This window comes from Mytilus californianus, unplaced genomic scaffold (assembly GCF_021869535.1).
Source record: "Mytilus californianus isolate M0D057914Y unplaced genomic scaffold, xbMytCali1.0.p SCAF_2, whole genome shotgun sequence".
In the NCBI taxonomy this organism is placed as follows: Eukaryota; Metazoa; Mollusca; class Bivalvia; order Mytilida; family Mytilidae; genus Mytilus; species Mytilus californianus.
This window is the reverse complement of record NW_026262668.1, coordinates 113,426,991-113,499,079: the sequence shown is the minus strand read 5'-3', so window position 1 is coordinate 113,499,079 and position 72,089 is coordinate 113,426,991. Positions and strand designations below refer to the sequence as shown.

Here is a 72,089-nt window from a genome sequence, read left to right as displayed (position 1 = left end):
GGTTAAGGGAGACTTAATTATCTACAAAATGTCTAAAAATGACCATGCAGTAAATTTCTTACTATATTTATACAGCCCTATATAGCTTATAATCATCAGCACTTAGGAAACAGAGAATTTTCAAATAAATCCGTCACTCCAATTATAATTGTGAGATAAGACATTTACCATATGCTTTGTCATAATCTGGTAACAGGAGAAAATTATTTAAAAACACTTAGTGTAATCAAACTTTATATATATAATTAACTATTTCTGTACAAAGAGAAATAACTCAATCACATTATAAATACCACTTTTGGATATTAATAAAGGGCGATAGCTCAACAAGGAGAAAAGCTAAAATCGTGAAAATTGAACTTGACCTTCATTTAGTCACAGGAAACAACAATATCTAAATTTGAAAAAATTTAATCAATGCGTTTTCATGTTATTGAACGGACACTGTTTGGCAGCCGCCCGACCGCTCACCAAATCAATAACCGATATTTCCTTCGAAAATCCGGTAAAAAATTGAGAATGGAAAGGAGGAATGTGTCAAAGAGACAATAACCCTTCAAAAGAGCAGAAAACAGCCCAAGGCCACCAATTGGCCTTCAACACAGCGAGAAAATCCCACACCCGGAAGCAGACTTCAACTGGGCCTTTAAACGATATATATATATATATATATATACTAGTTCAGGGGAAAAGGACATCACACTAAACTCCGAAACATATAAATGAACCCAAATTAAAAAAAACGTACAAGACTAACATTTAAGGCCAGAGGTTCCTGACTTGGGACAGCCGCAAAAATGTGGCGGGGTTAAACATGTTTTGTGAGGTCTCACCCCCCCCCCTATAAAGGCAGGGGCATGGTAATGTTACATTGCATTTCCAAACAACATATTATTGCATGAGTATATTAATGCACTTATATCTTTTAATTAAACAAAATTTTTACTGGCTACAGAGTAACCTGGAATTGACTTTTTCGAGAAACAAATCGTTTTTTATTCATACTCAACAAAGTGCAATTGAATATTTGTTTAGGGTCAATTTTGGTTTTCACTATATGTGGTTATTCACATCTTGAGTTTATATAAAAAACCCATTCTAGTTCATCATGATGGCTTGGTGCGAATTTATCTCAGAAATATCGAGTGAAATAATGCATCTCGAAGTGACCACTCTTTCCAAGAAAATCATTATTCATGAAAAAATCACTCTGAGCAAAAAAGGTAAAAATTCCAAGTACTAGTATATATAAATTCGAAAAATAAAATTACTGCGTTCTTTGTTGGTGGTTGAAATAGACTTATGATATAGTTTATATATTAGATATATCATATAACGAGAGCGGAAAGTATTTAAGTAATTTTAGTATAAAAGTATCATTTTCAGCATTTTACCCGAAATTTACCACATGTTCATGGAAAACAAAATTATTACGTGTATCATCAAGATATCTTTTACTCTGAATAAAACATGACACAGGACACAAATTAAGTCTAAATTTTGGCATGATTAGACACGGATTATCGCTATGCTCGTGCCATTAATCATTTTGCTGCTTACACTATTAGGTCATTAATAAGGACAGTGGTCACTCAATACATTTCTCTTTCTCGCTTGTTGTGTGATCGATTTATTTGTTTTGGATAGCCAGTTATCTTGGAAGATAGTTATTTTCTTCGGAGGAATAACTTTTGTGTCTGTTTTTTTTTTAAACTTTGAACTTTTTTGAATAGATTTTTTGTTGTAATTGTAGTAGAAGAAACAAATCGGTCGGTTTCGTTTCACACCCGGAATATGGCACACCAAGCTTGCATGATGTTTTCGACCTATTCCCGAGCAAACCATGGATGCTAATGACCTTTGTGTGCCAAGCATGCATATTCAATCTATCTAATATGTTTCAAATTGGAACGTTTGTTTTTTGTTCTGTAAAAATAATGCAATTAAAATAAATCGGTAGTTTAAAATTATATAGCCAGCTCTAAAAGGTCCCGCCAAGACAAAATGTGCAGTCTATACGAAAAAACGTAACGGTCTCATTATGACAACAAAAAAACAGCTACACTGCGACAGATCCTTCGACCCCTCCCCCATTTTTACCTGGACAATGGTATAATAACACAACATAAGAACAATCTGCAAAAAACAATTGGGAATGGCTTGACTCATCAAATCGACATGAAGCACAAAAACAACTAACATGAAGACAAAAGACAGAATTAAAGAACCGATCTAAAAGTGCTCGCCGTTAAGGTACGATAATTTTATATTCGGGGAAAAAGAGGGAGCTGGCGGCAGGAGATTTTTATTTCCGGTATTTGAGTGGTCCATGTCCGTCATATTTGTTTTTCGTATATTGTTTTGTTATAAATTAGGCCGTAGTTTTCTCAAATGAATTGTTCCATATTTTTCATATCGGGTCTTTTATAGCCGACCATACGGTATGAGTTTTTCTCATTGTTTAAGGCCGTACAGTTGCCTGTAATTGCTTACTTCCACTTTTTAAAACTTTGATAGATAGTTGTCTCATTGATAATCAATCATACCACATCTCCTTATTTTTATTTTATACAAGTATTACATAAAATTAACATTATCAATGTTCCATGTAAATGAACTCTGGCACAAAGACAAGTGCACCTTGCTATCCATATACCACTTATAGAATGAAGCTTCTCGTGGGGGTGTCCAAGTAATCACATAATCACAAACGTTTTGCCAATATAATCACATAATCATTAATTATTTTTTTAAACAAGATATTCAAGTAATCAAATAATCATGAAATATTTGGTCTGGTAATCAAATAATCACTATGAAAACGGGAATCACATAATAAAAAAAACATGAGGAGGCTCTAGAATCTGAGATACGGACTTGACAGGAAGCTTAACCTTGTTCACTGATACATGAAATGAGGTCGAGGTCAGGTGAACCTTGTCTGACGGACATGTAGACCTTGCAAGGATACCATATACCGGGTATTAGTAACCAAATACACTTATCCTAGAACTCATAAGCGAGACATTCACATGACGAAATAAATAGGGAATGTGTCCATGGGACACAGATGATGCCCCCGCTTGCATATCATATAAAGTTATAAAGGGACATAACCGTAGAACCGTAAAAGTGACACTACCCAAATTTGTACTTGATCTGAGTTTTGTGGTAATAAGTATTGTGTATAAATTTCATAACATTTTGGTGGTTGAGGCTAACTTAATTTAGAGAACAGAAACGAAAAATTCAGCAATTTTTCCATTTGTAAACGGGCATAACTCTAGAACTGTTAAAGTGAAACCACCAAAATTCAAAATTGGTCTGTATTTTGTGGTAATAAGTATTGTGTATAAGTTTCATAACATTTGGTTGAGGCAAATTTAAGTAAGGGAACGGAAACGGAAAATTCAGCAATTTTTCCGTTTGTAAAGGGGCATAACTCTAGAACAGTAAAAGTGACACCACCAAAATTCAAACTTGATATGTGTTTTGTGGTAATTAACATTGTGTATAAGTTTCATAACATTTTGGTGGTTGAGGCAAACTAAAGTTATAGAACGGAAACGAAAAATTCAGCAATTTTTCCATTTGTAAAGGGGCATAACTCTAGAACGGTTAAAGTGACGCCACCAAAATTCAAACTTGATCTGAGTTTTGTGGTAATAAGCATTGTGTATAAGTTTCATAACATTTGGTTGAGGCAAACTAAAGTTAGAGAACGGAAACCAACTTTGAGACGTACGGACGGACAAGGGTAAAACTTATTGCCCCCTCCGCTACGGCGGGGGCATAAAAAAAAAGAAAAAAAATGCTTCGCCGAGCGCAGCTGGATACGACCGCAGAGGTCCAACCCTGAACAGTTGGGGGCAAAAATGGACGCAATATTCGCGCGTGATACAGGTCTGACTTTGGATTGTAATTAAATATTTGCCACATAAAAGGTTTCTGACACGGAATAACTGTAGTCAAAGAACTTAGAATTGGTTATATGATTTGAATTTATATACAATTTTTTGCTTTTGTTCAATACACTTTGCTGTTGCGAATGACCCCTCCCCCACAAAAAAAAAATTAAAAAAATTACCCCCCCCTTTTTTTTTGCTTTTGTGCAATACACTATGATGTTGGGTATTAACCCCCCCCCCCCCCCCCCCCCCCCACACACACACACACTTTTTTTTTTGCAAAAAAAATTATATTTGAAGGATTTTTCTTTTTAATTTCAATAAAATGCTTCGCTGGGCGCAGCTTGATACGACCGCAGAGGTCGAACCCTGAACAGTTGGGGCAAGTATGGACACAACATTCAAGCTTGATACAGCTCTGAATTTGGATTGTGATTAAATATTTGACACAGCATAGGTTTCTGACACAGAAAGAATGTGGTCTAAGAACTTCAATTTTTTTAATTTACCTATTATGGTCCAATGTCCAAAATCAAAATACATGTTTAGATTCAGCATATCAAAGTACCCCAAGAATTCAATTTTTGTTGAAATCAAACTAAGTTTAATTTTGGACCCCAACTTGGACAAACTTGAAAACTGGTCCCATAATCAAAAATCTAAACACATGTTTAGATTCAGCATATCAAAGTACCCCAAGAATTCAATTTTTGTTAAAATCAAACTAAGTTTAATTTTGGACCCTTTGGACCTTAATGTAGACCAATTTAAAAATGGGACCCAAAATTAAAAATCTAAAATCACGGTTAGATTTGGCATATCAAAGAACCCCAATAATTCAATTTTTGATGAAATCAAACAAAGTTTAATTTTGGACCCTTTTGAACTCAATATGAACCAATTTGATAGCGGGCCCACAAATAAAAAATCTAAATACATGGTTAGATTCAGCATATCAAAGAACCCCATATATTCAATTTTTGTTGAAATCAAACAAAGTTTAATTTTGGACCCCAATTTGGACCAACTTGAAAACTGGGCCAAAAATCTAAAATCTAAATACATGTTTAGATTCAGCATATCAAAGAATCCCAAGAATTCAATTTTTGTTAAAATCAAACTAAGTTAAATGTTGGACCCTTTTGACCTCAATGTGGACAAAGTTGATATTGGGGCCCAAAAATCAAAAATCTAAATACATGGTTAGATTCAGCATATCAAAGAACCCCATATATTCAATTTTTGTTGAAATCAAACAAAGTTTAATTTTGGACCCCAATTTGGACCAACTTGAAAACTGGGCCACAAATAAAAAATCTAAATACATGGTTAGATTCAGCATATCAAAGAACCCCATATATTCAATTTTTGTTGAAATCAAACAAAGTTTAATTTTGGACCCCAATTTGGACCAACTTGAAAACTGGGCCATAAATAAAAAATCTAAATACATGGTTAGATTCAGCATATCAATTAATCCCATATATTCAATTTTTGTTGAAATCAAACAAAGTTTAATTTTGGACCCCAATTTGGACCAACTTGAAAACTGGGCCCATTATCAAAAATCTAAACACATGTTTAGATTCAGCATATCAAAGAACCCCAAGAATTCAATTTTTGTTAAAATCAAACAAAGTTTAATTTTGGACCCTTTTGACCTCAATATGAACTGATTTGATAGCGGGGTCCACAAATAAAAAATCTAAATACATGGTTAGATTCAGCATATCAAAGAACCCCATATATTCAATTTTTGTTGAAATCAAACAAAGTTTAATTTTGGACCCCAACTTGGACCAACTTGAAAACTGGGCCCATTATCAAAAATCTAAACACATGTTTAGATTCAGCATATCAAAGAACCCCAAGAATTCAATTTTTGTTAAAATCAAACTAAGTTTAATTTTGGACCCTTTTGACCTCAATGTGGACAAAGTTGATAACGGGGCCCAAAAATCAAAAATCTAAATACATGGTTAGATTCAGCATATCAAAGAACCCCATATATTCAATTTTTGTTGAAATCAAACAAAGTTTAATTTTGGACCCCAATTTGGACCAACTTGAAAACTGGGCCACAAATAAAAAATCTAAATACATGGTTAGATTCAGCATATCAAAGAACCCCATATATTCAATTTTTGTTGAAATCAAACAAAGTTTAATTTTGGACCCCAATTTGGACCAACTTGAAAACTGGGCCACAAATAAAAAATCTAAATACATGGTTAGATTCAGCATATCAAAGAACCCCATATATTCAATTTTTGTTGAAATCAAACAAAGTTTAATTTTGGACCCCAATTTGGACCAACTTGAAAACTGGGCCACAAATAAAAAATCTAAATACATGGTTAGATTCAGCATATCAAAGAACCCCATATATTCAATTTTTGTTGAAATCAAACAAAGTTTAATTTTGGACCCCAATTTGGACCAACTTGAAAACTGGGCCAAAAATCAAAAATCTAAATACATGTTTAGATTCAGCATATCAAAGAACCCCATATATTCAATTTTTGTTAAAATCAAACAAAGTTTAATTTTGGACCCTTTGGACCTTAATGTAGACCAATTTGAAAACTGGACCCAAAATTAAAAATCTAAACACACGGTTAGATTCGGCATAACAAATAAATAAATGTGGTCAAAGATTTTACAAATATAATGCGCCATACTGTCCAATTAAAGATTACGTCTTGAAATTTTTCAATATTTGAAATTTGAAAAAAAAAAATATTTGAAGAATAATTCTTTTTAATTTCTGAAATCTGAAATGAGAAAAAATTGACCCCCCACAATTTCTTTAAACCCCCCCCCCCCCTTTTTTTCCCCAAAAAATTCTTTCCCTCAAGATATGGTCATAATCTCAATTCAAATTTCCAATGGAGTTTGCAACCATAATTACCCATTTAAATTTACCATAGTGCTAACTTAATCTATTTTATAATAGAATTTAAAATATAGTGTCAAATCTTTCATATGGATTTTGTTGTAAAAAAAAAAGATGCAACATTTGCAGATATTTTTACTGGTCTTCCTTTATAAATATGCATTTCTTTAAACAAAATTTAAAAGCAGTGTAAGGGAAGTAACCAAAACGTTGTATTTGGATTACCTCCCTTACACTGTTTTAAATTATCTTAATTGTTCATTAACCATTACTTTATACATAATTTAAAAGCAGTGTAAGGGAGATAATTTCAATGATGTATTTGATTTATCTCCCTTACACTGCTTTAAATTATGTTTTGTACTAAAGTATTTGTCCATTAACCAGGACAACCTTGTTTTTCCCCCTTTTTTGCCCCTAATTCTTAAACGGTTTGAGCCATAACCCCCCAAAGCAAATCCTAACCATCCCTTTGTGATATGGAAACTTGTAGTATAATTTCAGAGAGATCCATACACCTTTCCACAGTTACTGTCTGGAAACTAGAAAATGCTTATTTTTGGCCCCTAATTCCTTAACTGTTGGTACCATAACCCCCAAAATCAATCCCCACCTTCCTTTTGTGGTATTGAACCTTATGGTAAAATTTCATAGAGATCCATTAACTTAAACTAAAGTTAGAGTGCGAAAACTAATGCGTATTCGGACGACGACGCCGGACGACGACGACGCCGGACGACGACGACGACGACGACGCCAACGTCATACCAATATACGACCACAAAATTTTTTTTGCGGTCGTATAAAAATCTGAATTGAGAAAAAATTGACACCCCCACAATTTCTTTTTACCCCCCCCCCCCCCTTTTTTCCCCCAAAAAATTCTTTCCCTCAAGATATGGTCATAATCTCAATGCAAAATTCCAATGGAGCTTGCAACCATAATTACCCATTTAAATTTACCATAGTGCTAACTTAATCTATTTTATAATAGAATTTAAAATATGGTATCAAATCTTTCATAGGGATTTTTTTGTAAAAAAAAAAGATGCAACATTTGCAGATATTTTTACTGATCTTCCTTTATAAATATGCATTTCTTTAAACATAATTTAAAAGCAGTGTAAGGGAGGTAATCAAAACATTGTATTTGGATTACCTCCCTTACACTGCTTTTAAATTGTCTTAATTGTTCATTAACCATTACTTTATACATAATTTAAAAGCAGTGAACGGGAGGCAATTCAAATGATGTATTAAATTATGTTTTGTACTAAAGTATTTGTCCATTAACCAGGACACCCTTGTTTTTCCCCCTTTTATGCCCTAATTCCTAAACGGTTTGAGCCATTACCCCCCCCCCCCCCGAAAGCAATTCCTAGCCATCACTTTGTGGTATGGAAACTTGTGGTATAATTTCAGAGAGATCCATACACCGTTCCACAAGTTATTGTCTGGAAATGAAAAATGCTTATTGGGCCCCCTTTTTGGCCCCTAATTCCTTAACTGTTGGTACCATATCCCCAAAAATCTATCCCAACCTTCCTTTTGTGGTATTGAACCTTATGGTAAAATTTCATAGAGATCCATTCGCTTAAACTAAAGTTATTGTGCGAAAACCAATGTGTCTTCGGACGACGCCGACGACGACGCCAACGTCATACCAATATACGTACATTTGTATACAGCTAATAGCATCAATCTTTCCCCATCATGCTTATGTCAGATGAAAACGACAACACTCCATGGCATATGATGGGAGTAAATTCCTTATAACAACCATGACTCTTTCTAAAATTCAAAGGTACTGCAGGTGGTTTAAAAATAAAAATTCGGTCTTCACAAATTGAAACAGTCTTAGATAAACTATGATGGTACAGTTCCTAGGACTATCCATGCAACAAAATAACCACACGAGGAATTTAGTTTCCAATTTCAATCCACCAATAAGGAAGCTAAATGAAGAATTTCGGTCAAAATTTAATTGTTCCATCCATAAAAGTTTCGTTTTCTCTATCGTTTACCGAGAAACCGGTGCATGACACTTGCGCGCATTACCATTACATTAGCGCGCAAAAATCATTATGCTTGCGCACGGCTTTTGATTACATTTTCTCGCATTCGTTTAGAGGTAAACTCAGATAAATAAGGTAGAGTTATACTCATTTATTTATTCAACTATTATTTTCGAGCAGGATAAGTCCTTTTTATTACGCACACGCACTTAGTCCTAGAACAATATACACATAAAAATGCAGAAAATAGTAAATTTAAAGATTAAAAGTACTAATTTCACACGACGTAACATGCTAAAAAATATACATAGTACGCTTGGATTCTGTTGGATGCCCAACGACTTGGAGGAAACGGAAATCAGGTGAAATACCTTTGGAATTATTAACGATGCATCTTTATGAAATATCCCCCGACTTGAGTGTTCTGTCTATACGGAAAGTAATTCCATCGACACAAATCACCATCTCTCCTAATGCGCCCCAGAAACGTATACTATATTCTTGATAATATGTCTGGTTTACCCGATATTTTTTTCTGAATTTCTCGTTTGTTTGGATGAACTTTCGAATAATATGTGAACATCTTTCCAGGACTTTGGTAAAGATTACAGGTAAACAACTATTATAGGTAAAAAGCGCAAATGTCTTGTCAATTTTGTCCAGGTGTATCAAAGTTAAAAGCGCAAATGTCCTTTGCTGTTACAGGTAATAAAAGCCTAAACGTCCTGCGTCTGTCTGGTCACGCATCGTCTTTCACGATCAATTTTAATGAAAAATCAACAAAATTCAGTGTTTTTAAAAACAAAATGAACGGTTTAAAGGGAAAACAAATTTTATTATACTGTTTTATGATCTGTCACACCGAAATTTCAGTTTCAAATATATCATTATATATTGGAATGTAGTCATTATAGGTCCAAAACGTGTTCTTTTTTCAATGAATTCCATAGACTTGTGTTGCCCCTTTTGTGTTTTCTCATAAAGTAATGCATATTTTATTTATCTTATTGCACAGTATTATTGAGAAAGTTGAATCATTTTGACAGACAAAATTTTTTTTTTCGGATTTGTTCCGCTTTTTGAAAATACAACAGATTTTTCACAGAAGTAGAATTTCAATTAATTACATTCACGATCCGATACCAGATCCGATCCGATCGCAATGCTTGACCACCGTTAGGTATTCTTTCACGATCATTTCTCTCGATAAACCGATTGACAGCCGTGAGTATGTCAATCAGTTGACTGCTAAAAATGCAAAATGCAACTCTATAGAAAGTTTTGAAAACTAAAAAAAAAAAAAAAACTGTCCAGTGTCAATGAATTACTATAGGAATCAAAGCACTGTAAGTGCTGTCGGCAGTTAATTGAAACCAAGGCAGAAGTAAAGATGGAAATTGCGAAAAAAATTCCAATAACTTCTCAATGTCATTTTAGAAATTTATGAAAAACTAAAGGGAGGTTACCTTAATAGATATAATCCAGTCAACAAAGTTTCATGAAAACTGCTCAAAGCACTTAAAAGATATTGTCCGAAGACTGGAAAATCAACCCCTTTTTATGAATAAAATCCCATAACACGGAAGAGTTAAATTTAAAATTAACAAGCATTCTGAGAGTATTGCATAGCTATGCATAGTCCCCTACCGGTTAAAAATTCATTGTACTGGAACCAATTGCTAACTAGATCTATAATTTGTCATGCTGTAAACTATATAACAAATAGCAAGTCAATATCTTCAAGCAGGACGAAAAAAAAGTGTGGAAAACTGATTATTTAAGTAAATTTTCTAAGTCCAAAGACCATAACTCTGCACAAATTCATCAGACAGGAACAAAATTCGAACTTGATCTGTAACTTGTCATTATAAAACTATATACCAATTATCAAATCAATATCTTCAAGCATGAAGAAAAAAAGTGTGGAAAACTGATTATTTGAGTGAATTTGCTAAGTCCAAGGACCATAACTGCACAAAATCATCAGACCAGACAAAATTCGAACTTGATCTGTAACTTGTCATTATAAAACTATAAACCAATTATCAAATCAATATCTTCAAGCATGATGAAAAAAAGTGTGGAAAACTGATTATTTGAGTAAATTTTCTAAGTCCAAGGACCATAACTCTGCACAAAATCATCAGACCGGAACAAAATTCGAACTTGATCTGTAACTTGTCATGATAAAACAATACACCAAATATCAAATCAATATCTTCAAGCACAAAGAAAAAAAAGTGTGGTAAACTGTTTTGCCGGACTGACGTATGGACAGACAGACAGACAGACGGACGGACAGAGTGCAAACCTAAAGTCCCCTTCGACTTCGTCGGTAGGGGACTAATAAAAATCGAAAGGGAGCTTATGTCAATAGATATAAACAATTCACCAAAATTTCATGCAGATTGGTTATAGTGTTTTTGAGTTATTGTCCGATATGTTGACGATGGACGGACAACGGTATACCATAAATACGTCCCGTAAACGGGCGTATAAAAATACTGGACTCCAAGGGAAAAGTCTAGAAGAATAGACAAGTCTGTATCCACAAAGTCAAGATCAACAAACAGAATAAATGTCACATCTCCGACTTATTGCAGACTTTTCAAAAAACAAATTGATGGTCAAAACATGGATTTGTAATGTACATGTTTTGCCTTTTCTCACCGTTAATCCCTTTTCATTCTAAAGCAGGAACACTTTTACACATCCTAATCACCTACACAAGTAATGGATCAAGTCATTGAACCATAAAAAATAAACTGACAGCAACTTCAATGTATTATACATTTTTTTTGTTCATGCTACAAATTTAATTTTTTTAGAATGAATGGGACAGATAAATTTTGCTGTTGATTTCTCACTTTCAGAGTTCGTGATTCTCATGTGTTCTAAATCAATGCCAGAAGCCTATTTACAAGCAGGGCATAGCTGTTTAAAGATAATAATGAAGTAGAAAATAAACAACATGCAATGAGCTATTCCATTTAATATCTAAAAGAGGGTGGATGCTTACCTTGTCAAAGACCCCCCTCATTAAGCAATTTTCAATCCCTCAGATCCTTGGCTTTAAACCCCTTATGCCAAATCGTATCATCGACCCCACATTTTTAAATATTTAGACAACGGAAGAAAAAAATGGGTACCCTTAGATATATTGTAAGCCAATCAATGCCCAAGACGAAATGACTTTTGATATCCATCAGAGAAAAACGTCCAACCCCTTCTCGGATTTTAAATGTAGAGGTCTAATAAAGGGGGACTGGTGAATCATTTGAAATAAATGTGGATAGTGTCCACATGTGGACACGGATGATGACCCCGCTTGCATATCATAAAGTTATAAAGGGACATAACTGAAGAACGGTAAAAGTGACGCTACCCAAATTTGAACTTGATCTGAGTTTTGTGGTAATAAGCATTGTGTGTAAGTCTCATAACATTTGGTTGAGGCTAACTTAAGTAAAGAACAGAAACTAAAAATTCAGCAATTTTTATACGACCGCAAAAATATTTTGCGGTCGTATATTGGTATGACGTTGGCGTCGTCGTCGTCAGAAGACACATTGGTTTTCGCACTCTAGCTTTAGTTAAAGTGAATGGATCTCTATGAAATTTTACCAGAAGGTTCAAAACCACAAAAGGAAGGTTGGGGGTTATGGTACCAACAGTTAAGGAATTAGGGGCCAAAAAGGGGCCAAAAATAAGCATTTTTGTAACTTCCAGACAAAACTTATGTGTTAGTGCATGGATCTCTCTGACATTGTACCATAAGGTTCCATATCACAAAGGGAATGCTGGGATTGATTTTGGGGGTAATTGCCTCAAAATTTTAGGAATTAGGGGCCAAAAAGGGGCAAAAAAACAAGCATTTTTCCAGTTTCAGGACAATAACTTGTGTGTAAGTGTATGGATCTTTCTGAAATTGTACTACAAGGTTCCATATCACAAAGGGAAAGCTGGAATTGAGTTTGGGGGCAATTGCCCAAAACGTTTAGGAATAAGGGGCCAAAAAACAAGCATGTTTCTAGTTTCCAGACAATAACTTGTGTTCAAGTGTACGGATCTCTCTGAAATTGTACTGCAAGGTACCATACCACAAAGGGAAGGCTGGGATTGAGTTTGGGGGTGATGAATTATAAGGCAGTTCAAAAAATTTGAGGGGGATTATTTTTCCCTTTTTTTTCTTTAAAATTTTCCATTTTAAATTGGTTATTTCTGATTTATATATATAAGCAAATAATAATGATATGGTTTAAATAGGTAAATTAAATTTTTTTAAGTTCTTAGACCACATTCATTCTGTGTCAGAAACCTATGCTGTGTCAAATACTTAATCACAATCCAAATTCAGTGCTGTATCAAGCTTGAATGTTGTGTCCATACTTGCCCCAACTGTTCAGGGTTCGACCTCTGCGGTCGTATCAAGCTGCGCCCAGCGGAGCATTTTATTAAAATTGGAGTTATCTTTGTCCTTGATTATAGTTGAATCAACTACAATCAATGCATGCTTTATACAATACAATGTTTAATATACCAAAATCAATCCAAGCATTCCCTTTGTGATATGGAACTTTGTGGTACAATGTCAGAGAGATCCATACACTAACACACAAGTTATGTCTGGAAGTTACAAAAATGCTTATTTTTGGCCCCTTTTTGGCCCATAATTCCTTAACTGTTGGTACCATAACCCCCAAAATCAATCCCAACCTTCCTTTTGTGGTATTGAACCTTAAGGTAAAATTTCATAGAGATCCATTCACTTAAACTAAAGTTAGAGTGCGAAAACCAATGTGTCTTTGGACGACGACGACACCAACGTCATACCAATATACGACCACAAAATTGTTTTGCGGTCGTATAAAAATTACTTGGATATTTAGAAGAAAATAAAATTTTTGCAATTTTTCCATTTATAAAGGGGCACAACTCTAGAATGGTTAAAGTGACGCCACCAAAATTCAAACTTGATCTGTGTTTTGTTGTAATAAGCATTGTGTATAAGTGTCATAACATTTGGTTGAGGAAAACTCAAGTTAGAGAACAACCAATTTTGGGATGTACGTACTTACGTACGTACAGACAGACAAGGGTAAAACTTAATGCCCCCACCGCTACGGCGGGGGCATAAAAATAATTCAGAACGCAACGTTTTATGAATTGTAACCAATTATTATTCGGACAGCCAGATGGTTGGAGTCAAACCACAAACTCTTGTCATTTAAAAGTTTTTAATTACTCGACAAAAACACCAGTTGACCGCCCCAAGCAGACGAAAAAGTTGGACGCAGTAATTTTTTTAATTGGTGACGACGTGAATCCAAATATAAATACTCGTCACAATGTAGATCTCGGCCCCTCTATTGACGGACAAGTTATACTAAAAAGGTATTACAGTCGATGAGATCCCTAAATGATGCTTCAAATTTGGAATAATTATCGTGTCCGTATTTAAAACTGAATTTCATTGTAGTATTATGTTTTGAAGTGATGTAGGAAAGAAGATAGGTACGAACTGTGATCAAGGATGACTCGAGTGTACACATCGATTGATCATGCGCAGTCATCTAATGCATGGATACACAGAGGTCAACTTTGGCACTGTTCATGTGGACTTGTCTGGGTCTTCTTATAGTGCTTCATTTTGTGTTATGTAACTTATTGCATGTGTATTATCATGTATAAAACTATTTGTATTGTTATGTCTTGTATGTCTGTTAAAAGCTCATTAGAGCTTATGTTATGTCCTTATTTGTATACTATGCCAACTATAAATAAAGTTTATTTATTAATGAACTATATTGAATCTCAAATTAAACAAGCATTCTGAGAGTATTGCATGGCAATACATAGTCCCCTACCGGGTAAAAATTCATTTTACTGGAACAAAATGCTAACTTGTTCTATAACTTGTCATGGTGTAAACAAAAAGTAAATATCATGTCAATATCTTCAAGCACGACTAAAAACAGTGTGGAAAACTGATTATATGAGTGAAAAAAACATTAGATATGATTAATAGTTCTCTAAAATTAGATATGATGTAATACAGTGTACTAGTATATCTATTTTCAAATTATAATCAAATATAATTAATAGTTCCAAATATTTTTTCTTTCATTTGTCACAAACTAATATAGATTTGTAACTTGTCTATAAAGTGTCAACAACTTTTATCTACACAATGTAATGTATTGAAATATATACATTAATAAAAATAAATTATTATTTCTCTTCATAAATTTTTTTTTTTATATATATGGCATCAAGAAAATTAGTTTATACTAAATAACAAACAAACCTGCCAAAAAATTCTTCAAATAATTCAACAAAGAATGTCTTTTTAAAAATGAGTTATCTCCCTTTGTACAGAAATATGGTTTAACATAGTACTCTAACATTAGATATGGTCCATAACTCTGGACTAAATCATCAGACCGGAACAAAATTCGAACTTGATCTATAACTTGTCATGATAAAACTATATACCAAATGTCAAATCAATATCTTCAAGAACGAAGAAAAAAAGTGTGGAAAGCTGATTTGCAGGACTGACGGATGGACAGACGGACGGAGTGCAAACCTAAAGTTCCCTTTGACTTCGTCGGTAGGGGACTAATAAAATTCTATGCAGAGCACAGCTTGATACGACCGAAAAGATCGAACAATGAACTGTTGGGGCAAGTATAGACAACATTCAAGCTTGATACAGATCTGAATTTGTATTGTGATAATACACAGTGATTAAAAATTTGAAACAGCATATACATTTCCGACACAATATAAATGTAGTAGTCCTACTTAAAATTCATGAAATTGGACATTTACCTCTTATGGTACAATATTCATAATCTAAAAACATGGTTGTATTCAGCACATCAAATATCAAACCAAGTTAAAATTTGGACCCTTTGGACTTTAGGGTAGACCAATTCAAATGCAGGGCCCAAAATTTAAAACATTAATACACGGTTTGTAGATTCGGCATATCAAATAACCCTAAAAATTCCATTTTTTAATTTTGAACTCTGGACCTCAATTTGGATTAAATTTTAAAAATGGGGCCCAAAAGCAATATACAGTTAAGAATCGGCTATAACCCTCAACTTTCCTTTTTATGGTATGGAAAATTTTAGCAGTCGTATTAAAACTTCCAGCATTATTTGCAGTCAATGGAAAAAGTCTGTCAAGTCGAAAACTACTCAACTTAACCGTAGTTTATCATTCCAAGGATAGATATAAAATATGAAAGGGTCTTGTACCTAATTAATGCCAACATCTTTCCAAGCTCCTGGGTGTTGATCCCAGACTCAATATTATTGAGCATCCAACAAGCTTGATAATTCATCCATTTACTGCACTAGTATTGCATGATCTACTGAAATTAACCTAAACCAACATTTACAAGTTCTGACATTAAATACTCCAAGAACAATTTAATACTATGAATAAACAGATGCGGGTTGAAATGTATAAAACAGCATCTGAACAGTTTGTCAAGCTCTAGACCTGAATCAAGTGAACACCATAATTCCCTCAATGGCCACAAGTTAAAACTTGAGACAACTAACCACGACTTTAGACATGCTGATAATCGTGTTGAGTTGAGCTGCCATATTTATTATAAATTTTATATGAAAGTGTCCATTTCTGCAGTGATACCTTGCTTTTACAAAAAGATTTACCCCTCCACAATACCAATTGGTCAAAATTTTCATTTCCAAAACTTCAAATTGATCAATCTGAGGAGTTTTTTTTTTTTTTGCTAATTCCTAGGGGAAAATATGATAGTATGAAGCAAGAGGAGTAGTGTAATTGTAAAAATCCTTACCATCCACTTCCCCACTTTTAGATATCTATAAAACCAGATTTCTACATTCTACAAGTTTTTGTCAGAATTATAATGTTCTTTCTCCACACTCCCATTGCATTATGATAGCTAATTCATCTAGTTGAGACACCAGAAGTTCAGAGAAAAATAGTTTTAAAGTGTCGATTTTTCAAGTATTTTTGCTGAAAAATATTTGTTTATATTAAAATTAACAGTACATGTAGTAGATTTAAAATTGTTTGCATGGTTTGAATTTGGTCTACAAATGTCCTTAAATTCAATTCCTACAAAACTTTTTATATCTTTGTTAAATATTTACATCGTTTTTTAACTTCATGTTCAATTACCCCATTACTTACAAAAATGGGACTTACATCAGTATAACAGTCACAACATTTTGTTACAGGAGATTCAAGTCAACAATATTCTAATCTAGACATCTGGTTATAAGCAACACCCAACTTTTAAAAAAGTTAAAAAAAATTTATAACAAGTATTATATTCCACTCGGAGAGGAAGTCAAAGATAAAAAAAAAAAATATGAGAAAAAAACCTCTTTTTATAGATTTTCTTTTTTTGTTTAGTTCATCTAGTCCAAAGGGCCATGTGAGCTATCAATGGATGTTTTCCTTTGTCAGCTATCCGCAGCTATCTCTTCATCAACTTCAGTGAGAGAGTTCAAGCTGATCATCATTCAAAGGATATTCCATTCCAATATAAAATAAATGTGTAATGTGCAACAAAATTGGTATTGGATTTACACCACTATTCTTAATGGCGTTTACGGTACACTGAAAACATGATAATCTGTTAGTCTTCATTAAAGTTTCTCTAGCAAAATATGTATATTGCATTTAATTTGCTCCCTTGGTTGACAAATAATTATATTGGTAGTTATTCTCAACAAATCAAATCTACCTACAAAGGAAGCACAAAAACCTCAAGATGATTTATTAATTGTAAACAACCCAATTTAGCAATTTTTATTATTCATAAAAGAACAACTCTTAAACAGTGAAAGCAACACCCCCCCCCCCCCCCCCCCCCCCAAACTTAAACTTGATCCGTGTTTTGGAGTAATAAGCATTGTGTACAAGGTTCATAAAATTTATCGAGAGCGGAGACCAATTAGGGGACGTAATTATAAGCCTTAATGCCAGTCACCTAGCCATGGGAATATCATTTCTAAACAACAAATGGTACATTTAGTTTTAATAATGAATATGAACAACAGTAGAGTTAACGTTAACTTTGAATGAAGCCATCAACCCATTTACAGAAATAGCATGACATTATGTCGATACAACTGAGTTGAAAAAGAATTCCAATCAAGAAAAGTGGTTTCTGTTCATCATAGACTTTTCTTTGTCAGCTATCCGCAGCTTTCTCTTCATCAACTTCAGTGAGAGAGTTCATGCTGATCATCATTCAAAGAAAACCAATTAAATTGGCCCAATAATTTAATGTTTTCAGTCAATGCTGCAACTAAAAAGCTTAATTTGCTGTTACCCGCAAATATTTATATATAGTATTTCCCTAGTTTATACTTACTTTTAAAATTTGAAAGTAGAGCAACATCTAAGATTTAATAGTAAGCTATAAAAATACAATTCAGCTCTATTTTCTGTGAAGGAGACTGCTTTTAGAAAATAATCAGCAGTGTTTCTGCTAACCCATGGGCTCCCCGAAATGTGCCAGACTGTCAGAAAATCCAACAAGTCATGCTGTTTGGAAGACAAAATTATTGGCAACTCAATGGTCTAAATGTCCAGGAAAATAATACCGCCCATAATTGCAGCCACAATAAAATTTAACCTTATTAACTATCTATTTCTACCATTGATTGTGAATCATTTTTTTTTGGTTTCAACTGGTTAAAACCTTTTGAATAAATAATTTCCCTATCCACCAAATCTCTATTTTCCGCATAAATGGGTAAAAGCATGCATATTTTTTTAAAACCCCAATGCACTTTGCTGATAGGACACTTTATTCACATCAATTTTGCTCAGACTTCCAAGGAAGGTCTAACGGCCATCTTCGAGTCCAAGAACTCTCTGGTGGAAACCGCGAATGAATGGAAAAGTTTTCATCATCGCAAAATTGATATCAAAAGGTTCAGCTCCATCAATTCAACATGTTACAAGCTACAAGTTTCAATATTGGACCCTACCAAATAATACAAATTATTAAGATGCAAGACTTTGAGAAAAGATCAATCTTTAGTATTAGTGTGAATCTGAGGTAGCAAATTATCTCCCTCCTTTCATAGGAGAGAAAGCAGAAACCATTTATATTTGGAATAATTGTAAAGAAAGCCATCCTATATCATTAAGAAGCAAATTATCTTTCTTATTTCAGGTAAAAATCAATGTAAGATGAGCCTATATTAACACAAGAAGTGATTGTTTAAAGCAGAAAACACTTCTTATTTCAGGTGGAAAGACCTTCATTTTATTAAAATTACTTTTTTCATATCAGTTTTGCTCAGACTTCCAAGGAAGGTCTAACGGCCATCTTCGAGTCCAAGAACTCTCTGGTGGAAACCGCGAATGAATGGAAAAGTTTTCATCATTGCAAAATCGATATCAAAATGTTAAATTCCATTAAATCGAAGTATCTGCCTTTCAAGCTTAAGTCTATATTAGGACCTGTAATATTTACCAAGTTAAGTTATCAAATGAACCATAGAAACATACTTGGCATATTACTATATATATTACAAAATCCAGGAAACAGGCCCGATTTTGAAACCATGTCGACAATGAACAATGAACAATGAAAATGAGGTCAGAGTCAAAAAGACAAGTACACCTTCCCATCCATCACATAGTTGACAAAATATTGGAAAACAGTAAAACAATCTGTGGCCACTACTTTGTTGAGGCAGGAATAAAGAAAAAAAAAACTAAGCTTTGAAAAAGTTACCGAAGGCTTTTTGTTCTCCCAAGAAATAATTTTAGTTACACATGCAAGAGACAGGAAGGTTCATTACTTTACTTCATGTATGAGAGTCATAGATTACAATTTGAAGTAGCCAAAGTGTATCAGCATTAAAACATCAAAATATTCAATTATATAGAACATCAGATAACATATACGGGCTTGGGTTATAATCACACAAGTTCATTTGGCAGAATGTTAATCATCATATGTTCTCTGAAGAATTTATACATACAAAGGTTCTTCAAAACCTGGTGATCACCCAGATTTTACTGGTCTTGGAAGAATTTAAAACTATTTGTTTGTATAAACAAAGCCATATTATATAAATTGCTTCGCTGAGCACAGCTGTATACAACCGCAGAGATCCAACCCTGAACAGTTGGGGCAAAAATGGACAAAAAAATTCGTGCTTGATACAGGTCTGAATTTGGATTGTAATTAAATATTTGACACAAAATAGGTTCCTGACACAGAATAACTGTAGTCAAAGAACTTAGAACTGGTTATATGATTTGAATTTATATTCCATTTTTTGCTTTTGTGCAATACACTATGCTGTTGCGAATTGAGCCCCCCCCCCTTTTTTTTGCTTTTGTGCAATACAATATGCTGTTGCAAATTGCCCCCTCCCCCCCTTTTTTATGCAAAAAAAAAAAATATTTGAAAAATTGTTTTAATTTCTGAAATCTGAAAAAATTGCCCCCCCTTCACAATTTCTTTTTTTAAAGTTATTGTCTGGAAACTAGAAAAATGCTTATTTGGGCCCTTTTTGGCCCCTAATTCCTTAACTGTTAGGACTATAACCCCCAAAATCAATCAATCCAACCTTCCTTTTGTGGTTATAAACCTTGTGTTAAAATTTCATAGATTTATATTTACATTTACTAAAGTTATTGTCCGGAAACCAAATGTCTTTGGATGACGACGACGACGCGATACCAATATAAAAATATTGGAAGTAATAAATAATTTAGCTGAGAACTCTTTTTTGTTCACAAGGAAGTCAAGTAAAATTTTCTGCAAATTTCACAAGTTGAATAATCTTATAAATTGTTGAAGACAAAGAAAATAAAAATTGCTCAAGTCTTGCTTTGGAGACTTTCAAGGCAGGCGAGACAAAACTAATTTTAATCCATTACTAAATTACAAAAGTTTTATAATCTCTACTTAATATTTCTTTCTAAAAATTCATTTATCTATCTGTTAACAGAAAAAAAAATTAATCTACCTTTTTAATCTACATGTATGTGCATAAAAAGCTTTAAAAAAAAAAACCGGCACAGAATTTTTTTCAAAATACAAGAAATGAACTATGTCCTGTGTTTTCAATCATATGAATGTAAATTCAGAAATTCCTGTGTGCATTATTTATTATCGAGATTGTTGAACCATGAACAACATAGAAGATTAAATTTTACTATTTAAGGAAATGCTCCATACGAATAATGCTATCAAAATCAAACTACTAGTACTTAAACTACGGTACAATTTTTTCAATTATTAATAATATTGAAAAAGTTTCAGAGTTCACAGTATTTTGTTCTGTTTGAAGTATTATTATTTTATAATGGTTGAGAAATCTAAAGCAAATCATCAATATACCCAAAAACAGAAAACATCAGATAAAATATACGGGCTTGGATTATAATCACATAGTTCATTTGGCAGAATGTTAATCATCATTTGTTCTCTGTAGAATATATATACTGGTTTTCAAATCCTGGGACTCATTTCACAACAAATCTTTTAAGAAAACACTTGCAAGTCAAACATTTCAGCATAACTTGCGATCAATTTCAGTCGTAAGATTTTTGAGAAAAGAGCACCCTGGTGATTACATTATGCAATTACACGAGTTCTAAGAATCAAAATGAAAAAGGATTATCAGAAGTTGTACCATCATCTTCTGCCAACACACATCAGTTCTTCACTCCGTCCATCTTTCTTCCTCCTAAAAAAAAATCGAATATCTACCAGTTTAGAGAAAATGATTAAACTACCTTTGTAGTATATTCCCATCAACGATTTGTAACTTGCACAGCTGTTTTTCTCACAATACAAGAAATGGATTTTATCATGTATGATATCAATCAAGAATACTGTGGATTCATTAATTTTCGTGGGTATCAATTTTCGTGGAGAGAGAAAAAAAGACGTTTCGTGGTATAAGTAAATTCGTGGATTGCTGATTACAAAAAAAAAAAATTCACAGATTCGTAATTCGGTGATTTCTTTTTGATTTAGGAGATCATATAACCTCCTTAGTTTGATCAATAATAAAACAAACAAAACAGAAGGAATTCATTGAAAAAGTTTTGAATTGTCAAAATCCTCGCTTGGTCATTCTAGGTTAAAGTGTTCATTGAAAACTTCTATTACAATAATGGACAGAGACAACTAATTATTTGTTTGTTTTACAATTTATAAATTCTTGTCGGAATTTTATAAGGCATTCAAAACTCTGATTGAAAGCTCTTTTCCCTAATCACGATATAATAAACAGTTATATAAGTAAAAGGTTTGAAAAATAAATGTTCCTGTCATAAACAATATTACCTACGGGCAATATCCCTGTACTTAATCCTATTGATTTTTAATCACCAGTAAACCAAACTATGGCACGGTAATTAACAACTTGCAGTTATTTTCCATGAAAAGTTTTAATCAATTTGAAAAAGTAAATTATCACTGATATTCGATATATTTATTATTGATTTAATCAAAATACTTGTATCTCTTTCAATAAAAACACATGTTATGTTACAATGTTTATCGCTAGTCAACACTATACTAGAACTGCATAAGATAACTGGAAATAAACATACGACTCCATACACATTTCTCGGGATTATTCTTCGTTGAATTCATAAATTTGTGGTTCGCTGTTACCCACGAAACCCACGAAAATTGGTATACCACGAATAAAAATGAATCCACAGTACTCTGTCCTAAACGTTTATAATTGTGTGACAGGATTGCTTCCCTTTAGTAGATAGGTAGTCAGCTGTAAGCGGTTGAACTAAGGAAGTACTTTTTTTAGCTCTGTCGGTTAGCGCGCTGCCTTGTAACAGAGGTCCCGGGTTCGAGTCCTGGAGGAGACAAAGTGATTTTGTATGTAGAATCATGCTCTCTGGTTACAATTGAATAGAAGTAAAGCATTTTTCTCAAGCAAAACATCAAAATATACAATCAGAGAGAATATCAGATAGAATATACGGGCTTGGGTTATAATCACATCATTCATTTGGCAGAATGTTAATCATCATTTATTCTCTGTAGACTATATATATTATAAATCTTAAAAAAAAAGTTCCTTTGATTGTAGGGATTACCCTGATTTTACTGTCATTGGTTGAATGAAACTGTAAATAAATTGCTTCGCTGAGCGCAGCTGGATACGACCGCAGATGTCCAACCTTGAAAAGTTGGGGCCAAAATGGACACCATATTCACGCTTGATACAGGTCTGAATTTGGATTGTAATTAAATTTTTGACACAGAATAACTGTAGTCAAAGAACTTCAAATGGGTTATATGATTTGAATTTATATTCAATTTTTTGCTTTTGTGCAAGACACTGTGCGAATTGACACCCCCCCCCCTTTCAAAATTTTTTTTTTACCCCGTTTGTTTGAGTTTGTGCATAAAAGTATTTGAAGAAATTTTCTTTTAATTTCTGAAATATGAAATGAGAAAAATTGTCCCCCTCCAATTTTTTTCACCTCCCCCTTCCCCTTATTCAAAAAAATAATTATTTCCCTCAAGTTATGGTCAGTATCTCAATCATCATTTCTTAATACATAATTTACAAGCAGTGTAAGGGAGGTATTCAAACATTATTTAAATTGATTTGGATTACCTCCCTTACACTGCTTTTAAATTGTCTCCAATTGTCCTTTAACCAGAAAAACCCTTGTTTTTCCCGTAATTCCTAAATGGTTTGAGCCATAACCCCCCAAAGTCAATCCTAACCATCCCTTTGTAGTATGGAAACTTGTGGTATAATTTCAGAGAGATTCACACACTTTAACACAAGTTATTGTCTGGAAACTACAAAAATGCTTATTTGGACCCCTTATTCCTAAACAGTTGGGACCATAACCCCCAAAATCAATCCCAACCTTCCTTTAATGGTTATAAACCTTGTGTTAAAATTTTATTGATTTCTATTTACTTATACTAAAGTTATTATCCGGAAACCATCTGTCTTCGGACGATGCTTATGACCTTGCGGTCGTATAAAAATAGGAGTTAAAGGAAATTATAGGAATTTCAGATTGAACCATGTATTCTTTTTTAATCCTAAAAAATATTTTTTTGCCCTCGTATAGTTATCTTTTGCATGAAGAAATGAATAACTGTTACCGTATAAATTACAATTAGTTATTGTTACCGATTTAATATGTTGGCCAAAAAGTGCAACATTAACAAAGAACAGTTGTATACAACCTTGTTCTTATGTCTTCTAAAATACTGTAAATTCAGAAATTATTGCGTGCAGTTATTATTGCGATTTTGTCATTTTTGACCTAAATGCGATTTTAATTTTTACGATTTTGGGGAAAATCCTGTTTAATTCATACAAAATATTTCAAAATGCGAGTTAAAATTATTGCGTTTACAACTCTGTCGCATTTTTCGCAATAATAAAAACCTCGCATTAATTTCTGAATTTACAGTAGTTGTCACATTGGCAAGCATATCATCTTTATATAAAGGTTGTTAAGTGAAGGAAAAAGCAAGCCAGTCTTAGCCTACACTTGCTTTCAAGGTCAGAAAAATATGAAAATCAAATTAAAAAACTTGACCTACCTGACTCAATATAACAAGGATCATGCTCTTCTATCTGTTCTGTTTCATAAACACTCATGTCAGTTCTTTGATCTCTAAAATAGTCAAGCAGTTTGATTTTTATAAATCCTATCTAAATCTTATTTTAACAGTTCCTTTAGATTATGTTCATTCACCCAAATATCATTTTTCTCCAATTCTTATCAGAAGTTACTACAGGATATCAGACAAGTGAATCTACATGGATGATTAAGAGAGATTCCCATTTCACTCAGTTCATCATATATCCAGATTCAATTCTTATTGTATTATTTCTGTTAATATGCTCCTTTTTTAATCTTGTTAATTTTTCACAGGACAGAACTATTGAAGTTTGGGAGTGAAAAGCTGAGTTGATACAATCAGTCAACATTGAACACTTCCAGAATTATTTTTTCTGTGAAGGAATTACCTTCTGACATCAAGAAACAGGTTTTAATGTTTTTACTTTCTAGTTGCCATAACTCTTTGACCAGGAAATTCAACATAACATAGCACTGGAATAATACATATAACAATAATTTCAAACCTTTTACAAGAGAACCTGAAAACTGAACAAGTTGATCATCTACTTTGAATCAATAGAAAAGATCTGAAGACCTGTACACAAAATTATTATTAGTAGTAATCAGATTAAGTCAGAATCATCTCCCTTTGGCGATTGACCCAGATCCTTTTCTGGCCACAACAGAACGTTGTGACCAGCAAGTCACCGAGAATTTCCTTAGGGTCAAATGACACGCATGATTTCATCATTTTACTATATTCTGTAAGAGTCAAACATATGACAAATTCTATTGAATGCACTCACAAGTTTATATCTATACATAGAAATCCTACTACTCATCCAAACAAAAGAAGAACCAAGAAAGTTGTAATGTTTGTCATGTTTTTTGTTGTTGAAGAATTCCTTATACTATATATGGTGATGCCAAAATTAAAGCTTCATATGTGGAATCACCAAGAGAATTTAGGTCACAAGTGTCCCAAGAATTTTCCATAGAATGAGCATCATTTCAAACAAATTAAAAGTCCCTCAAAAAATTAGGTTCCAGATGGACTTCCCAGTGTAAATAAATATTCTGCCACATTCCCTCAAAACAAAAGACTTTAAACAATAGCCAATGTAGGAAAACACAAGCCTGCTAAGTTCTGCATGTTAAATAATAACTTTGCTGTATCAGTTAGGGGCGAAAATTTGTCAATCACTGAATATCAGTTGAACTATGAAATCATCATTTACAGCACAGTATAGTTTAATTTTCTATTACAGTAATTGTGATACTGTAACTGTTGTCTGGTGTCTTTCAGGTATAGTTTTTTCTTCTTCAAATTTTGAATTGCTATCAAATGGAAAAAGAAATTTCCCTTTTTTATATAACAAAAAACATTGAAAGCTATGTTTAAGCAAGAAACCGTGCATGTATAAAATTTAAGAAGTTTTATTTTAAAGTTTCGGGTAAATACATATCCATGCCAAAATAACACAATTTTGAGTCAACAGCAAGTGGAAATTAGTGGTTCAACACATCATCTCAGACTTACACATAACTCATTTCATTTTCATAAAATATCCTTTCCACATAACCCTATGTCAGTACCTTAAGATGGTAACAAACCAGTGAATAATTCCATAAGAATTGTCCACTCTTTGTCAACAAGCATTCTGTGAGTATTGCATGGCAATACATAGTTCCCTACCGGTTAGAAATTCATTGTAATGGAACGAAATTCTAACGATCTATAACTTGTCATGGTGTAAACTACATCAGCCTTCACGCTTAACTTTTGAGTCCACAAGCCAGTAGCTCAATTTTTTAAAAATTTTAGATGGATTCTGTTGGCTAGTAGAGAAGAATTTTACAAGTCCGAAAGCAATTTTACAAGCCAATGCTGTAGGACTTGTGGTTAAGCATGAAGACTGCTACATAAAAATATCAAGTCAAAATCCTCAAGCATGAAGAAAAAACTGCTTCGCTGAGCGCAGCTGGATACGCCCGCAGAAGTCCAACCCTGAACAGTTGGGGCAAAAATGGACACAATATTCAAGCTTGATACAGGTCAGAATTTGGATTGTAATTAAATATTTGACATATTACAGGTTTCTGAATAAATGTAGTCAAAGAACTTGAAATTGGTTATATGAATTGAATTTATATTCAATTAAAGATTTTTTGCTGTTGTGCAATACACTGTGCTGTTGCGCAATACTTAGTAAATCTGTTGTCAGACTATAAACAAATAAAGTTCAATTAATTCTCAATGTCATATTAGAAATGTATGAAAATCAAAAGGGAGCTTACATCAATAGATATAAACAATTCACCAAAGTTTCATGAGAATTGCTGACAGCATTTTTGAGTTATTGTCCGAAAACTGGAAAATCACCCCTTTTTTAATGAATAAAACCCCATAACTCAGAAATGTAAAATGTAAAATTTATAAAATTCTAAAGGGAGCTTACCTAAATAGATATAAACAATTCACCATAGTTTCATAAGAACTGCTGAAAGCATTTTTGAGTTTTTGTCAGAAAACTGGAAAATCCCCCTTTTTTATGAATAAAACCCTGTAACTCGGAAACGTAAAATCTAAAATTTATAAAAATCAAAAGGGAGCTCATGTCAATAGATATAAACAATTCACCACAATTTCTTGCAAGTTGGTGAAAGCATTCTTGAGTTATTGTCCAAAAACTGGAAAATCCCCCTTTTTTTAATGAATAAAACCCCATAACTCAGAAACGTAAAATTCAAAATTTATAAAAAACGAAAGGGAGCTCACGTCAATAGAGATAAACAATTCACCAAAGTTTTATGCAAATTGGTTAAAGCGTTTTTGAGTTAATGTCCGACATGTTGACGACGGACAGACGGACAACGGTATACCATAATACGTCCAGTAAACGGGCGTATAAAAAAACTGTTGAAAACTGATTATTTAAGTGAATTTTCTATGTCCAAAGACCACAACTCTGCACAAAATCATCAGACAGGAACAAAATTCCAACTTGATCTGTAATTTGTCATGATAAAACTATATACTAATTATCAAATCAATATTTTCAAGAATGACCAACAAACCTACCACTAAATTCAAACAATTTACCAAAGAAAAGGAAAAACATCCAAAAAATCGTTTAATAAAATGCTCCGCAGGGCGCAGCTTGATACGACCGCAGAGGTCGAACCCTGAACAGTTGGGTCAAGTATGGACACAACATTCAAGCTTGATACAGCTCTGAATTTGGATTGTGATTAAATATTTGACACAGCATAGGTTTCTGACACAGAATGAATGTGGTCCAAGAACTTAAAAATTTTAAATTGGACATTCACCTATTATGGTCTAATATCCAAAATCTAAATACATGGTTAGATTCAGCATATCAAAGAACCCCAAGAATTCAATTTTTGATGAAATCAAACAAAGTTTAATTTTGGAACCTTTTGACCTCAATGTGGACAAAGTTGATAACGGGGCCCAAAAATCAAAATACATGGTTAGATTCAGCATATCAAAGAACCCCATATATTCAATTTTTGTTGAAATCAAACAAAGTTTAATTTTGGACCCAGATTTGGACCAACTTAAAAACTGGGCCCATAATAAAAAATCTAAATACATGTTTAGATTCAGAATATCAAAGAACCCTAAGAATTCAATTTTTGTTAAAATCAAACTTACTTTAATTTTGGACCCTTTGGACCTCAATGTGGACCAATTTAAAAACGGGGCCCAAAATCCAAAAAACACGGTTAGATTCAGCATATTAAAGAACCCCAAGAATTCAAGAATAAAACCCCATTGAAATTGGTCAAGAAATAAGCAATTTATACAAAGTATCTTCTTTTGCACAATACTGTGCAATTAAATATTTCTTGCTATTGTGCAATACTGCACAATTGACAATTTCTTGCTATTGCGCAATATTGTGCTATTGGATATTTCTTGCTATTGCGCAATACTGTGCAATTGAAGATTTCTTGCTATTGACCAGACCAAACTCAATTCCAGCTTCTCCTTTGTGATATGGAACCTTGTAGTACAATTTCAGAAAGATTCATACACTTTCACACAAGTTATTGTCATGAAACTAGAAAAATGCTTGTTTTTTTGCCCCTTATTCCTAATATTTTGAGGCAATTACCCCCAAAATCAATCCCAGCCTTCCCTTTGTGATATGGAACCTTGTGGTACAATGTCAGAGAGATCCATACCCTAACACACAAGTTATGTCTGGAAGTTACAAAAATGATTATTTTTGGCCCCTAATTCCTTTACTGTTGGTACCATAACCCCCAAAATCAATCCCAACCTTCCTTTTGTGGTATTGAACCTTATGGTAAAATTTCATAGAGATCCATTCACTTAAACTAAAGTTAGAGTGCGAAAACCAATGTGTCTTCTGACGACGCCAGACGACGACAACGTCATACCAATATACGACCGCAAAAATTTTTGCGGTCGTATAAAAAATGAGTTATTTCCCATTGATCAGAAATCTACTAATTAATAAGTATTTCATCAAAAATTTAATTCTTGGGAAAGGGCTTTAACTGAACAAAGAGAAAAGCTAAAATCGTGAAAATTGAACTTGACCTGTAACTTGAATAAATCAATAAACCAAATATCAAATCAATATCTTCAAGCACGAGGGAAAAAAGTCTGGAAAACTGATTTGCCGGACTGACAGATAGACAGACGGAGTGCAAACCTAAAGTCCCCTTCGACTTCGTCGGTAGGGGACTAAAAAGTAAAAGTTACACAGTTGCCATATCTTGGGGATTAAAAAGAACCGCATCATTTTAATGAATAGGGCTCTTAATCAAAACTGCAGTCTCTCTGGAATATGGCCTTATCTAAATTTCACTCTCCGACTTATTTTTACAAGCTGTCTCAGACGGGGGCATTTGCTATCTATCACAGAACATCAGCTCCTGCATTCATCATAAACAGCTATTTTCACTAGTCCTTTTCAAGACTAGATTATTGAAGCAAGTTGCACTATACACAATGTTGACTACAAACAAACAAGATCCTTTAGGAAACTGGATATTATAATGGCCATATGTTGTTATCAATCAAAGTTTGAAACTGAGCACGCTATCCCCAAGGTCTGCATTCATGCCTATAGAATAGAAAATTTGTACTTCCTTAAACATTCAAATTCCCAGTGGCAATTATTTTGTGCATATTAAAGAGTTTTGAGACGAAAACAATTCATGATCCCAGCTTCTTAAATTGAATATCTGATGCAAGCCAACAGTGTCTAGAAACAAAAGTCCTATTTCATATATATGTTCAAAAGAAATAAATGGGGAATGTGTCCATGGGACACAGATGATGCCCCCCACTTGCACACAACGTTTATAAAGGGACATAAATCGAGAATAAAGTGACGCTCCCAAAATTCGTACTTGATCGGAGTTTTGTGGAAATAAGCATTGTGTACAAGTTTCATTTGGTTGAGACAAACTGAAGTTCGAGAACAGAAATGAATAAACTGCTTCGATGAGCGCAGCTGGATACGCCCGCAGAGGTCCAACCCTGAACAGTTGGGGCAAAAAAGGACAATATTCAAGCTTGAAACAGGTCTGAATTTGGATTGTAATTAAATATTTGACATATTATAGGTTTCTGAATAAATGTAGTCAAAGAACTTGAAATTGGTTATATGAATTGAATTTATATTCAATTAAAGATTTCTTTCTGTTGTGCAATACACTGTGCTGTTGCGCAATACTAGTAAATCTGTTGTCAGACTATAAACAAATTAAGTTCAATAACTTCTCAATGTTATATTGGAAATTTATAAAAAAAAATAAAGGGAGGTTATCTTAATAGATATAAATCAGTCATCAAAGTTTAATGAAAACTGCTCTAAGCACTTTTAGGATATTGTCCAAAAACTTGAAAATCACCCCTTTTTTTATGAATAAAATCTTGTAACTCGGAAATATAAAATCTAAAATTTATAAAAATCAAAAGGGAGCTTACAACAATAGATATAAACAATTTAACAAAGTTTCATAAAATATGCTGAAAGCATTTTTGAGTTATTGTCCGAAAACAGGAATATCCCCCTTTTTGTAACAAATAAAACCCCATAAATCAGAAACGTTTTGTCTAAAATTTATAAAAATCAAAAGGGAGCTCATGTCGATAGCATTAAACAATTCACCAAAGTTTCTTGCAAATTGGTGAAATTGTTTTTGAGTTATTGTCTGAAAACTGGAAAATCCCCCCTTTTTTAATGAATAAAACTCCAAAATTCGGAAACGGTAAATCCGAAATTTATAAAAAAGGAAAGGGAGCTCACGTCAATAGATATAAACAATTCACCAAAGTTTCATGCATATTGGTAAAAGCGTTTTTGATTTAATGTCTGACATGTTGACGACGGACGGTCAACGGTATACCATAATACGTCCCGTAAACGGGCGTATAAAAATTCAGCAATTTTTCCATTTGTAAAGGGGCACAAATCTTAATAGGTAAAAGTGACACCACCCAAATTCAGACTTGATGTGTGTTATGAGGTAATAAGCATTGTGTGTAAGTTTCATAACATTTGGTTGAAGCAAATTAAAGTTAGAGAACGGAAACCAATTTCGGGATGTACGGACAAGGATAAAACTTAATGCCCCCTACGCTATGACAAGGGCATAAAAAAATTATCTTCTGTGTATAGAGGCAGACAAAATATTATTCCTTAATGCGATAGAAAATTGCTGTATCAGTTAGGGGCGAAATTTGTCTTTCACTGAAAGTCAGTTGAACTATGAAATCATCATTTACAGCACAACATGTCAGAATTATTGTTCAATGGACCAGTAATTTAATTATTATTTCCACAAAATTTACTTAACATTGATTATTGCTTTGAAATGTCCAGTGGCAAATATTTCATGCATATTAAGGACAATCTTCTTTAGAAAACATTTTATTTGGAGGATTCTTCGGTTTTCACTAGACCTCTTGCCTACGAGTTCTCTTGGCCAGTATACAATACATGTATTGCTGCTTTGGTCGGTGATGTGGAACACGATATAAAACAATGGGTTTCTGGTATTGCTATTGGTAATGCTCATCTAGGATCAAACACCACAAGAAGTCTCCTGCTGACCAACAACAAACTGATTTGCATATAGGGCAAACTTACCTACATTTTAGGCCAGCAATTTTTTATCACTTGTAGACACTATACAGAGAACTACAACTTCCAATTTCATCTTAATTTTTTAAATACTGCATCGTCTCAGACGGGGGCATTTGCTATCTATCATAGTAATCAGCCTCTGCATTCATCAGCAACAATGAAGATTAGTGTAAAGAAAAAAATGTTTATACCTGCAAACAGGACTGTTGCAACTTTGGGGATAAAACAAATTTCTAAAACCCAATGGATATGTTTTGCAATTTTTCAGGATAAACATCACAAGTGATCAGCAATGAAATGAGATTTTAGACTTCACTTTCAATGATCTTCCCAGCATTGAAATTCAAAACATTTAGACCAAATCATTTCCCAATTATAATTCTATAACCAGATAGCTAATTCTTTTTGTGTCTAGACCAAATAACTGGTACACATGCAAGTATATATGAATGACGGGTATTTCATTGTTGGGTCAGATCAGATGACAGGTATTTCATTGTTGGGTCAGATCAAGTCAAATTGCTTCTAAATATCAATCAAGGATTTTATTGTCTTTAAATCAGGACTCGATTCAGTTCTACACAATAAGATAGTTTTTGCCTACAATTAACATTTTTAGGTCTGCCACAACTCTAATAGTAAGTTTTCAACTTGTCAATCATTAATAATTCAAGTCTCCATCAGCTGCATGAACAAACCTACCTAGTGACCAGTAAAATGTAGTACGAGACCTATAAATCAAACTAAGAGAACTTTACTATACCAGTTAATATATTTCATGCTGCTGTCAGAATTCAGATTGTAATCATTTATGATCATATGTCCCTATCTGAATTTGAATCATCATTCCAGCAGGAGTAAGGAACAACATTCTTACACAAGTGCTTCCATTGCAGGTATTTATATGCCATGCATTAGAAACTTTTGTAGAATTTCCTTTATAATCTGTTGCAATTTATAACCCATGGAATCTACAAGAATCTTCAGAATTCTCAGTCTCAAACACTACATTTAACATGCACTTCAAAATTAGATGGAAGCATTCATTTTACTACATTTCCCATATGGCAAAAAAAAAATATATGCTTGTTTCTTGCCTCCCGATGGACCCTAAAGTTTTGATGACAGAACCCAAAAATATTCCATTGCCTTCCCAAAAAATTATTCTCTAATTTGCAATAAGATCGACGCATATCGAGTGTAGAAGTTGTCAAACCATTGAAAATCATAAATTACATCAGGCATGCGCAAATTATCAGATGCACAAGTATAAAACAGGACCAAACTCAAGAGAATACATGAAACTTTTCCAGACTTTAACATGCATAAAATAATTTCCTGACCAACAGACCCTATTTTAAAATGGTTGAAGGCAATTTTGGGCACATTATATTTGTGTTAAAGTTAAACATCCTAGCTGCATGTACATGTAAATGTACAAGACTTACCAATATATTATTTTAAATTACTTTATATCCCTGAAACATATGCCCTATATAAAGAGGTTGTTGATGGAACCATGTTTTTTTTTATAACTGTAAATGCATACAATTATGTACTTTTTTATACACAATTCAAGTGTCTTTTTTGTATATTTAATTAATTTTAAATTGAATCAATAAATATGTTCAAGATTGTGCCCTTCCCTATTATTACAAAATACAAAACAAAACAATATGGATGGGTATGCCCATTAGACTGTTTTTTACTTTATATAAAACAAGTGACCATAGCTTGTTCTACAGATTCATCATAAATGTACTTACATACCATATTCACTGAATCCTCTTCCAATGTTTTAACTGGCATAGTCTCTTATGGTTCTATTAATAATTCTGTAAAAAGAAACTCAACAAGTAAGATTTTAAGTACTATGTAGAATTGTAGATACATTGAATAAAGCTAAAATTCGCCAAGGTGTATGAAGTTTTAATTTGACATTCAGAACAAGCAGTGGAATCATCAATTTCATAGCCCAATGCTCGATGTTTCATCCCAATGTCATCATCAAAACAGTTCACACCTGTCAAATATTGCCACATAATGCCTACATCACGCTTATTGACAAATTTCCTACATGTATTTAACTTAATCCAACGAATCAAAATATCAAATGCCTGGACTTTTTTTATTATCTACAAAAATGTACCTATTGCACGCTCGATTAAATTGATTCCCGATTGTTTGCATCAAAGTGATTGTCCTAATAAATATGCCAGGAAAGGTGATGAACAGTAGAATACATTATGTTACACTTGGGCATAAATAACTTGCATTTTTTTAAATTTGACATTCCTAGCAAGCAGTAGAATCATTACATTTCATAGCCCAATGCTAGATAGTTTCATCCCAATGTCACTACTGCTTTATCGCAAAACTGATATTACTACATGTATTTTCACAAGATGTCGCATAAATTGTTATGCAATTGTATTTCTATGGGAATATATTAGGCCGAGAAAAAAAAAATCTGTGTTTCCGGTAACCCGACCGACCGTGTTTTTCAGCCCCGACCCTAATTTTTATTGGATCTTCAAAAAAAAAAATGGTATCAACCGACCCTGTTTTTGACACAGGCTTCAGTCAACCAACATAATTATTTATTTAACTTGCTCAACTGGCACAGAAAGCCAGTAAAACATTTTATTTATGTCAAAAGGTATTCCAAATAGGTTAAAATCCAAGAAATTTGCACAGCAGGTGCTTTAAAAACATTGCAAATGGCCGCACTTCCGGTATTTGAAACTAATTACGGACCCGGACTTGGAAAAACCATGATAATTTTCCGGATTTCATTTACAATGTCAAAAAAAAAAAAAAAAAAAAAATCTGACCTACCGACCCTATTTTTCAAAATGATGTTACCGGAAACAGGTTTTTTTTTTTAGGCCTTATAATTTTTATTTGATAGAATGCATGCCCTAGAGACATGCAACTAGTAAAAAAATAAAGACACTTTAAAATGATGCCTTCCATTAAACTTTAATAATTTAAAAAAGTTTTACTGTACAAATGGTCTCTATATTAAGACTGCAGACCTTCATTTCTCAATTTTACAAAATTCTTTTATAACTGGGCAACAGAGAACAAATTACCATTTAGCTACATATGTATTATCTTGAATACGAGAATTAGGTGGTACAATTGTAAATTAAAAGCTTTCCACATTTACCACTTTTTAGGGCCACATTGGAAATCAGGGAAGACAACTAAAACTGTTCAATACCATTTACAAAATGTAAAAATGCACTGATTAAATTTCAATCAGTAGGCCATGAAATAAGAATTCATTTTCTCAAGATCAGAATCAGCTTACTATGAATATTATATATTTTGTTGATGTTCATGAATGGCAAAACTCTCCCTCCCATCATGATATTAAGTTGACCAACAAAATGTGCAGCGAGTCATACATGAATATAAAAGAAAGATAAACTTGAAAATTAAGAATGTCACTTCAGACAACCAAATGGCATCAGATATAACAGTGAGCTAAGATGAGGTGAGTAAGCCTCGCTCACTGATATATAAGAAGGATCTATTGAAAACATCATTAGTGACATGGTTTGTATGTGGAAAATGAAATCTTCCAATGATTTAAGTTGTGAAATGAATGCTCGAGGTATATGCTGCATGCATATAGAAATATTTTCAATGGTAGACAGGTGAGATGAAAAGGACAAGTCTTCAATAGTATTATACATAATTCACGAATTTATAATTTTCTGGTGGAAAAATGCAAGGGTATATCTGGAAATCAAAAAACGCACTTAATTTTTTTTGGGGCCTGATGCCCTTCCATGTTACACAACATGCATCTTTGGTCCAGGGTTTCCAAAAAATATTTGAACCAACCAGACATTTTTTTCCATTATCCTGATTTTAATCCCTATAGACATAGTAACAGAAGGCAATCATGGTAATTGGGCTTCATGTCAAAATGTTTAACATAGAACCAGATTTAATTTTAGACTTTTGATATAGATTTGATGTTTTGACCTAAATTTTTGACTTCATCATATTAAGTGTGCCATATCAGATTATCATTTTTAGCCTTACTCTCATTATTAATGCAAAATTAGCTGTCAAAACCTCTACTTTCTTTTAAAAAGCACATTTTCCTAATACCTGATGTCGACTTCACATTGGTCAGACATGGACAATAGACGGATACATAAAATCCATGCATGTTTACAAAGGATAATTGACGAGTTAAGGTAGTTCTTTCCACATTATTTCTTCAAGAAAATACAAGAATGCAAGATAAAGATATTCCAAGTATTTTTGCAGAATTTGAATGCACAATTAAATATCACACCTGCCAACACCAAGAACTTATTCAAACAACACGATTCTGACAATTTTATCCTTAAAACCTTTAGAACTGTCATTTTGAATGTACAATTAAATGATATTTTGATATAAATTCTGATAGCTAATTATTTTTTAACTAAATTAGATGCATGCAAACCCATGAAATTTAAGAAAATAACTTAAGATAGACTGATCGATGACAGGAACAAAATAATTTACCGGTCGCTTGGAGAGTTAAATTTCAGGTGTCAATATAACTAATTAACCTGGATTTTAATGAGGGGGTATTTGAGAAGGGCTTACTTTATAATACTTATTCGTTTCATCATGTTACTTTAATCCCAGAAATGTGTGGCTGTTCAAGACAAAAGGTTGGGTCTAAAAGACCACATAGACTTCCTATTTTTTTTCTGAATTTATGTTAAAAAGGCAAACCCATGTTATATGGCTGGTTCAGGCTCAGCACCAAGTATGTACATGTAGTGCAGAATATAATTTGTTGGACTTGTCAGCACAATACAAGTTTTGGAAGCCTTGATTTGGTCACCATACTTCTCTAGTGTCATGAAAATGTTCCGTGTCCATTCAGTTAGAGCTAATACTGTATTTGTTCATCAACAAAATCAGAATACCCAATACAATAATCATCATCGTGACACTTGTGAAATCATGACTACAGGTGTAAACTATTTATTTACAGATCCCTTGCCCATGAGGCATGACTAAGCAGTGTTCTACCAAAACCATTTTAATGATATCCTATTTGCACCATGGATCTATTTGAGGGTACAAATCAGCACCTGGTCAAATCGGCACCTTTTTAAAGTCATTTCAGCATTTGACAATTCAACTAGCACCTGGGACTACTATATACTAGAGTAAGTATAATAGTCCCAGCTGGCAACTTATTTTTTTACTGCATTCTTTCCTTTTGTCAAGTTTTGATTGTCAAGCCCAGTGTTCTCCCCAGGCCCTTAAAGGACCACGATGTATAATTTTTGACCGTGGTGGTAACGGTCTTACTGCGATGTATAAAATTTTTACCGTGGTGCTAAAATTTTCAGTAAAAAAAATTCATAAATCTGTAAAGTTTTTAGCCATTTGTTAAATCTTTTCCATGCGGTATAAAATTCCAGGTGAAATCTGACCAGTTCAAACCAGTTTACCCAGTTTGTTGACACCACGTGATCGATTTACTTCATGAGGTTAACCTTGTTGATTGGATTTAATCGATGTAATTAACACTCGTTGCATTATTCTTTTGTGTTTTATTTAGTTTATTAACTTTATGATCAATGATAACTATTTTATGGCTTTGCTCACAACCCAAGCGCTGACCTGTGAATACTTTGTACACAAACAGTGTGAACCCGATAGTTGCACACATGCCTGTACATTTTTTGTACATTATAAAGTTGGCTCATTAGTATAGTATAATATGTCTGATTAAACCATGGCCTAATTTTCTTTAATTATGACATACTTACATGTAATGCATGATAAAGTTTAGAATAATAGCAACAACTGCTAAAAAACCCAGAAATAATCGAAGGGTAAACTCCAAAATATCAAGAATAAAAAGATCTGGTCATATTCATCTTTTTTGCAGTCAACACTTTAAACTTAGCTCCCTTAGTGATTAAGATGATAACACAATGTTGACTGCTGTACCCCTATTTTAGACATTTTTACCTATTGTGTCTGTTTGTTTTGTTCACACATCGTTGTCAATATAATGGAATTTGATGCGACTGTCATACAAGCGAGAGGTTTAGCTAGCTATAAAACCAGTTCAATCCACCATTTTCTACATAGGAAAATGCCTGTACCAAGTCAGGAATATGACAGTTGTTATCCATTCGTTTGATGTGTTTGAGCTTTTGATTTTGCCATTTGATAATTTAGGGACTTTCCTTTTTGAATTTTCCTCGGAGTTCAGTATTTTTATGATTTTACTTTTCAGTATCAAAGTAACAACAAAATGTGCAAACTGTATATTTTAGTGGAAACAACTGTTTAAACCTACATGAACATTGCTTTCAAGAGATGCATTATTACGTCTAGGCTACCATTTAAAAGTCGGCAAGTTCCGATATGTGCCAACTCCCAATGCTGCATATTCAAACTTGAATGACGGAAATGGAAAACGCAAAATATTATAAATATGCATGCCGTCAACTGAGTTTGTTCCTCAGTTGTCAATAAAAAGTGGTAAAAGATTTTTCAAAACCAATATCAACAAAGGATTGCTTGGATTATAAATAATATGAAACAGTTGGTCTGCAGCCATATTGTTAACAGGAAGTTTAAGGGAGACAATTTATGGCGGGAAATGTTAATTTATCATGGCTACTCAACGTCCTGTTTATCGTTACATAGTTATATTTCTGGTGAATATAAAGAGGGAATTTTAGTTTTAGAAATTAGTAATTTAAAAAAGGAATATGGCGCTTAAAATGAAAGGACTATTTATTAAAAAAAATCATAGGGATCAGTTCCAACTTAAAACATGTTAGCACGTGGATTTTTAAACCTAGATTTACATCATTTAAATACTAATAATGAATATTGTGGGCGGTCTATTTATATAATGTACTTATTTTACAATTTATGCCTGTAAATTATGAACTTGTAAATAAAATAAATGTGTTCACTTGCAGCGTCAAGAGATAATTCTACTCTTTTTGAAAAAAGGGGAAATGACAATTTTACCAAGGATTTGTATAGTAAGACTATACAAATCCTTGATTTTGCCAATGCTTTTAAGAGACGATCATTGGATATTCTGGGAAAGGGGGCGGAAGATTATATGTAGGATTCATTTTCATCATCATTCTGAAAAACGGAGGATTCATCATCATGTTTCTGAAAAAGTATTTTTTTTAGCGTCTAAGACGCACGAAAATTTCTTTTTAATTTAAATTGAAAAATAATAAAATGATATTGCTTCACTGGTAAACATTAATCATTATATATGTATATTTGTGCGTGTGTATAGGTGCAGCTTTATGTATTAGTCATAGTGCATTACAATAGTCAATACTAAATTAAATCTTTCGATCAATAAAATGTCTGTAATACACATATTTGAACCAAATAATTATCAAATATACTTGTCTAGTTTTCAGTGAAATGTAAAAAAAGAAAAAGCAATATACCAAATGGATCATACCTTATCAAAAGCACATGTCATCGTCCGCAATATGTGCTTTCCACCCCTCCGTTTCAAGACCAGGCTTCTTCTGATCAACCTCGTGGCCCAATGATTCCTCACGTGATTTAAAGACGGAAATGGAAAGTTGCATCGTTTGTTTCCGTAAGTAAAAAAAAAACAACAGACAAACACACGAACAAGCAAAGAAACATTAAAAGTTCCGCGAAATTCATTTGTCTCTTATTTAAATAAAAAATCTCCCAAACAATGGACAATATTTCAAATACTTGTTTCTTACCGACAAGGATGATAAAGGGGATAAGGATTATTTTAACATACAAATTCTTGAAAATGAAACGATGATCGGAACGAAAAAAAAGTCAAACTGCTGTTTATAATTTTTGAACTGTAGTCGCTCTAATAAGAATAAAAAGTTGTCAGTTACTCCAGGGGCAGTTTTTTAAAGTTCTTTGAAAAAAATAACCCTTTATTGAACCCCGACATGTTCGCTTACATCTTACGGTTATACTTATTTCACTTAAATTCTTTGAAATCATCTAATAAAACATTATAATTGAATGTGCGTTTTATTTTCAAAATCAATAATATTAATTGTAAATTGAATTTAAAAAAGTCATTGGTCATCGGTAAAAATCGCAAATGACGTAGAAACTCTACGGAGTACGTGTCCTTGACTTGAATGAAGAGAAATCCACACGTTGACCAATCACATTACTACGGATGTAAATAATCAACCAATCAGCTTTCGACACGAATCGTAGTAAGGGAAAAAAGACGACACAATCGTGCACATACGACATATCTGAAAGACTGGAAATTGAAGAAGCGACAAGTTAGAAAAAAGAAAAAATCTCTTTAAAGAATTTGAATAATCAAGAAACCTATTCTCCTAATAGAAACACGCAGTAAGTAAAGTAACACACACAATCTATGTTTCAATTGTTTATTTTTTCGGACACCGGCCGGTGTAAAATTTTACACATACAAATACGACGTGACAGTCGTTTTTGACAGCTGGTTTAGTCTTGAGAATTCTTAATTTTCAGGATGGAGCATGTAACATAGTTAACAAAACTGTTAATCTACCTTGGCATTCTATATCTACATGTATTGTATACTATATAAGCATACACAATTTTTAAAGACGATAATTCAAAATCGAACACTAGTAGTACTAGTAGTAGATAAACCAAAAAAAAATGTAATCCACTGTTCACAGTACAAGAAGACATATACCAATGATTTCAATAACGCACTGTACTCAAGAACAAACATAGAGCACATTTAGACAAATAAAAATACCTATGATATGAATAAAGTCTCTATAAAGTAAAAGCAGAACATTACAAGAAGACCGAGAATTCCACAAGGTTTCAGAATACAGGCTGCTGATACAGATAATTAATTTCATATAAAGTAGATCACAACTTTTATCATACTCATATTCTTCTAGTAGACAGAGTTTATTGTAGTCCGATTTTGTTATATATGCCAAGTTTGTTTTAGTTGGGAGTTTGTTATGGGCCAAGTTAACAGGAAGTCCTCAAAATGTTCCAGTCAGTCATTCTATATTATAACGGCAATTATGCTGTTGGGTATACAAATATTTGCCACTCACCAGTCCTAATAAAATATGAAAAAAAGAGGAAGCAAAAATTTAAGATGCCGTGGCTTACAATGTCAATTGTTGATCTATTATGTACAATAGGCCTCTTCACGGTTAGTTTCGGCGAATTATAGTTATCTCGTACCATTGTAAACTCGTACCAATGTCAACTCGTACCACTAAAAAAAACTCGTACCAATGCAAACTCGTACCACTACTAACTCGTACCACGGTAAATTCATACCATTGTAAACTCGTACCAACTTATTTAAATGCATTCAAATGGTGTTTAATGATGAATATATACTTTAATTTCACTCAATACCTCTTAAGTCTGTAAAATGTATATAATTTGAAATTACAATGACCAATTTGTAGCTTATTTTCCTTGTCTAATTGGATAGAGAAAACCGTGGCAGATTGGCTCTGTTGTCTCCCTTGAATAGACTCTTTTTTAAACTTTTACTGACAACTATTTGACTTAATTTTTAATCATTCCAAATCAGTAACATTGAATAGTATTTTTCTATTGGTTCTAAAAGGAATTTTATTTAATGAAAGAATTTATTTATTGTGTTTTAAAGGTTTAAAATTGTTTATGACCAACAGTTAGAAAGTATGAAATTTATTTTTATACAATATTCAGCACATTTTAGCAGAATATGATCATGCTAATATGATTAAACAAGTTGATTAGTTAATAATCAACCAATAATCACACAATCAAAGGAATTTAATATATGTATAAGCATGGTAATTAAGAAATTACATTCGTATTTTTGTCTAAGTTTTCATTAAAATCTGGTATAAAATTCAAAGATATTTTAATTTTTTGTATAAAGCTTAAAAAAAAAAATAATCATAAAAACATTCGTATTTTTGTCTAAGTTTTCATTAAAATCTGGTATAAAATTCAAAGATATTTTAATTTTTTGTATAAAGCTTAAAAAAAAAATAATCATAAAAACATTCGTATTTTTGTCTAAGTTTTCATTAAAATCTAGTATAAAATTCAAGTAATTCAACTTTTTTTATTTAGTTTACCAAAAAAAAAAATCATAAAACATTCGTATTTTTGAATATTTTTAATGGTACGAGTTTGCAGTGGTACGAGTTCTGATTGGTACGACTTCCCAGTGGTACGAGTTTACGTTGGTACGAATTAACTTTTTTGGTACGAGCTTACGTGGTACGAGTTAACAATGGTACGAGTTAACTTGCTTCCGTTTCGGCCATATTGGATAGGGGGCAGATTTTCATAATTAAGGTAAAAATGGTGTGCAAAATACGGGAAAACATCGTTAAAACAGAACAGTGGCTTGGAAACATGCATAGGATTTCCCATACTTTCATACTATTTCCACCTCTTTCAAAAAAATCTGCCCCCTATCCAATATGGCCGAACTAACCCTGAAGGGGCCTATTAGTTTTCATTTCATCACTGGCTTCCAAATTTAGTACATGTACTGACTAGCATTTTAAACATATTGCAAAATAACCCTTTTAGTTTTAGATGTCTTTTGGTTGTTTCACTGTTGGGTTTCTGTCTCTTTGATAACAGCATTATTAAAGCAGTTATTTATACACATAAACAAATATCAAACATTTATATTGTGATACAATACAGTTATAAGAATCAAATAAACTTACAGTAAAATACTTAAATATTGATTGGGAAATTCAGGGCAATTAACTTTTTTTCTCCGAACAAGTAAAATTTACAGCTTTACTTGACAAGGGACAAGTGCTCAAAACAAATATTTCCATACACCTGTAATATCAGTTATATATCGGTGTTTTTAAACATTAATGTCTATTGTAGGAATGAAGTTGATTGGATTGATAGCCCTTTTGGGTTTGAGCTGTGTTATGGCCAAAGATGAAGAATCTAAAAAAGAAAGTGTCGGTACAGTGATTGGTATTGATCTGGGAACAACTTACTCATGGTATGCAAGACATTATATATAAGTTTCAGGGTTTGAAAATTTATATCCCCTTATGAGTGGACACCAGTACAGAAGTTGCACAAGAATTCTTATTGGAAGCTTCTTTTTTTAATTGGACATGGAGTTATACATATACATGTACATGTATTTATCGATGTATGATTTTTTTCATTGATAAAAGTACAAATCTCTAAGTGAGGGCTAATATACATGTATCATTAAAACGTTTAAACCCGCTGCAATTGTTTGCACCTGTCCTAAGTCAGGAATCTGATGTTCAGTAGTTGTCGTTTGTTGATGTGGTTCATAAGTGTTTCTCGTTTTTTATATAGATTAGACCATTGGTTTTCCCGTTTGAATGGTTTTACACTAGTAATTTTTTAGGCCCTTTATAGCTTGCTGTTCGGTGTGAGCCAAGGCTCCGTGTTGAAGACCGTAATTTGAGTACACAGTTATCGTCCTTTGATTTTCGTTGTCCACGAATATAGTCCCTAGTGTGGACAGTGTGTTGCCTGCCAATTTTTTTAGTACCCCTTCCAAATGTATTTCTTCATGTTTTATGCCTCAAATAGCAAGTAGGGGGATTAAATAACACTGTAAAAAAATTTGGGTCATGAATTTTAAAGTAAAGTAGTGATTTGGTCCAGCTGAAAAAGGTTAAAAATTAGCACTTCGGAAGCTGTCAAAAGATTTCAAGACCCCCTTAAAATAGAATTGTCCATATTTTAAGTTAGAGCCGATGAAGTTTTCTATAATTTTGATTTAATTTGTCCCAAAAGTAGTACAACACACTGTAAAAATATTATTGAGAAAGCGCAGGTGGGATTTTTTTTATTTTCATTTATTGTCTAAAAGTAATGCACTACGAAATAACTGTGTTCTCGGACCACCTATAATGGTTTACTTTTATAAATTTTGACTTGGATGGAGAGTTGTCTCATTGGCACTCATACCACATGTACATCTTCTTATATCTATGTTTGTGAAATTAATATCTTAATTTTATTTTCCTAAGAAACATTTGAGCATGATGTTTCTGATTGTATATATATACTCGCTAACTTAATATTCATTGATAAAATATCTTTTATTATAGTGTTGGTGTGTTCAAGAATGGAAGAGTTGAAATAATCGCCAATGATCAAGGTAACAGAATTACACCATCATATGTAGCATTCACAGAGGATGGTGAGCGATTGATTGGTGATGCAGCTAAGAATCAGTTGACAACTAATCCTGAGAATACAGTCTTTGATGTTAAACGTTTGATTGGGCGTGATTGGGATGACAAATCTGTTCAAGCTGACATTAAACACTACCCATTCAAAGTTATTAACAGAAATAGTAAACCAATCATTCAAGTCAATGTTGGAGATAGTCAGAAGAGTTTTGCACCAGAGGAAATCTCTGCTATGGTATTGGGAAAGATGAGAGATATTGCAGAAGGCTTCCTTGGTAAAAAAGTAACCAATGCTGTTGTCACTGTTCCTGCTTACTTCAACGATGCCCAGCGACAGGCTACCAAAGATGCTGGTGTCATTGCAGGTCTTAATGTCATGAGAATTATAAACGAGCCGTAAGTGTGCAGTTTTTTTCATCTTGTTTGTTTTGTTAAGGTTCGATAATCACTCAGATTTTATCAATTAATAACATTGAACACCATGAATTCATACAAATATACAAATAAAATGTCATTAAACAATTATCAGTCAAGCTGCTGTTGTCAGATTGAAATAACATTATAGTTGAATATGATATTAATTGTTTTATAGGTATTGGATATAAAGAATTTTTGGCCATGATAGTGCTCACAGAACAGATGTGATTTATATGCTTTAATAATTTGTTTATGATTCGAAATACATTAATTTATAAATGAGTATGTATAATTTTTTTCAAAGAATAATCACAAAGTCAGTTGAACACTACAAAAGTTTAGTCAACATCTGACATACAATGTATGAACATGAAATATTTTCAAATTAGATAACTGTATTGGTAGACTTTGAGTGTGAATTAGTTTATGATTGTAGTAGAAATAATTTGATTTCATTTCAGAACTGCTGCTGCCATTGCTTATGGTCTTGACAAAAGGGAAGGTGAAAAGAACATCCTTGTTTTTGACCTTGGTGGTGGAACTTTTGACGTATCATTGCTGACTATTGACAATGGTGTGTTTGAGGTTGTTTCGACAAATGGTGACACTCACTTGGGAGGTGAAGACTTTGACCAGAGAGTAATGGAACACTTCATCAAACTATACAAAAAGAAGAAGGGAAAAGACATCAGGAAAGATAACCGTGCTGTCCAGAAACTTAGACGTGAAGTGGAAAAAGCTAAGAGAGCCTTGTCATCTGCCCATCAAGCCAGAATTGAAATAGAATCCTTGTTTGAAGGAGACGACTTCTCTGAAACTTTAACTAGAGCTAGATTTGAAGAACTTAACATGGTAAGCATGTCACTTAATGTATGAAGTGCTAAAGGTTAACATAGCAGAAGCTTTCCTTTTTAGCTCACATGGTCTAAAGTATGTTAAGGGTCATATAAGCAATTTCAATAATTTTGTTTCTATTATTTCAGTTAATGGTGTGACCTATAACTTTTAACTTTTTCTACAGCCGCAAAATTTTATTTTGCCGTTGTATATTGGTATGACGTCTTCGTCATTTTCGCACTCTAACTTTAGTTTAAGTGAATGGATCTCTATTAAATTTTACCATAAGGTTCAATACCACAAAAGGAAGGTTGGGATTGTTTTTTGGGGTTATAGTACCAACAGTTAAGGAAAAAGGGGCTAAAATAAGCATTTTTGTAACTTCCAGACATAACTTTTGTGTTAGTGTATGGATCTCTCTGACATTGTACCACAAGGTTCCATATCACGAAGGGAAGGCTCACTTCATGCTGGGATTGATTTTGGGGGTAATTGCCTCCAAATTTTAGGAATTAGGGGCAAAAAAAAGGGGCAAAAAACAAGCATTTTTCTAGTTTCATGACAATAACTTGTGTGTAAGTGTATGGATCTTTATGAAATTGTACTACAAGGTTCCATATCACAAAGGGAAAGCTGGAATTTAGTTTGTGTGAAATTGCCTAAAACGTTTAGGAAAAAGGGTACAAAAATAAGCATCTTTCTAGTTTCCGGACAATAACTTGTGTTCAAGTGTATGGATCTCTCTGAAATTGTACTGCAAGGTACCATACCACAAAGGGAAGGCTGTGATTGATTTTGGGGGTAATTGCCTCAAAATTTTAGGAATTAGGGGCAAAAAAAACAAGCATTTTTCTAGTTTCAGGAGAATAACTTGTGTGTAAGTGTTTGGATCTTTAAGAAGTTGTACTAAAAGGTTCCATATCACAAAGGGAAAGCTGGATTTGAGTTTGGGTGTAATTGCCCTAAACGTTTAGGAATTTGGGGCCAAAAAACAAGCATTTTTCTAGTTTCCAGACAATAACTTGTGTTCAAGTGTATGGATCTCTCTGAAATTGTACTGCAAGGTACCATACCACAAAGGGAAGGCTGGGATTGAGTTTGGGGGTGATGAATCATAAGGGGGTTCAAAAAATTTGGGGGGGGGATTTTATTTTCTTTAAAATTTTCCATTTTAAATTGGTTATTTCTGATTTATATATAAAAGCAAATAATAATGATATGGTTTGAATAGGTAAATTAAAAAAATTTAAGTTCTTAGACCACATTTTTATGTCAGAAACCTATGCTGTGTCAAATATTTCATCACAATCCAAATTCAGTGCTGTATCAAGCTTGAATGTTGTGTCCATACTTGCCCCAAATGTTCAGGGTTCGACCTCTGTGGTCGTATCAAGCTGCGCCCAGCGGAGCATTTTATTACACATTTTGACTTGAATGGAGAGTTGTCTCATAGACACTCATACCACATCTTCTTATTTCTATGAATAGTGCTTTGATGATTGATTTTTAAATAATTTTTGGTTCTTAGACCCTTACCTGGCATTCAATAAAGCCAATATCAAGGAAGTTTATAATTATATAGGATAATGATTGTAAAGATTTTCTCTACAATGCAAGATGTCAGTTTGAAGCTCGGTCTGAATCATCTTCAGTGTTTTCAGTTTTAATGATGCATGTATATCCACTTTCCACTGGTGTACAGGCCTGTGGAAAGAACTCTAGAGGTCAAGTAGGTTCTCTGGTTTTTAATTGCCCTTAATTTGTTTATTGACTAATATGTTATTATTCAGAAAACAATTTAAATTTGGCAAGTACAAATGTAGTTCTGTTTAGACTAGTATTTACAGTGCCACAAAGTTAAGGTTTTACCGGTACTTCAACGATTGCAGTGACAATATAAGAAGTGTTGAGTTTACAATATTGTCAGGCATGCTACTTGTGACTATTTTTTAAATAGTATTTACTGCAAATTACAAGTGTTTTATTGAGTATTCTTATTTACAGGACTTGTTTAGATCTACTATGAAGCCAGTCCAGAAAGTAATGGAAGATGCAGATATGAAGAAAGAAGAAATTGATGAAATAGTTCTTGTTGGTGGTTCTACCAGGATTCCAAAGATCCAACAGCTTGTCAAAGATTATTTCAATGGAAAAGTAAGTGCATTTCCATTTCATCAAATAATATATAGAATGTATCTTAATTAATAAGCCCTCGATGTTTAGTACAGATAGTGTAATGTGTCTTTACATGAAAAGTTGAAACATTCAGTAGTAAAATGTTTTAATTTGCTAGCAAATGTCTTAAAATTGGTCTGGCAATATTTTGGTTCACTTAGACAAGCTATTGCAATATGTCTGACCAAAGCTCTTGACAAAAATTATAAAAAAAATTGCTTTAATCTGACAAGCTACTCTTAAGACAATTTAAAGGCTGTCTGAAGGAAGATTAATATGACTTTAAAAAAATTCAAACCTTGATTTATTTTATTTTCAAAAGAAAACTACTTGAGATTGAAGTCATATCATCAATTTAAATAATGTTTCATTTGTTTTTTAAAGGAACCTAACAGAGGTGTAAACCCAGATGAGGCTGTTGCCTATGGTGCCGCTGTCCAGGCTGGAGTTCTGGGAGGAGAGGAAGATACTGGTGACTTGCTCTTGTTGGATGTCAATCCATTAACTATGGGTATTGAAACAGTTGGTGGCGTCATGACCAAACTTATCCCAAGAAACACTGTAATTCCAACAAAGAAATCTCAGGTATTCTCTACTGCTGCAGACAATCAACCAACAGTTACAATTCAAGTCCTAGAAGGTGAACGTCCAATGACAAAAGACAACCATCAACTTGGAAAATTCGACCTGACTGGCATTCCACCAGCACCAAGAGGTGTACCACAAATTGAGGTAACCTTTGAAATTGATGTAAATGGTATCCTTAAAGTAAGTGCTGAAGACAAAGGTACAGGAAATAAAAATAATATTGTTATTCAAAATGACAATAACAGATTATCTCCTGATGACATTGAACGTATGATAAATGATGCTGAAAAATTTGCAGATGAAGATAAACAAGTTAAAGAAAAAGTAGAAGCTAAAAATGATATTGAAAGCTTTACATACAATCTTAAAAATCAAATAGGCGATAAAGAAAAGTTGGGAGCAAAATTAAGTGATGATGATAAGAAAACAATAGAAACTGCTGTAGATGAAAAAATTAAATGGTTGGACAGTAATCCTGATGCTACTACTGAAGAACTTAAAGAACAAAAGAAAGCTTTAGAAGAAATTGTCAATCCAATTATAAGTAAAATTTACCAAGGTGCAGGAGGTGCTCCACCACCAGGAGGAGAAGGAGGAGAGGAAGAGGGATCAGAGAAAGACGAATTATAAAAGTGACTCTATTTAGGATGATTAATTTTAATTATTTATTAACACTATTGTGATAGGGTTCTTTTTGTTTTCCATCAAAATCTGGTCTCAAGTAACAAGGTGAAGGTTACATGTTCAATCCAAACATTTGCATGGTTCATTTAAATATTTGAAGTGAACATAAATTTTCATAAAATAGTATAGCTTTAAAGTGGGCATAAAAACCAATTGTGCTTAATTTTCCTCAGTAAATAAGAATGATTTTCTGACCAGATAAAAAGAACTGTAACATTTACAGTACACACAAGGGAATTCTTTCTAAAGTCACCCTTGCTGTTGGTGATGAATCACTGTGAAAAAGGTGATAGCTGGTTAATCTACAAAGAAGTTTTTAGAATGATTTTCCAACTAAACCACCTTGTATGTACTGTATCAAGGCACTGGGGTGTTGTGTGGCTCATTTTCATTAAGAGTGGAAGTTTGGCTCCATACTACTACTAGTTTGAGAGTGATGCATAAAGTTCATATTTTGTTACTCCGTATGAATGATATATATACTTTGTATATACAATATGTTTATACATTTTGTTAGAAATAGTACAACTAGCAGATGAGTAAATGTGTATAAATGTGTATGATAGTGCAATGATTTGTGTGTAAACTTTTTGAAGTAGAGAGGCAAAAATGGTTTTATGAATGTATATATGAAAGTTACATGATATGTTATGAATAAAGTTTATTGTTTGTAAAAAGTTTTGTTTTATGCATAATGGACTACTTGGGTCCTTCAGTTCTACTTGAGTCCATTTGATGTGTGTATTCTATTCAAAAATACATTTTAATTTAACATCTGATTTTCATTTTACAACAAAATATTCTTGTACAATCTGTATCACACTTTTTAGAGCATGAACACGTCATATAAAAAAAAATATTTTGTTTGATAAAGCAACGAACTGTAAATTTGTTTTCCTTTAGTCACATGGAAGTGCTGTATGTACAAGTGAAATCCATAACATATTAAAATCCTGCATAATCTGCAGCCTCAAAACAAGCTTTGTGGCCTTAATTTTTTATTACTTTTAAAAATACAATGTAGCATGATATGGACTACATTTTGTCACTCGAAGTGTTAAAAAATCTTAACATTTTTTTTGTAGTCCAATTATAATACCTTACTAGTAGGGAACTTGAAATATGTAATACAAAATTTCTGAAAATAAATATCATTGTTGATATGGATTAAAGAAAAGGATTGCAAAAGAAAATTCAACATGAAATAAAAACATTGGGGTCATATTAGCATTGCCCCTGGTTTATATTCCTTCTGATAATAGTTTATTTGGAAGTTCTTCACAGTTGCTAGTTAAATTGTAGAAAAGACCTATACATGTGAAAGTAAAAAGTTGCCTCTAGTTGACAAGGACGAAATATAAATGTTGGTGAATATTTTTTTACAAATAAGTCCATTTATTGTTCTACAAAAGGTGGTCTCATGGTATTGTGGAAGGTTGTTTGTTTGATTCCTTGAAGGGTCAAACCATAGACTTTAAATTGGTATTTACTGTTTCACTAAGATCAAGAGAAAAGACTGTTCAGCTCTGAGTCCAAATAATGTGTTTAAGTAAGGTGCTTCCTGCAGATTGTTGCCTTGTAAACTAGCACATTATAGATAAATATGGCTCAGTTTGAAGGCCGTGTACAAAGGTTTCATACACTAATTGCATTAACAAGTTCTTGTCCTGTTATGCATGTATTGCTAATGGATGTAAATCATCAATTATTCACTGACACATAGCAGATGGTGGAACAGAACACTTGCTGAATATGAAATGGATTGAAACATTATTTCAACTGCAAACACACATATGTACAGGAGTAACTCTATCCTTGAAATAAAATATCAGTAACTTTTGAGTGCCTTGAATAAAATACATTGTCATCTGACCTTGACCTCATTCATCGTTCATTGGTCTATATTAAGTTTTCATGGTTAAGTATGTTTCTTAGATCCTATAGGTTGCACTTTGTAAATACAGCTGTTTCTCAAACCACGCCTCTTTTGGGGAGATATAGAATATTCATAGATAATTAATTTTGTTTACATACTGGTTCCCAGTTATGATCTCTAGGTTTCATCTCATAGAGACACAACTTGGGAATGTTACCAGTAAATATACATATGCATATTGTTTATATTGAAATCTGTGGTAATCCTTCAGTCAAGGTAGGGATAGTTAAGAAATTTAGTGTTAGTTAAAACTCTCAGAAGTTCAGGGCATATAAACATTGAAAATATGCCGCACAGCCCTATATTTTGACCTTTGAAAAAAATTGTAGTGCATATGAACTTTCCTTTCTAAGATATGATTTTTTTTCAAAACTTCATAGTAAAAGTTGTACAGTTTTAGCCGTAACAGGAGTTCCTATGGGAAATTGTATTGTCAATATTTACAAAAATGCAACCTATAAGCAATAGGTCAACTAAATTTAATGCATAGATTGATTGTAAGGTGTACATATCTGTCTGGCATGTTTCGTCTGACCTTGACCTCATGTTCATGGTTCATTGGTCAATGTATAAACTTAACTATATTTGGTGTATATAATGATTAAGGTGTACATGTATTTCCGGTTAAGTTTATCTGACCTTGACCTCATTTTCTTGGATCATGTTAAGTTTATGTGATACTGGTAGTAAAGCTTTTATATTTAGGACTCCACATAAAATCAACATCACCCAGTTCAACTTTTATTCATGTACAAAGTATATATAACCTTGTGGTCAAATGCTGATCGGAAGTGTGAAGACTATTTGGCCCTGCCCCTCAGACATGGTCTGTTGACTTTGAAACTTGTGCATAGTTTACATGTGAAAGTTTGTGTCTATGTCGGTTTAAATGGATCCACTAAGTGATAAGACAATCTTAAGTTGTGCAGTTGTAGAAGCTTTGGCACATCTCATTTCCATAGATACTATTTGGCCCATGCCTCCAAGTCATAGCCTATTGCTTTGAAACTTTTAAATAGTTAACATGTTTATAAAGTTTGTTAGGTCAGTCAATGATACTTTTGCAAGGATTCCATATACCAAATATTATTTAATGATATAAGTTTATGGAATCCATACAAGGCGAATCTGACCATTATACCGGGCTCACCTTACCTCGCGAGACCTCATTTCATGGATCAGTGATTAAGGTTAATAGTAACACGATTAGGTCCGTTATCCATATACTATAAGAAGTAGGTCAACTATAATTTAGGTGTATGGGCTGATTGTAGGGTGTACATGTCAGTCAGGCAGGTTTCATTTCATCTCTACCAAATTTTCATTGTTCGTAGATCAATGTTAAGTTTTTATACGCCCGTTTACGGGACGTATTATGGTATACCGTTGTCCGTCTGTCCGTCCGTCGTCAACATGTCGGACATTAACTCAAATACACTTTAACCAATTTGCATAAAACTTTGGTGAATTGTTTATATCTATTGACGTGAGCTCCCTTTCGTTTTTTATAAATTTCAGATTTTTCGTTTCCGAGTTATGGGGTTTTATTCATAAAAAAAGGGGGATTTTCCAGTTTTCGGACAAAAACTCAAAAATGCTTTCAGCAGTTCTTATGAAACTTTGGTGAATTGTTTATATCTATTGATGTAAACTCCCTTTATTTTGTTTTGGTCTATTTCTCAGATATTATAAGTAATAAGTTGACTATATTTTGTTTGAAATGATTATAGTGTATATGTCTTGTTTTAAAATAATCTGTCCGATCGAAACCAAATTAGGAGCGTTTAAGGAAACATTCTACCATTTATCATAGAAACAATAAAATTATCATTGAGCACTCTTTTAAAAGACAACATTTTGACATTTGAAATCTTGAAAATTTGAAATTTGGACTTTTACTCGAAATTTCGATCTTTTTTTAAAGTCAAAATTTCAAGATTGTATTTCGTCGAAATTATGAGTTAGTCAAAATTTTCTTAGATAAAAGTTTCAACGCCAATTTGATTTTTAGCTTACCTGGCCCAAAAGGGCCAAGTGAGCTTTTCTCATCACTTGGCTTCTATCGTCCGTCGTCGTCCGTTAACTTTTACAAAAATCTTCTCCTCTGAAACTACTGGGCCAAATTAAACCAAACTTGGCCTAAATCATCCTTAGGGTATCTAGTTTAAAAAATGTATCCGATGACCCTGCCCATCAACCAAGATGGCCGCCATGGCTAAAAATAGAACATGGGGGGTAAAATGCAGTTTTTGGCTTATATCTCTGAAACTAAAGCATTTAGAGCAAATCAGGTCAAGGTCTATCTGCGATGAAATTTTCAGACGAATCAGACAACCCGTTGTTGGATTACTGCCCCTGAATTGGTAATTTTAAGGAAACTTTGCTGTTTTTGGTTATTATCTTGAATATTATAATAGATAGAGATAAACTGTAAACAGCAAAATTGTTAAGCAAAGTAAGATCTACAAATAAGTCAACATGACCAAAATTGTCAATTGACCCCTCACAATTTTTTGTGAATTTTTGTTAAATTTTACAAAAATCTTCTCCTCTGAAACAACTGGGCCAAATTAAACCAAACTTGGTCTAAATCATCCTTAGGGTATCTAGTTTAAAAAATGTATCCGATGACCCTGCCCATCAACCAAGATGGCCGCCATGGCTAAAAATAGAACATGGGGTAAAATGCAGTTTTTGGCTTATATTTTTGAAATTAAAGCATTAAGAGCAAATCTGACAGCAGGTAAAAATGTCCATCAGGTCAAGATCTATCTGCCCTGAAATTTTCAGACGCATCAGACAACCCGTTGTTGGGTTGCTACCCCTGAATTGGTAATTTTAAGGAAATTTTTCAGTTTTTGGTTTTTATCTTGAATATAATAAGAGATAAACTGTAAACAGCAAAAATGTTCAGCAAAGTAAGCTCTACAAATAAGTCAACATGATCAAAATTGTCAATTGACCCCTTCAGGAGTTATTGCCCTTTAAAGTCAATTTTTCCCAATTTTTCGTAAATTTTTGTAATCTTTTACAAAAATCTTCTCCACTTAATCTACTGGGCCTAAGATAATTAAACTTAGCCACAATTTTCAATAGGGTATCTTGATTTAGAAATGTATCCGATGACCCTGCCATCCAACCAACATGGCTCCCATGGCTTAAAACAGAACTTAGGGGTTTACTATAGAAGTCTATGGGAAAATTGTAAAAAACAAATTCAAATGGTCACAACTTGAAAACTATTTTAAATAAGGATAAGGGGTCTTCAGACAATGGGATGACCTGCTTTTAATTTAACTACTGGGCCAAATTAAACCAAACTTGGTCTCAATCATTATTGGGGTATCTAATACTATTTATTATGATTTTAGCCTTATTTTACATGATTTCCAAAACCACAGTAGATACAGGCGAGCGACACAGGCTCTTGAGAGCCTCTAGTTTTATGTTCCTAAAACGCTTCTGTACCAGATGCCTTTAAGTCTATTTAGTCCCCAAAAAGACTTAAGAACATTTCTTATACTTTTTTGCTTTATAATTAAAAAAAATATGAAATACAACATTTTAGCCGAAAAGGTCAAGTGAGCAATCCTTATCACTTAACTTCTGTCTTTTTTAAAAAAGAGGCGAAAGATACCAAAGTAACATTCAAACTCATAGGTCGAAAATAAACTGACACCGCCATGGCAAAAAAAGAAAAAGACCTAAAGACACACACCATACAGTACACAAAACATAACATAGAAAACTAAAGACTGAGCATCAAAAACCGGGGGTGATATCAGATGTTCCGGAAGGGTGCGCAGATCATGCTCCATATATGGAACCCGTCGTGTTGCTTATGCAAGTACAAACCCGTTGATACGTCTTATTCGGTAGGTCACAGATGACATTCAGGGAAAAGAGAACAGGATTGTAGCTACGACAATATTTCATATCGAAGTCATCCGAGAAACAAATATTCCATAACGGTCAACCAACTTGTGATGGCGTCCGTAAAATTTACGAAGGGATTATTTCAATTTCACCACTTGGAACTCTTGGCAGGGGCGGATCCAGCCATTTATAAAAAAGGGGGGGGGGGGTTCCTAACCCAGGATAAAGGGGGGACCAATTATATATCCCCATTCAAATGCATTGATCGATAAAAAAAGGGGGGTTCCAACCCCCGGACCCCCCCCCCCCCCCTGGATCCGCCACTGCTTGGTTTAATAGCTTCCTGGTTAACAGAAACCCTCTATCAAAGAAATCATGATAGGAAATATAAGGCCTGGAATATCGTATCAACTTGGATACACATTCACTTTATATTTTAGAAGCACTCGCAGTATAAAACAAAATTTGGTAGAAATATTTCTTGCAATGACCTTTCCATGAATTGCTACTTATAAAATGTCATCTTTCTTTCTTTTTTCTCTCTTTCTAGTAGATCCCTCCACTATCTGAAGCACCACAGGTTATCTGTGTAATCAGAGCAACGGGTTTAAAAATATGTATAAAACTTCTTCTGCATGTGCGGGCCTACGTTTATATCTTCGCACTACACTGTAGAATTAGTCTGTACAGCATCATATAAGTAGATTATATACACATCTTACCCACCACCTATAAAAACACGTAATGTACAGTACTCATAACTATAAAAGTCACACTAATAGATTTAAAAGTCTTTCTTGTCCAATCACAAAACTTCACAATTAAAAAGTCTATTCCTCATGTGAATTAAAACATCCAATTACTGTCCAACAACTGTCTCAGTTAGCTTCCACTATAAAATGACCTCTGCTTAAATTATCATCCAAACAATATGACAAACATTATCTTAATCTCAAAACGTATCCTTAAAATTAGTCAGTTAACGTTTAGGATATGGTATTTAAATAATTTAATACCACAGGATTTCTCTACTTAATCCATTTAGTCTTAATAAAAAGATTTAACTTGCTACTAAACGATAAAAGGACTAAAAGGTAAAATCGACTACTAGCGCACCAAGCCCTTAATTGGATTAACCCCAGCCTCACCCCACGTGTACATCAAGTCTGGAACATCTTTCCCGGTGTAAGGCAAAACACAATCCTCTGGACATCGCTTCTATCTGGTGAGATATCTCACCAGATTGTAGTACCAATGGCAATGACGGATGGATGATGTCTATTATCATCTGTAAAAATAGTCTACTACACTTTATGTGACTTAATAGATGACTGTCCATTTGTTCCACAAACTTTTCTAAGCTATTTATAAAATGTTTCCTAGTATTTTCTAATGTCTTACACTTTAATATAAAATGTTCAATATCTTCTTCACCATCATTACACAACGGACAAGTTGGTTTCTCTCTGTTTCCATAGAATTTGGACCTATCCTTCTGTAGTATATATACTCCGGTAGCAATTCTAGCTCTGATACATGCATTCTTGATCGACACGGTTTCTAGACCTGCAGATATCCAAATGTTGTGTAGAGTACCGGGCGTTGCAGTGCGGTTTAGATATACCAAACTTGATTTATTTGCTGCATCTTTTTCCACTATTTTCTTCCAGTGGCCATTTATTTTCTGTTTTACAATGTTCTTCCCATCTTCGATAGCCAAGGGTTACGATCCACTTCCCTCCTCTCTATCTAGAGAGGAGGGAAGTGGATCGTAACCCTTGGCTAGCGAAGATGTGTTCTTCCATTCAGCTGGAGATGGTCTAGAGCTTTCCTCCTCTCTCTCTAGAGAGGAGGGAAGTGTATCGTAGCCCTTGGCTAGCGAAGATGTGTTCTTCCATACAGCTGGAGATGGCATATTTTCAATAAGCGTAAAAATGGATGTAAGATCATATTGGTCAAGCAATTTCTTTGCATAGATAAACCAACTATTCGAAGTGTCATCTTTAACTAATATCTGCCGAACGCATATTTCCTTTTCAATGCAGTCATTTCTCAGGATACTGCTGAGTCTAATCAATATTTGGTAATGTATTGTAGACTCAATTGGTAACTGCCCAGAGAGAATGTATACTGCTGAATCTGCAGTTCGATCTGGAAGATTTTTGGATATTCTTCAGAACTTTCTTGTGATATTGATTTAGCTCCTCATAGTAATTTTTCTTGAGTACTACTGATTCGAGACCAAAAAATCAACCTTGGCATGACATATGCATTCCATAACTTGACACTAATCTTGGGATTTACTCCATTATAACCATGAAGTCCTTCCCCCATTAACGCATAGGAAGTTCTCCTGGCCATTTTTATTCTTTCCGCTATAAGATTGGATTTGCCATCAGTTCTCTGTATACCAATGTGTGTATAACTTTCAACTTCTTCAAGCTGGCTGCCATGCAGCTTTAAGTTTACCCCATCGACCACCTTATATTTACTATTATTAAAAGTCATAGACTTGCTCTTTGCATCAGACAACATGTAACGTTCACAATCTGCGTAATGCTCCTGCATCAGCAACATAGTTTGTAATTCAAACAGACTCTTAGACAGTAGTAATACATCATCTGCACAGGTTGGCGATCCTACGTGGATTGAGCCAATGTTAGCACCAATATGTTCGTCTTCAAACGACTTAAGCAACGGATTTATGAATACTTTATACAATAAGGGTGACAGAATTCCTCCTTGTCGAACGCCTTGTTCTTCCTTAAACAAATTCGAATAATTTCCATCCCACTTTACCCTTTAAGTAAGTTCATTATACCAATCATAAAGTATTTTCCAATCATTGTCTTTATTCCTGCACAGTGTAATTTCCGTAATAGCGAAGCATGCCAGACTACATCAAAGGCTTTTGATGCATCAATGAAGACTGCGTGGAGTGGATAATTTCCATTTATGGCTTCGGCTAATACTTCTGTAAAAAGGAGACCTGCATTTGTTGGAGGCACTTTTTTGGTAAACCCTCTTTGTAGTTTACTTTGTTTAGGTTCTAATGTTTGTATTATTTTATTTTGAAGTAACTTTTCAAAAACTTTCCCTATAATGCTAAAAATTGTTATACGCCTGTATGAGTTTGGATCATCTGAAGGCTTTCCCTGTTTTTTAAAACACTGGAGTAGTAGAGAGTGAGACTGCCCTCCTCAAGTGAGGATAATTCTATTCCCCCTAATCTTCCAGCTTTCTCTAATCTTCTTAATCCAGCTTATGGTATGATTTTAAGCACTCTAATCTTCTTAAAGCAGCTTATGATGCAACTTTAAGCACATTATTATGTAATCAATTGGATTAAGATAATCCTTCTTTTTTAATCTAGATTATAGATCGTCAATGTTTTGTTCCCCCTTTTAATCCTGATTAGAGTAAACAATTGTTAATTATAAACTATTTGTTTTCGGATTAGAGAACCAACTCTCAATTGATATCCTAGATTAGAGGAATCACTTTTAATAATTGACCTATTGTTTGGAGATAATTGAAATCCACTTGTGTTCAGACAAAATTAGCGGATCCTTTGTTTGATTAAATGAAATGAATTGTAACGGAAAGAGAGACAGACTATTTTTATTTTTACAAGAAATACTCTACAACACAGATTGCAAGAAAGAAAGAAGAAATATTTACGAACCGCTAACTTTATTTTCTTACAAACTAGTCGAGATAAGGATAGTTAAATTAAAAAAAGTTTTTTCTCTTTTTCTTTGTAAATTCTAGATATTATTTTCTTTCTTTTCTCGATTAGTTTGTTTAAAAATAAAACACCTCATTGTCTCATCTATCTATAGTTTCTTTAAACAAAAAAAAAATAATAACACATTTCATTTGTTAAACATTTATTTAAAATATTTTAGATCCTTTTTGATTTTTACTTGAAACATTTAAACTGCAACCATTTTTTTCTCTTCTTTTTTATGATGAATATACTGTTCATGTCCTTCACTGTATTCATCTGTTTCCTTAAAATAACCTTTTTTGGTCATCCAACAAAGAGTCGAGAAAATCTACTTCCATTGGTTCCTAAAACATATATACACTTGTAATTAAGTATTCATTTTTAGTTATAAATAATATTTAATTATTTGATAAGAAAACAAACAAAATATGATGAAATTCTTTTTTTCTTCAAAAAAAAAATATAAGAAAAAAAAATCATTCTTTTAATTAGGTAAAGATAATAAAAGCTTTCCTTTATTCACCCACGTGACGTCACCTCTTCACACTCTAATTATAGAAATTGAAGATGATCGCCATGTTTTTGTTTGTTGTCCTGAGTTGTTTTTTTATCAATTACCCATGTGGGAAGTGATGTAAATACAGCAGAATGTTATAGAAGTGAAGAAATATTGGATTGTCGAGGTGGTGGTATTCAATACTTTAGTGGAGAGATAGATCCTTCTAAAAACAGGGTGTTAATGAACTATATTCTGAAAAGTGACCAGATTCAAAATGTCCGCGTGAAAGCCACTTGTGTGTTCGAACTTACGATGTCAAATAAAGAGCTATGTGGCACAGTGGAAGGGAAAATTATAGTGGTGAACGGGGAAGAATGCTTATCGTATGTAAGTACATCGTGTTTGATTAAATTTTACAAGTGAAAAAATAGTTGAATAGTTAGCATGATTACCATATTAGGAAGTTAATTACATGACCATATAAGGAAAGTATGTGATATTTTGTATACCTTATTAGGAAATGTTTATCATGTGACCATATAAGGAAAAATTAACCACGTGATATATATTTTGATTTCGATTATTGATAAAAATTGATTTATTGTTGAAAATAAAAAAATTATATACTCACATTGAGATATATCTCACTTGCTTCTTTTATATCATTTTCTAATGATATGTCCTGATAAGAAAATAATGCAGGAAATAACATAGTGAGATATATGTCTATGTAAAGGAAGTAATCTATGTCATAAATTTGATTTATAAACTTTAAAAAAATCTTTATTTCATTAGTTATCAATCGCAATTACTCATGTTAAACAATATATTTTGATTATGATTATTGTAATATAAAGGATTATATTTATAAAAGAGTTATGCTTACATTTTTTTGTTTACTACATGTACTGCTGCTTCCACTTGCAACATTATTTTCTACCTCCATAGGCTCCTGCACGGTACTTTCTGTTAAATCAATAACTTGATTCTAAAAAGAAAAAAAAATAATTAGTTAAGACAATAATCAGTGTTTACTACTCATTGTTATGACTAACTTTTTCAGGACACAACCATTGAAACATACACTTCCAGAGTAGAAGAAGTAACGATGACAGAAAAAATTTCACTAGGTAAGATAAGTGTATATTTTTCATATATTTAAGTCAAGACAATAAAGAAAATATACCTGTATGTCATAACCACACTTCTAACATGTAAAACAATATACAAGAGAAAGAGAAAAATGTTAGTGTACATGTAAAACAACATACAAGAGAAAGAGAAAAATGTTAGTGTTTGATAGCAAATATTTTTTATTTAATTAGGAATAAGCACTACAATTGGAGTGAAGGAAATTGAAGAAGAAGAAGGAAACAGCACTTACATCAATGGATTATATTGTTAGTATTAATTTTAAAGATTTGAAATTAAATAAAATAAGAAAATCATTTAATTTACATACCAATAAAGTTTATGTAAGTGGGAGAAAAGACAGAAAATAAAAAAGAAATATAGCATTCATTCCAAAATAAAGCTTTTATCATAAATTAAATGCACATTATCATTGATTACATTAACACTTGTAAATTTTGAATTTTAATTTCATTTGATGGTTAGTATTTATAAAGATTGGTTGTCGTGTAAAACATAAAATAATCAAAAACATAAAATTAGAACATCATAGATTTCATGTTAACACTTGCAAATTTTTTTGTTTGTATTTTTTTTTTTTCATAAAGAGAGATTATTTTATGTTTTCTTCATACATTTTCATTTTTTTGTATTGGTCTTTTTTTCAGTTGTTAAACATAATTTTTTTGAACATAAAATGATTGTCTATCATTGTATTAGTGTTGATATTTTACAATGATTGTATATCATTGTATTAGTGCTGTTATTTGTTACTCAATTAATGCTCACAAAATTCATTCCTTTTCTTCTAGTGCAAAAGAATATATTATGTTTGTTTTGGGGTTTATTTTTTGTGAAGAAATATGTAGTTTGTAATTCTTAAATAAAAACATATGTTTTAAAAGTTAAAAGAATCTAACAAATTATTTAGATTATGCAAAATGAAAACATTCTCATGTATAGTGCTTTTATTATATCATTGGTGCAATCTTATTAAAGCTTTAAACAGAAAGTGATATTCTATGGAAATTAGAGTTACCTCCCTTTATCCATATTTTAGAGACATTTTTTTTTGTTCTCATGTATAGTGCTTTATTATATATCAATGGTGCAATCTTATTAAAGCTTTAAACAGAAAGTGATATTCTATGGAAATTAGAGTTACCTCCCTTTATCCACATTTTAGAGACAACAATATGCTCATAGTTTTTATGTTCTCATGTATAGTGCTTTTATTATATCAATGTTGCAATCTTATTAAAGTTTTAAACAGAAAGTGATATTCTATGGAAATTAGAGTTACCTCCCTTTATCCACATTTTAGAGACAACAATATGCACATAGTTTTTTTTTATGTTCTCATGTATAGTGCTTTTATTATATCAATGGTGCAATCTAATTAAAGCCTTAAACAGAAAGTGATATTCTAAGGAAATTAGAGTTACCTCCCTTTATCCACATTTTAGAGACAACAATATGCGCATAGTTTTTTTGTGTTTTAATAGTTTGTTATATTATGTTTTCTTGTATCATAAGTTCTGACTTTGTTTAAATAGTGTGTGTGTGTGTGTGTGTGTGTATGTGTGTGAAGTTTATGCTTTTGATCTGACTGTGTTTAAAAAGTGTGTGTGGGGGTGAAGTTTATACTTTTGATCTTGTATTGAATTTAAAAAGTGTGTGTGTGAAGTTTATACTTTGGATCTTGTATTTTATTTGTTAAACATTGTACAGATATCTCACCTTTAAGTGAAACTTAATTTTTTTGTTTAGTTAAACATACAGTAAGAGTTGGAAAGAAAATGAACTTTTCTAAAAAAAGTAAAATCAAAATAGAAAAGTAAGACAACAATTAAAATACTTTTCAACTCTGACCATTGTTTGTCTTATTTATTAATAGTTCATTATGTTTTAGTTTTAAAACTATTATGAGTGGAATATTGTCAATGAGATGTATACATGCATGCTATTCATTGCTACACACTTATCTAACATGGTTAAAAAAAAATAAGGAAACAAAAGAAAATAAGGAAAACAAAAGAAATTGGATTATTATGAGTGGAATATTGTCAATGAGAGGTAAACATACATACATAGTTTTCAAAGGTACACATTAATTTATTGTGATAAAATACAAGGATGACAAATAGAATTTTATTGGACATTTTCACTGGTTTAAAAATTCTCATTTTCATGTATGTTTCTCAAGAGTTTGGTTGGTTGGATATAAGTTCAGTATAACACAATGGACGAAGAAGTGAACAATCTTTTGGCACCAATTTATTACAATATAGAAAATCCAAGTTCTTTTTCCTCAGCTAGCAAACTTTATCACATTGTTAATGCGGATGGAAAAAAAATCGGTTACCACAAAATAAAGAGATGGTTAAATGCACAAGACAATTATTCCTTACAAAAAACTCCCAGACGTTCTTTTAAGAGATTACGTGTGTATACAACTGGAATTGGTAACTTAATGGACGTCGACCTAATGCAAGTAAGTAATTTATCACAATGGAACTCTTGATATAATTTTATACTAGTTGCCATAGATTGCTTTAGTCAGGTTGGGAACAAACCCTCTACATGGTGTTTTTACCTGTATAGAGTGATAATCCTTCTATAGAGGGGTATTTTTATTTATACTGGATTTAAAGCAAAATAGGGCAGATTGGCATTTTCTAGTTATATTGGCTATAATCTATAGAATTGTATGCATCAATTGATGTACTTAATTTAATTTGTACATGCCCAGTTTACTGCTAAACTGACTGAATATACAATCTATTGTTCACCATAATTGAAAGCTGTGATTATCAGGTAAATTCTACTCAATTATGTCTCACTGAACAGAATTTCTATTGTTAGATTTAACATAAAATTTAAAGGTCAACTGTCCCTTTTGTTGTTGATCAGGTGTTCAGATAGCTATACAATAGATTTCAAGTTCTGTCACTTTAGCAAAAAACTGGACATCCCAATTTTTAATAAAGTGCATTTATTGATGCATACAATGCTATAGATTATAGCCAATATAACTAGAAAATGCCAATCTGCCCTATTTTGCTTTAAATCCAGTCTAAACAAAAATACCCCTCTATAGAGGGATAATTTTATCCCTCTATAGAAGGATTATCCCTCTATACAGGTAAAAACACCATGTAGAGGGTTTGTTCCCAACCTGTTAGTCGTCGTCTTTGGATGCAAGAATCAAAGAGTAAAAAAGGTGTTGACATAGCCAAAGCTTTTGGAAAAATTCTCCAATCAGCAAAGGTAGACAACATCCGCTCGGACGTTGATGGATGTTTCAAGTCGAAGGTTGTTCAAAAATTTCAAGGAAAGGGGAGTGCGACATTTTGTAACTAAGAACGAGATAAAAGCAAACTATGCAGAGCGTGTGATACAAACCATAAAAAACAAATTTTATCGTTATTTTACTAAAAAGAGAACGTATCGGTACATTGACAACTTACAAAAATTTGTAAAGAGCTACAATGGCGTGAATGCAACACCACACAGGTCCTTAAACTACATTGCCCCCAACGATGTTACACCTGAAAACGAAGCGGATGTATGGGTTCAACAATACTTGAACAAAAAACAATCACATGATATGATGAGTCGACCAAATACCAAAAACACGAAACAACTTAAAACCGAAGCAGATTCGATGAGAAAAAAAAGAATGCAACAACGAAAGAGTTACAAATTTAAAATCGGTTCTCTTGTTCGAATTGCTTATACGCGACACATCTTTAACAGAAGTTATAGTCAAAAATGGACGGATGAGATATTTAAAGTTGTACGGAGATTTAAAAAGCAGAACATCAACATTTATAAATTAGGTTCCTTTTATAACGATGAAGTGATTTTGGGTGAATATTATTCTTCTGAACTTCAAGCTGTTGATAAATCAGATGCATCACTCTGGGTCGTAGAGAAAGTTCTTAAAAAGCGTAAAAGGCGAGGGAAGACTGAGTTTTTATGTAAATTTCAAGGTTGGCCTGATAAATATAATCAATACATTCCCGAGGAAGACATTCAAACACTATCATGAAAAACGATGATATTGATGAGGAGCATATTATTTTCTTAATCAACGACCAATCAAATAAGTATTATCCCGAAAATACACCTTCAAATTTCAAGGTTCACCTAAGTGACACTTTGTATTTAGAGGGGAAGTGGGAAATAGCTGTTTTGGATTTTTATACCGAGGAGAAAATTTCAACTGTAAAAAAAAATAAACACGAACTATACATTTTTTGTGACGTGTGTATGGGTGTAAGCCTGTTTCACAATCAGTTTTCACTTTTACGACGTGTGTTTCCTACACCAAACAATACTTGGAATTACGTTTTTTCTAACCCTATTTTCGTCCCTGTGAAAAAAACTGAAATCCGCGACATAGAAATACATATTTTTGATGAAAGTGGAGAACAAGCGTCATTTTTAACTCAACGTCTGTCCTGTACACTACATATTAGAAAAAGAACAGAGAAGCGTCAACGATGAATGCGGACAAAATGTACATTCCAAGCATGGAGAAGTGGTCAAAATATTACCAAAATGTTGTGCAGGGGAATAATAAAACGTATATAAATCACATGAAAAATACCGGACGTAATGGGTCTTTTATGATACCTATTCAGAATCAAAGATTACCGTCATCGTTGTCGAAATCTAACGAAAAGTGCAATCTTCGTCTAGTTAGTCCAAGTGCACAAATGGTCGAAATGGCTAAAGAGTCTTTAGAAGATGAGGGTTTGCAGATAAAAGGAAAAAAACGTAAACGAAAGACCAGTCCTAAGGCCAGCAGCAGTGGACCTAATATCCACAAAAAGAAAAGAGAACCGAAACGAGACGTATTTTCCAACTAAGAATGGCTTTACTAACATCACAGAACAACTTCACCGAAGCTATTCCTTCACAATTAGAAGTTTTCGAGATACCTCCATACCAGTTAGGAGTTGAGTCAATTTCGTTTGAAGAATGTCGTCCTACATCACAAGTAACAGCCTACAACCCAATAGAATTTAATTTGTGTGCTCAGAACGGACTAGAATACATCGACCTTAAACGATCGAAACTGTATGTTAAGTTGCGTGTAAAACATAGCAATGGAGACAATATCGCTATAGATTCGAAGGTGGCACCATTAAATGGATTTTTCTATGCACTTTTTTCTCAGGTTGACTGTTACCTACAAGGTTCACTGATATCATCCAGTAATACCAACTACTCGTACAAATGCATGATGAAAACGCTACTCGATTATGGACAAGATGCAAAAGCATCACAACTAACAGGTGCGTTGTTTTATAAGGACAGAAGTGGACACATGGACTCTTTTGACACTAACACGGGTCTTTACGAAAGGAAAAAACTGATAGGTAATTCTAAGAGCCTTGATATGGAGGGAATGTTGTTTCACGATCTCTTTGAAATGGATCGTTACTTATTGAATATGGTTGACGTAAAATTGAAACTTTTCAGAAGTAAACCGAGTTTCTGTCTGATGTCGAGCGAAGACGATGCTGACTATGATGTTGTCATTGAAGATATTGTCGTTAAAGTGTGTAAAATTAAAGTCAATCCGGCAATCATTTTTGCTCATTCGGAAGCATTGAAATCAACGAATGCTAAATATCCCTATACAAAAACAGTAATGAAACATATCACTCTTATGATGGGTAGTACGAATGCAGTGTTGGAGAACATTTTCCAAGACGTGAAACCAAAACGAATTATTATGGGTCTAACTTCGACAAACGCCGTGAACGGTGATTATCAACTCAATCCGTGGAATTTTCAACATTTTGACTTACAACAAATAACTCTGTACTGTGATGGAGTTCCTGTAGATGGAATTCCTCTGAAACTACAATTTAACGAAGACCGGGGTGCAACAAATGTTGCAGCGTACGTTAAAACGTTTGAAAACTGTGGAAACGGTGGGGTGGAGATGCGGGGAATGAAATAACTAGATCAGACTTCAACAATGGATATGCTTTATTCTGTTTCGATTTACAACCTCACTTTTCAGATGCCAACTATCTGTCACTGGTAAAGCAAGAAAAAGTCAGACTTGAATGTCATTTTGCAACACCCTTACCAGAAACTGTCTCTTTACTCATTTTAGCCGAAAACTCTGGCTATTTTGAAATAACGGAAAATCGTCAGATCAAAGTAGAACACTAAAATTATACCTAATACTGTTTGTTGTATTTTCTTGTTATATTATAACACACCATAAGAATAAATAATGAGTCAATGATGATTTCTTGATTTTTTTTTTTTTTTTTTATTTGATTTTTCTTCTTTCTACTCAATACAAGAGAATACTCAGTGATATATAAATACAAATAAACAATCACACAAAACAAAACACTACGCATTTGAAAAAAAAAGACATACATTACAGTATTTACAACATAACAAATATAAACAAACTAAAATAAACTAACGTATTTACAATGGAAAATAATTAAATATTAGTGTTGTCTTTGTGTCCATAGGCTCGTGTGGTAATTCCATCGTCCAGGATCATGCTTTGTGCAAATATTTTGTGGTTATCACTTCGTATTGTATTCATGCGCGTGCGATATACGCTTTTCTCTAACAAACACTGCTTATACATTTCATGTTTTAGTGAACGAGAGGCAGATTTCGTGATACCTTTTGCCGTATGTTACTCTCCCCCTTCGAATGCATACGAGTACATTTTAGCTCGTAAACCTACGAATTCACTTATAGGTACACCTTTCGTTTCGTCTTTAAATTTCCCCAATACTTTTTTGTTATGATCGCTGTGTAACATGTGGGCTTCATCATACTCGCTGGTGTCAAACATGTCTTGATATTCCATCATATCCTCATACATGTCTTCGGTTTGAATGTGGTACAGGAAACTATCTGTGTCGGTGAAACAGAGTCGTATTTTTTCACCATATAACGTCTTCATATGTTTGTAATGAAAGTCATACATCAAGTGCTTGGACAGGTCAAGAATGCTGAAACCTACGTAGATTGGTTGATTCATTAAAATATCTGTGCGCAGGTTTTCAACTGCTACTAGATCCTCGTTAAAAACTGTGCACGACTTGAAAGATGGTCTCGCCGTATATTTCAGGAACTTTTTTTCTGTGTGACAGAGCTTGACGTTGACGTGTTTACGGATGTTCTTTAACGACCTACCAAATATGCTGTTGTTTAATAACTTGTAGTACATTTTCTCGAACTCGTTTGTGGCTTGTTTCCTTTTGTCGGTGTTGAAATCGATGTAAGTTTTCAACCAGGTGCTCTGTCTAAACTTTAACACTCTGTGCACTTTCTTTAGTTGCATTCCCAATTCCAAATACAATTGTAGGTTGCGGTAGTGAATCACATATTTTTCCTTGTCGTGTAAATTCGGTACCAAATTTTCACACGACCCCAACGTCTTCTTTCCCAATAATTCCTCAAGCATCTTACGAGAGTAGGGTGAAAGGTCCTCAGTGCGAATGGTCTGTCGTTCGGGGGCCAACGGGAAATCAGAGTGTTCATCGTGTAAGGTAGGAGGGTACTCTAAATCAACTTCAAATATGTAACCCTCTTTGGAATCAGGTGCTAATGATCCAATGTTGTTCTTGAGCTTTTCTAAGTTTTCTCCTTCATTCACCCAGTTGAAAAATCCGTAGGGAAGGTGTTGGCTCATTGCCCATCCATAAAGGTTATTGGCATCGAAATATCCCAGGTACGATGTTTCTTTACTCGGATCATAATCATCGATGAGGTAGGGATTGTTGGCTTTAGCATATCGATGGAATATGCTGGACACTCCCCCTCGCAACCCCTTCTCAATGAACAACAGCATATCGATGTCTGTAATGAGATCCAAAACAACACCAGTCTTCTTTAGCATGGCGGACCAACTTAATCCGGGGGTCGTGTAATAATAACATGGATCAAGTTAGTAGTCGCGAAGAGAGATGTCTCTAAATTTTTCGAAAATGTCAGAGAGGAGCGCAACGTCCATTCGAAGGTATATGTCGGAATATTCACCTAACGTCTTTACATTCATCTTCTCCCATACTTTGTGGGCGAAGTGAAAGTCCTCATCGCTGATGTGTTCCCCTGACAATCGACTGTAAAAATTCTCTTTGCTGGGTAAGCTCCTCTCCTCCAATTTACTCTCCTCGTCGACGTAGTCATATGGGAAAACACCCTTCCGCAACAACATGGAAAAATGCTCTGGGTTTGGGAAACATTTTCTTAAGAAAACGAAATGTTTCTCTCCTTCTTGTGCCAGATTTTTTGTCAACGATGCTAACGACTCGTTCAAAAACTGAAGCGAGTCTATAAATCGTAGGTGTCCCAATGTAAACGACAGATACTTTTCCTTGTTGTATGGAATGACATTTATAATGTGGTCTTTGTACTTTCCAATCTTTGTCATGATTAGATTGGCATCAAAACCTTTTAGGTTATGTATGACTACCGGAATGAAGTTAGGTACTTTCATTTTTAAATTACAATCATTGCACGCTATTCCAATCACTTCCCCCGATAAATGAGAATGGTGTATAACCTTCTTGTTTTTAGTGCTGAAAGGATTTCGACATGCGTAGCACATGGTTGCGAGATTGTACTCCATTTGCACGAATTCGTTGACTATCATTGGTTCATTGTGTGATAGGATACCCATAATCTCTCTTTCCTTCTTCCAATAAGGTATCAATGAAAGTTTCAATCACGTCAGGTCCACGATAAATGACTGGTGGTTTCTCGTACCGCTCGTCGATGGAAACTCTCTGGTAACCGAAACTGTACGCCTCCATTTGTTGGTATCTATTGGTGCTGGAAACCTCCGGATTCTGCTCACAGGTATCTACTTTTCTAGTCAAACATTCAAAGTCAGCGTATATGACAAACGAGTGTCTTTCCGTCTTCTTATATTCTTTGAATTCTAACACCCCCCCCCCCTCTTTCGGAAGTGAGATCTTTTGAAAATCTACCTGTTTACACTCCTCTTGATGTTTCATCAAAAATCTGTTTTCTGTAAATCCTTGGAGACAAAGATAACAGAAAAAAGTCTCACCATTGTGTTTTTTAACTCTAGATAGAAACCTGTTGAAATTTGTTATCAACACATAATGTGATTGATTATCGTCTTTCCTCGTGTACAACAAATTTATATGATGACAGTTAGTCTTCTTGGTTATGAACAATGGATAAATTTCATCATTCCTCTCTTCGTAACCGAACACATTAATTGAAATGGTTGCGTTCTGTCGCTCAAACTTTGCAATCTGTGATACTGGTGTCGGAAATTGTATCCGCGTCACATCAATCCTATCGGTGTACTTGTTCTAGTTGCATCTCTCCGTCGTTTGGTGGGTGAAGACTGGCTAACACACTCCACATGAAACAGCGATCATCTTGATTCATCACATTCAACAGACAGTTCGCCCTATTCATCGTTTTTGGTAAATGAATATAACTACCTACACACAAAGGTTTGTATTTTATGATGGTTATTTGTAGTTGAAGTACTTCTTCCATTTGATATCCGCTTCCGTTTTTCAGAAAGTCTTCCATGCTAGTGAAAATTTTCTGTAAACTTTCATTTAAGGTGTGTTCTAATGTGTCTTCTTCTTCATTCCACTCACCATTGCAGTTTTTACATTACTCCGAAAGAATGGCGCCTGCTCTTCGTATGTCCCATCCACAGCATATTTAATCATTCTCACTTGTACGTTGAGATAAAATTTTATGTTGCCCTCTTTTCGTCGATCCTCTAGAAGCGACATGATTTTTTCCCGCTTTTCTCTCATGAAATGAATAAGATCATAACGTTCATCTTGTGTGGAAGGTTGTAGTTCAACCACTTCCATGTTACCATTTAGCGCCCGCCTGCTTCGTGTAGCGCCTCCCTTGTTCTTGATAGCTTCCTCATCGTCATTTCGTGTCGCATCGCTGCTCGGTCCTGCCAATGGTTCTCCGTTCATCGTAAAATTGTCAGCACCTACACTTTTCTTCCTTTTCTTCGATGGTGTTTCTGTAGACATATTGTTCTCACTGGTGCAAGTTTCATGATTTTTCAAATGTCATTTTGACTTCGTGTGTCGGATCCAGTTGTCCTTTCTGGTTGGTACAAAGTGACATGGGGTACACTTGTACTGATTTATGTGCTCTGCTTTGTGACGAAGTAGGTTACATTTTTTCGAATATCTTTTACCACATAATGCACATGTGAAGCCTTCACTATTCTTTTTTTCTTCAGCTGAGTGAAGAACCTTGGTAAAGTCTTCTTTAGAAAGTTGTTGTAATGTGTCTAACACATCACTTGGTAAAGCTTGTGCCAAATGATCAACTAAATTTCCATTTGAACCTTCCATTACTAGATTGTTAACTTGAGCTTGATTATAAGTATGTCTGTTTGATATGTTTGGGAAAAAAACAGGTGAAGTTTATACTTTTACTTGCTTTATATAAAAAATTAAAAAACCATTGATCACTCATCTGAGAAGATAATCCCCCCCTTTTTTTTGATATGAAGCAACACGCATATGGTATTTAATTTCTAATCCTGTGCTAAACAAATCCTTATTGATTTTGTTTTGGGGGGGGGGGGATTTAAATTGATCTTTATTGATTGTATTAATCCTCTACTATAAAAAAATCCATATTGATTTGAGTTGCTAAGATATATTTTTCTAATCTAGTGTTACCCCCTTTTTTTCTTCTTTATAAAGGAATGCTTAAGCAACAAGGAAAGTATAATGAATTGTTTATTCATACATAACAGTATATATTTCAGAGTTATATACTACTTTTATAAACAATGATTCCTCCTATTTTTAACATTTGTAATTCTATCTTCCAGAGAGAAGTGAATGGTCGTTTCCGTCATTTGAACCCAATAAGAACAAATTTGATACGAAACGAAGTTGTTCCAAAGCGACGAGAGCATCATTCAAATTGGCCAGTAGGAACATGGAGAATGGGTAACATAACAATATGTGTGTTGTTTTTCTATGAAGACCATGAAGAATTTATGGAAGATTTGTTTTTCTGCAGTCATGATTTCAACGCAGTATTAGCGGAATACTTAGACATCTACAGACCGCTTGAAAATGAAGAATAGATGATGAAAATTTACACAATTGTGTAAGGTCCTTTTAAGGACCACCCAAATAATTAAAAAAGAATCTATATTTTGTTGTTGTTTTCTTTTTTTCTTTTATTTTATTTAAAATGATTGAGTGTTACTAAATGTAATATTTGTCACTGTACGTTTAAGTCACGTGAGGTATGAAACTGTAAACTAGTTAATTATTTACCAAGTATGTAATATTTGTCGCTGTACGTTTAACAAACGTCGTCTGTTTGTCTTTTTTTCTTTTTTACCCATGACGTTGACAGTTTATTTTACAATTTATAAGTTTGATTGTCATTCTGCTATCTTTCGTCCCTCTTTTCAGACTTTTTTTATAAATCTCATTGAATACAAAATAATGAATGAGTTAGAGATGATTTATAACGATTTCGTGTTCGAGGAGCGAAAAGGGAGAATGTATATATATCTATGTAAGTTAAAAAAACAAACATTGATTAAACTATATCATGTGTGAGTGGAAAAGAAGGAAATTGAACAGTGGAAGAAGGATCTTCTTTCCAATGTGTTCTTTACCTATCATTAATTGAAAGCGAAAAAAGATTTTTTTTTTAATTTTTTGAAAAGGTATTTAAAGGCATGAGCGATAAGCGATGTGGTTCCTTTATTATACTTAATAACATGGAAGAGACAAGAAGTAATACGGAGAGCACACAAACGACTTGGCGCTTCATGGGAGAAAATATACCCAAAGCAGAAATCGTGTATTTCTGTCAAATAATTATTGTAATAACAATTGTAATAGCATCACTTGTTAATATAACAATGCAAAATGGAAACACTGAATTATGGATTAGTTTATTGAGTGGGTGTACTGGGTATATTTTACCAAATCCATCCATCCGAAAAGTTTAATTCTAAAAAAACATGTCATTGCATGCACGATTATGTTATGACTCCCACGCATGAATATTATTACGTAAACGCATCCTCAATCGTATCTGTATAATAATGTTACATCACCATATCCTCACTTATACCTGTATTTAAACCACCGTATATAAAAACACCACAGTCACCATGACTCAGTGTCAAATTGATTTGGTGAGAGAAGCAACCAAATGTGATTACGAACAGCTCGACACAAATTTAATGAAAAGAGAAGCTGTTTTTACCATTGACGAAGAGACTAAAGTATTTATCAAGAAAACAGGAAGACGACTACAGCAAAAGACATTCATTCATATCGTGGTAAAGGGTAAAAAAATTAAAATCAACAGAGACGCGTGGTTAAAACTGTGTAATC

General features: G+C 33.3%; 1 protein-coding gene, 4 long non-coding RNA genes and 4 other non-coding genes across 10 annotated transcripts; 2 read left to right on the top strand and 7 right to left on the bottom strand.

The window, feature by feature from the left end:
• Positions 1–5,077: 5,077 nt before the first annotated feature.
• On the bottom strand, positions 5,078–6,165 carry LOC127730773 (uncharacterized). Its single transcript, XR_007995298.1, has 2 exons — positions 5,832–6,165; positions 5,078–5,569 (listed from the first exon to the last, which is right to left on the bottom strand). It is a non-coding gene; the product is annotated as an uncharacterized LOC127730773 (long non-coding RNA).
• Positions 6,166–18,660: 12,495 nt separating this feature from the next.
• Positions 18,661–18,757, bottom strand: LOC127731291 (small nucleolar RNA SNORD14). The gene has a single exon (XR_007995613.1). It is a non-coding gene; the product is annotated as a small nucleolar RNA SNORD14 (small nucleolar RNA).
• Positions 18,758–19,139: 382 nt separating this feature from the next.
• Positions 19,140–19,236, bottom strand: LOC127731287 (small nucleolar RNA SNORD14). The gene has a single exon (XR_007995609.1). It is a non-coding gene; the product is annotated as a small nucleolar RNA SNORD14 (small nucleolar RNA).
• Positions 19,237–20,715: 1,479 nt separating this feature from the next.
• LOC127730771 (uncharacterized) lies at positions 20,716–39,234 on the bottom strand. Of its 2 annotated transcripts, none has more exons than XR_007995296.1 (4): positions 39,081–39,234; positions 33,361–33,429; positions 24,415–24,488; positions 20,716–21,553 (listed from the first exon to the last, which is right to left on the bottom strand). It is a non-coding gene; the product is annotated as an uncharacterized LOC127730771 (long non-coding RNA). The 2 variants fall into 2 exon arrangements; XR_007995295.1 differs by having other exon boundaries at positions 33,365–33,429; positions 39,081–39,230.
• Positions 25,601–25,684, bottom strand: LOC127731289 (small nucleolar RNA SNORD70). Its single transcript, XR_007995611.1, has one exon. It is a non-coding gene; the product is annotated as a small nucleolar RNA SNORD70 (small nucleolar RNA).
• LOC127730774 (uncharacterized) lies at positions 26,401–30,791 on the top strand. The gene is made up of 2 exons (XR_007995299.1): positions 26,401–26,492; positions 30,028–30,791. It is a non-coding gene; the product is annotated as an uncharacterized LOC127730774 (long non-coding RNA).
• LOC127731288 (small nucleolar RNA snR60/Z15/Z230/Z193/J17) lies at positions 31,164–31,238 on the bottom strand. Its single transcript, XR_007995610.1, has one exon. It is a non-coding gene; the product is annotated as a small nucleolar RNA snR60/Z15/Z230/Z193/J17 (small nucleolar RNA).
• A 617-nt stretch (positions 39,235–39,851) lies between the features above and the next one.
• On the top strand, positions 39,852–49,193 carry LOC127730768 (endoplasmic reticulum chaperone BiP-like). The gene is made up of 6 exons (XM_052239314.1): positions 39,852–39,988; positions 42,512–42,635; positions 43,732–44,211; positions 44,694–45,084; positions 47,074–47,223; positions 47,629–49,193. Exons 2-6 carry the CDS (start codon positions 42,514–42,516, stop codon positions 48,460–48,462), a joined length of 1,977 nt encoding a protein of 658 aa, XP_052095274.1. The 5' UTR covers positions 39,852–39,988; positions 42,512–42,513; the 3' UTR covers positions 48,463–49,193.
• Positions 49,194–58,207: 9,014 nt separating this feature from the next.
• LOC127730772 (uncharacterized) lies at positions 58,208–63,279 on the bottom strand. The gene is made up of 4 exons (XR_007995297.1): positions 63,159–63,279; positions 59,444–59,545; positions 59,189–59,239; positions 58,208–58,402 (listed from the first exon to the last, which is right to left on the bottom strand). It is a non-coding gene; the product is annotated as an uncharacterized LOC127730772 (long non-coding RNA).
• Positions 63,280–72,089: the final 8,810 nt, after the last annotated feature.

Excerpts from the sequence above, each read along its gene's own strand:
- LOC127730768 (XM_052239314.1), top strand. The coding sequence starts at position 42,514 with ATGAAGTTGATTGGATTGATAGCCCTTTTGGGTTTGAGCTGTGTTATG. Across the intron at positions 42,636-43,731 it reads CTGGGAACAACTTACTCATG|TGTTGGTGTGTTCAAGAATG; the intron begins GTATGCAAGACA and ends CTTTTATTATAG. Across the intron at positions 47,224-47,628 it reads AAGATTATTTCAATGGAAAA|GAACCTAACAGAGGTGTAAA; the intron begins GTAAGTGCATTT and ends TGTTTTTTAAAG.